Source organism: Manis javanica, chromosome 13 (assembly GCF_040802235.1).
Source record: "Manis javanica isolate MJ-LG chromosome 13, MJ_LKY, whole genome shotgun sequence".
Lineage (NCBI taxonomy): Eukaryota > Metazoa > Chordata > Mammalia > Pholidota > Manidae > Manis > Manis javanica.
In genome coordinates, this window is record NC_133168.1 from 42,006,498 (window position 1) to 42,078,586 (window position 72,089).

The 72,089-nt window shown below is 38.5% G+C and overlaps 1 long non-coding RNA gene across 1 annotated transcript; it reads left to right on the forward strand.

Moving 5' to 3' along the window:
• The first annotated feature begins 9,571 nt into the window (after positions 1–9,571).
• Positions 9,572–57,377, forward strand: LOC140845840 (uncharacterized). The gene is made up of 3 exons (XR_012124745.1): positions 9,572–9,780; positions 11,715–11,890; positions 56,674–57,377. It is a non-coding gene; the product is annotated as an uncharacterized lncRNA (long non-coding RNA).
• The last annotated feature ends 14,712 nt before the right edge of the window (positions 57,378–72,089 follow it).

Consider the following 72,089-nt stretch of genomic DNA (forward strand, 5'->3'; position numbering starts at 1 on the left):
AGCAGAGGGAAATATATAAAATATATAATGTAATATGTGAAAGAGCCAATGTACTTCAGAAACTCAGTAGAGACATCACTTTTGATCAAGGGAAAATAGTATCTAAACTAAAACTCAAAATGTCAGGGTGGAAATATACTTTTTAAAAGTTTTGAATGTTGTGAATACTCTTAGGCTGCAGAGAACTGCTGAAGATTTTTGTGGGCAGATGGCATGTTCAAGTTTAACAGTGGAAGAAAAATTACTTGGAAAATTGTAAAATTTGATTCAAATACAAATATGTTTTAATGAATATGAGAAAGGGATAAAGTTGTTAAAAAATAATGCACATCAACATGCAAAATGAATCGGAAGAAGAGATAAAAATAGAGAAAGAGATCCAGGTGAGCAGAAAGAAGCTAATGACAGGCTTGAATTATAATGGTGACAATAGAAATAAGTAACATCAGATGAGCAAGCAAGACTATACAGGGAAAGCAACAGGACTTGGCATTTAGATATTCATTCAACACTCATTTGACAAATATTAATTCAATTCCTAACATGTGCTAGTATAACTCTGGGGGGAAAATATTTTCCTAGCAAAATGCTTTTGAAACCGAAATTAGTCAAAGGGAGAAATAAAGTGAGAGAAACCATTTATTGCTTACAAGTAGTCATCACTTCTGCTCACCCATGTCTCTCATGACCTGCTTCAAAAAGGGAACTCACCCAGCCTCTCAGGTCCAGATATGCCCTGGCTCCCGAGTGTAATTGCCTATTGAAATGGAGATGGACTACTCTCCACCCCTTGGCAACACCTATTGATATGGAGATGTACTAAGGCCAGGCGAAAAAGTCTGGAAATAATGCAACTTTAAAAACATATCCCACCCCTTCAGAAAGCTTCCCTCATAATCTGCTAACTCCCCATCTTCCACAATGGCCCCTTAGTGAGGAAACTGGACACTGTAAGCAGATTAATAACAATACAACAGCAATAAAATCATGATAATCTGCAAGCCAGAAGATTCAGCTAAATTCAAAGTCCTATGCAAATTAAGTCCCAAATTTATCCATTTCACAGGGGGTCAGTAGCTGAACGCATAGGGAGTACAGAGCAATCATCAATCACTCAGGAGCTGCAGCCAGGGGGCAGGTCCAGGTCACAGGGACTGTAGAAGAAATCACCTTAAGGGCAATAAAATTCATGTTTTAATGATACCAGCAGAGGCAAATCTTATCCATCAGGTAGGATGCAAGAGAGTGGTCCTGTGAAGAGCAGTGACAGGAATGGGACCTCGCCCTGGTCTTGTATACCAGACTTTCACTCCCCTCCCTGTGGGAGTTATAGATGGGTCAATATATAGGGATATGGGAGGAACACGCACTACCCATAGAGATAAAACCAAACTTCCCCAGAAGATGCTCTTACCTCCTGGATGTTTTGGGTACACTATTATGATCTTTGGGAGCCACTCTACTGTACTCCAGGAACACACAGGAGGCCAGCTTCCAGGCCTTCTCCCTAAGGTGCCAGAAGGGCCAGCCATCACTGGTTCATGTGTCAAAATGTCCAGGGCCACGTCCACTCAACAGTGTCTCCAGGGTTTAATGCAGTTGGGGCTGGCAGCAGGATGTTGCTCTGCTGGCCATATCCTGGCATCAGTGACATCTCTTTGGTTTTCACATACAGTTGTACAGGAGAAGAAGCAATGTGTGTTAGCATATCTTCAGGTCTCAAGGCTCCTTTCTGGGGCTTCTCTTTCAAATGCTATAGCACTGTCCATAAGTGAACTGACCTGCCCCATAAACTATTGGTGTCCAACTTCAGGTGATATTTCAAGAAACAATTGTGCCACTCTGTCATGGTTGCCCTGAGAGGGTTATATGGTACCGGAAAATTCCACTCTATTCCTAATTGCTGCACCTACTCTTGTAATGCATTTCCAGTGGGTGCCTTGATCACTCTCAATCACCTGTGGCTGGCCATATGCTGCAAAGAGATGCTCTAGTTCCCTCTTGGTGGTTTGCTGATCTGAATGACATATAGGAAAAGCAACCAATAGACCAGTAGCTATATCCACACAAGTCATGGCATACTGATATCCTTCTCATATGAGCAGAGGCCCAGTACAGTCTATCTGGCCCCTGACAAGGGGTATTGGCCCCTTTGCTATTGTCCCATGTTGCTGCAGGACTTGGTGTAAGTCCCTCTTAGAGCACACAAGGCACTTTCTCTGGGCTCTGCTGACTTCTTCAAAGGTCAATGGCAGGCCTCACCAATGGGCTACAGCCTACATTGTCTTTTGCCCCACATGCAACAAACACTGCTGTAACCAGTGGGGTACATCAGAGGCAGACTTTCCTTCTAGCCAATGCACCTGCTTCACCATTCCCTGTGAATGCCAAAGGCAAATGGCCAGTCACATGATATATGGCAACAGTATTTACTCTGACCAGAGGCTCATAGGTCTTGTCACAATTCTTGCCCTGAAAGGAGCCAGTGACTAACCATCCAATTGGTATTGTACCATGTCGGTAGCCACAGGGTCAAGCCTCAACAGACAGTCCACCTGTCAGTGGAGACAACTATAGGGGAGGGCTCCTGGGTGATCATGAGCCATACAACCTGCAAATCAACCCATTGGCTGCTTTTCCTCTCTCCATCCTCCATCCATATTGTCTCAGTCTTAGGATGGAAGCCACAGCCCTCCACTTCAGGGGCTCCCCATGACCAGAGCAGCCTGTATACTAAGCATCTTCAGGTATATGGACTTTTCACTCTTGATAAGGACTCTCGGCTACCATGGCTCAAAGCAAGTTCTTCCTGCTTTGCACTGGTATATATCACTGGCCCCAATAAGTGTTGGAGTTCTCCACTTAAGGGGCTGTTAGATAGAACGCTATGCTGCTGTAAGTATGCACCCCATTTGGCTAGTGAGGGGGTGTCTGCGCCACACCATTCAGTGGCCTTTTCTAGTCCCACACCTACCCCATGATGGGATGTGTGATATTACCTTGATCGGAGCTGTTCCAGTGATAGGCTCCATAGCCAGCAAGGTGTGGTACACAGCAGACAGCTGCTTTTCCATCAAGGTGTCCTGGACCTCTGCTCCTTTCCATAGTTGTGACCAGAATCCAGTAGATTTGCATGTCTATACAAGCTTCTGCCAAAGGCCTTATCCATAACAATCTTCTGTATATGAACATCTAGCTCATAAGGCCTTGATGAGTCCATTACATTCAAGTCCCGTATGGCCTTGACTGCTCACTTAGTGCGGTTAATGCAGCTGCACATGATTCATCCCTGTCCCACCTGATGTCCTTTCATACCAACCAGTATAAGAGCTTCACAATTTTTGCCAAGTGCGGGATAGACACTCTCTAGTAGCCAAAAAGACCCAAAAACTCTTGTAATACTGTCACAGGTGGTAGGGATAGGGAAAGCCTGGACTTTGTCTATGACTGCTTCTGGTATAACTTTAGTTTTACCTAACCAAACAACCCCCAAGTACTCACAAACCAGGTCCCTGAACCTTGGTGCTGTTCACAGCCCATCCTTTTTCCTTTAGATGTTGCAGCAGTCTAGGAACTGCTCCATCTAAATCTTCAAGAGAATCAGACATGAGCATATCATCCATGTAGTGATACAGTGGCACCATTTGTGGTTTTTCCATGTTATCAAATACTGGGCTACAAGTCCATGACAAATGGTGGGACTGTGGAGGTATCCCTGTGGAAGAACAGTGAATGTCCACTGCTGTCCTTCCCATGTGAAGGCAAACTGTTCCTGACTTTCCTGTGCTATGTCAATAGAGAAGAAAGCATTAGCAAAGTTCATGACATAATGATATGTCCCTAATTCATGACTGAGGGTGTCCATAAGGGCTACAATAGAGAGGACAGTGGCATGCAAAGGGGGGTGTGACTTTATTCAATTCCCTGTAATCCATGTCATATGCCAGGAGCTGTCTGGCTTTCTCACTGGCCACACTGGGGAATTAAAAGGACTATTAGTCAGTGTTATGATGCCTACCTTCTCCAACTCTTACAGAGTTTCTACAATTTCTTTGTGTCCCCCAGGCAATTCATACTTCTTAGTATTTGTCACTTACCAAGGTACAGGTAGAGCTACAGGATGTGCTTATCATGTCCCCTCAGAACTGCCTTTACCACAAGTATCCTCAGTCTGAACTCACCTGCAATGGTCTGTAACCACAGGCCCAGCAGAATATTGATTCCCAGAATATATTCAGGGATGGGAGAAATGTACAAAATATACTCCTTTTGTCATAAATGCCTTATCCACAATGGGATTTGGGCTTTCTTCACTCTAATTGCCTTATCCCCCCATAGTCATCTATCACAGCAGGGGTTCCAAGAAAATGCTCAGGGTTGCCATAAATTAGAGAACATTCAGTTCCTGTGTCCACCAGTGCCAGGACACATTGTACATTCATGGGGGACCAATGAATTGCTAATTATACATGTGGCCTCCGGTCACCACCACATCCTCTGGTGGGACTTTGGCTCCCTTCTCAGTCACACTGCAATGCCCAACTGTCCTCCTGGGGGCAAGAATAATACTAGGGACCCATAGAAAGATGGGGGAGCTATGTGGAGCACCCAATTTCTCATGCCTACAATGAACAACTAGTCACTGGAGCCCTGGGGGGGTCCATATTATAGATGATATTTCTCATGCCCAACTCCTGTAACACCTGCTGGAGCTCTGCATACATTTTCCAATGTATGGTAAGTCACCCTGACTAGGCCATCTGCCCTGATGGCTGCTGTCAGCCAATCCTGAAACACCCAATTCCCTTAGGTGTGACTTGCACTTTGCAATCAATGCCAGAGGGAAGGGTGAGTTATCAAGGAAACCAGTTTACCCTTTTCAGAACCTGACATAACAATATTTTCCACTCCCATATCCCAGAGATGCAAAAGCCATGTAGGCAGTGGTTCCGACAGCTTCTGTCAAAATTGTATGCTCATATCTACCAGCTCTTCCTGAGTATAGGAGCAGAGCATGGAGTGCTCCATAACCTGGGGAGGGAGCAGCTCCTCCCCCTAAGGAGCCTGCAGTTGTTGTGTTTTTATTTTCCTAATTACAACTGGGAGGGCCTTTAATACAGTCTCTGACAGTGGCCTTGGCAACATTTCAGCCCTCAGCCCCACCCCCCTCCCCCAACATCTCTACCATCTCTGGGGCCAAAGGCTCCACTCTTTCCTCCCCTCCCCCATGGCTTCCTGCAAAAAAAATGCAGATTCTCCTGCTGTCTCCTCTCTTGCTGCTAACGTATCTTCCAGTACTGTGACCTGTCTTCTCAATACCTGCCTCTCTTTCTTAAGGGCATCCCACAGGTCATCACCCAGCTCCTCCATGTGATGCTGAAGTGTGTCTCTCTCCTGCCGAAGTGTGTGTCTCCGCTCAATAACACTTTCCACTATCTCAACAAAGAAACATCCCACAATCCTGGCTGCTACATGGCCTCTAAGAAGTCTTCTGTTTCATGACAAGGTGGGGGTAATTCCATAGCTTCTGGTGTTTCCACCCTTCTCCAATTCTAGGGAAGGCCCACCTATCTAGGAGATACCTTACCCTAGACCAATTCCCCATTAGGGGCTCATCAACTGGAAGCCCCACAGATAGGGAGCTCCTGGGTGAAGCTGCACCCTCCACCACTGCAGCCACTGGGGCCTCCCCACCATCCACAGGGTTTCCAGGTATCTCCCCACCAACTCTAGGGGAAGTTAGCCCAAGGGTCACACCCATTAAGACAGATTTCAGGTTCAGAGGTCCTGCTAACTACTTCCAGATGTAACTCTGTGGGGAAAATATTTTCCTAGTTTGGGGCAAATTACCTTTGAAACTAAAATCAAAGGGAGAAACAAAGTAGGAGAAACACATTTATTGATTACAAGCAGATTACAAGCAGTCATCCATTTCTGCTTACACATGTCTGTTGTGACCCAGCTGCAAAAAGGGACCCCACCCAACCTCTCCTGTCCAGATATGCCCTTACTCCCCCCCTTGTACCTACTGATGTGGAGATTGACTACTTCTCTCCACCCCTTGGAAACACCTATTGATATGGAGATGCACTAAGGACATGGGAGAGATTCTGGAAATACTGCAATTTTACCAACAGCAAGCTCTTGTTTTAGTAACTGATGATTCATTTTAAACAAGGGAAATTAAGTCTCTGCATTCATGGAACTTATAATGCAGTGGAACAAATAAATAAATATGTAAATAAAAATGTAATTAAAAATAGTGGCAAGTGATATGAAGAGAGTAAAGCATGTAAGGAAATGGTGGAAAATTTTGAGCAGAAGAGGGTATTTTGTACAAGGTATTAGGAGGAGACTCACTGAGGTGACATTTGAGCAGACTTGAAAGGTGAAAAATATTGACACATGGAAAAGTCTAGGAAGAGAATTCCAGATAGAAGTAGAACCAGTATATATATTAATCTTTTTTGTCTAATAGGGAGAAAAGTAAAGGATTTTTAAAATGGGGAATGGTGTGACCTTATTTATATTTTAAGCAGATCATTCAAACTATTGTATAAAGCACAGACTGTGGTAGGTAAAAAACAAAAACAGAGAAACCAGGTTTTTGAAAGTAGAACTGCCATAACTTACAGATGGATTGAATGCGGAGTGGAGGAAAGGAATCAAGAGTGATTGCTAGGATTGATCAACTGGCTGAATAATGGCAGCATTAACTTGACTGTGTAAGATAAGGGGTGAGTTTGAAGATTCAAAGGTTCACGTTAGCTTGGAGATGGTTCACTGATATCTGTATAAATATTGTACAGGTGCTTAGGAAATTGACTCATCCTTGAGAATCTACAACATTCAGGAGTTAGAAGAAGAGGAGGCAGCAAAGGAAACTATGGAAGGATAACAAGAAAATTAAAAGAGGGTAGGATCTGAGAAGCTAAGTGAAGTAATAGTTTTAAGAGAGGAGAGATCAATTATGTAAAAATCTGCAGAGATGAAGCATGACAAAAACAGAATATTTATTATTAGATTAGGGAAGATGGAGGTCACTGGTGACTTGGTCAAGGACTAAAGACAAAAGACTGGGTGCAATAAAAAGAATTTGGAAGAGAGGAAATGAAGAAAATATACAAAGACAACTGTTTTGAGGAGCTTTTCCATACAGTAGAGCAGAGGAATGGAACAGGAACTGGAGAGAAATTTGAGTATATATTTACATGTACAAGTATACTTAAGAATATGATCTATGCACAGCACATAAAATGGGAAATTGATAATACAGGGCATAAAGGGAATTATTGTAGAAATAAGGGTCTTGATTAGGTAAGATGGGATGAGATATAATGAATAAGAGAAGAGGTTTGTTTGCCTGCCCCTAGTAACATTCAGTGTAATAGGAGACAAGGCAAGATTTATGAAAACATGAATATAAGATTTTATAGAAGATGGATTTTTGTTCTATCCCTTTTATTTTCTCAGTCATGTAAGAAACAAGAGAAGGAGGGCCTTAGATGATTGACCATAGAAGAGATAGTAAGTATAAATTTATCTTGGATAGTATAAAAACAATTTTGCTAGGGAAGTATGGTGGAATTTCCAGGAAATGTTTAATGCTCCCAAGAGATTTCAGGTCAGATAATTCAAGTACAATCTCAGCATGGTTTTGTGTTTTTCTCTACTTATGTTCAACTACTCTGGTAGGTGATGAATAAGATTTGACTTGGGATTTTGCAAGGGGTTGCAGTAGGAGAGAAGGAAGAGGACTGAGGGCGTATGCAAAGGAGTGATCTCAGTAAGGAAGCATGGCACTGGCGTTGGGTTAAGAGGAAAGAGAGGGCATGAGGGGGCCGGTGGTAAAGTCTATGGATAAGAGTTCCAGTGGAACTAAATAATTGTTGGAATTGGAGACCTACATAATTCAACTGGAAAAATAAGAAGTAGTGGTCAGAATGAATTGTTTGGAATCAGTGTTTCAGAGAGTATGTGCCAAGTTCTAAGGTAGAAAAAAGGGAGTCAGTGGCCAAGTGGAGGTGAACGGAAAAAAGCTTTGAAAAGTGGGTCCAAGAACTGAGATGTGAGAATATCAGGTCTGTTTCTCTGATCATGTTGGATTTGTCAAATATCGTGACAGTAATGGTAGTGGTGGGGTTGGGAGAGGAGGGAAAGCGAGCCAGATGCTCAGGTTTTCAGTGAATAAGGGAAAATGCCCTGGGTATTGGTAGGTGAGAGCACCTAGGTGGGTAGTGAGTAATAAATTTTATAGTGTGAACTTTAAGAGAATAGGGACATTTTGAAGGAAGAAGTAGGTGATGTGATCTATTAAAGAGGATAAGTTATTTATTTCTAAAAGGTATGGAAAATTTTTAAATTATGAAATGAATAAGGGAGGATTTCTCTGCTGAAAGCTAAACAGTTAATGATCACTTGGGGAAATTCAGGTGGAAAACTTTAATAATGGGTAATATTTATTGAATGTCTAGATTTATGCTTGTTATCTTACAAAGATATTGCAAGTTAGATATTTATTACCCTCATTGGTAATGGAGGAAAATACAGTTTAGGTAGATTGGGAATTTGCTGAAGATTGTGACAAAGCTTGCAATGGAAAGGGCTGGAACTGCACTCAGATCTGCCTGATTACAGAGCCTGTGCTTTTTCCATTTCACTGTATTATTATTTGTTCATTCATTCTTTTGATGTGGAATAAAAATATAGCATATAGTATAGTAGGAATTGAACAAGGTGCTGTGATAAGACACTAAAAGCCAGAAATAGTCCCATTTCATATGTTCTAAGAAGTTGATACATTAATTTGCAATGAACACTTAAAATATACAAGGCATTGTAGGAAATAAAATTAAAAGAGAGATCTCTATCCTGCAGTTGCTTATTAGCTATTTATAAGTACACAGAAATTGTATGTATTAAGATAATATATAATAAGTCAGTTTTTCAGTGCTAAATAGGTATCATAAACAATAAGCACAAAACAAGTTTACAGGGGTAGAATTCACTATGGGCTGGGAGGTTGAGAAAGCTTCATGGAAGATCCAGAATTCTGCTAGGCTGTGAGGGACGGAGACACCCAGAGTGCTGAGAGTGAGAAAGATATTTCAAGTAGATGTGAATGGAAAGCAATGGAAGAAATGTTAAAAAGCATTCACCTGTGCAAAAGAATACAAAGCAGTGTCCTCAGCTATGCTTTGTTTCATTATATCCATGCGGGAGGTTTATATGGGAGAGAAATAGGGCATTGGACCAGAATAGTAAGTTGGAACCATATTGTGAGGGGTCTTGAATACTAGATGAGAATTCAGATTTTTCAGGAGAACTTTGAAGGCAAAACTGAAGAGTTGAAATTGACAATAATATCCTCTAAGGGACTTAGAATGTATTCTTGATTATGGGATTTCTGGGATCAAAAACTTGTAGAAACTCTGGCTCTCCTTTACTGCTTGGACAAACGCTAATATTATCCAAGGATCTTTCAGATGTATCCCTGCCATTTCTATCTCTTTCCAAATCACATCTCACAGTCTCTTCACTTAAAGCAAGCTACTCACCACTTCTGCACACATCTGGTCCAGCCCTACCTCTGGATCTGTTTTGCTAAGGTTGCTGCTCTGCCTGGAAGGCCCCCATTCCTCAGCTGCATGACCCGAAGTTTATTTCCTCCAAGACCTAGCTAGAGGCTCCTCTTCTCCTAGATGCCTTCTCAGACTAACTTACCTCTTATGAAATCAGCTCCCGGCTTTGTATTACTTGGCACTTGTGTGGCGTTTGTAGGTATGTTATTTTAGCTTTGCTTACATTGTCTATTTGTTGTTTGTGTGTTACTTTTGTCTTCCTTGGGGTTAATGACCTCATCTGCAGTTCTTTAGTGTTCTTCAGTGTAATTAGCATAACGTTTTGAAAACAGCAAAATACAAAGAAACATGCTCAAACGGCTTTGTTTCTCTGGATTAAGTTTTCTTTGGTTTGAGAGTAATAGCAATAACTAACAATAGTATATCAAATGGAATTATCATTTGTAATATCTTGGATCTGATATAAAATAAGATTTAAAAAAATTCTACATCTAAAATTTCATTGTGGTTTGGCAAAAAGAAAAATTTTTTTGTTATGAACACTATCTTAATTGGAAAATCTAATGGAAACTTCACTGAGTCTTATCTGGAGACATTTATAACTCCTTAGAATTTATTTTCTATTTTCTAGTTCAAGTGAAACAAGAAGTTCTGCATTCTTTCTTTTATATTTGTACTCTTTGGAAAAAAGATACTTGTCAATTATAAAGTTTTAAGGATCATTTACCCTGACATCTTATTTAATTAAGGGAAGAATCCTATAGAATGTGAAATTCTTAGAACAACCCTTTCAAATGCAAATTTCATCCTAACAAAACTCCAATCATCTTACAAATAAATATTTAAAATTGCACTCTAGCTGATCTCTGTGCTCTCAGTCTTTCCACTGGATCATATAGTCCTTTTATTACATTTATTAATAAGTTCATGGAAGGGTTTCAAATTTCAAAAAGCGTAACAGAAGAAATTTCCATTTAGTGTTAGCATGATTAGTTAATTACTTGAAACATGTTAATACTGGCTTATCTATATATAAGAACATTTGTATGTATTAACCTGATTATTTTTATTATCAATATGTTTGCAAATATTTTATATTTTACTTTTATAAATCATAAAGTTTTAGAGTCGGAAAAGGCCTATTACATGATCTTCTCATTTTAAAGAACTATAAGAAACTAAGAGATTCATCTAAAGAGATGTAACCAGTTAGCTTCACAGCTGAAACTGGCACTTTCTTTATTAAAACACAGATATATATATATATATATATATATATATATATATATATATATATATATATATATATATATATATACCCTGATTAAACTTCTACTATGACCCATGTCAGCATGACCTCGGGGTTGCAAGATATTTATCAGATCCCTGGTCCTTTGAACATACAGGGAATGGGGGAAATAAATAGATAAAGCAACCAGTTTCAATAAAAATGGTTATAAGAAATACATAGGCGAAGTGATACTGGAGTTCAGAAGGGATTTAGGGGAAGTCTTTATATAAACAGTCATTTTAAACTGAGTTTTAAAGTTCAACTAAGATTCTTCTGAGTTGAGTGTTAGAAAGAGGGCTTCAGAGGCAGGGGAAATGTGTGAAAAATATGCAAGTATTAAGGATGCATAACTTGTACAAAGAATGGCGACTAGTTTCACCTAGTGACAGGTTGGGGAGGGACAAGACAGGGAGGAAAATGACATGAGACAATGAGAAAAATGTATATTAGAGCTAATTTTTGGTAGACTCTTGTCCAGGTAGAACCATGTTGTAGGTTTTTAAACTTTGTACTGTAGAGATGGTGGGGAGACACTGCCAGAGACATAGTCATGTGATTAGATCAATATGTCAGCAAGATAAATTGTGACAGTATGATAGCATGGATTAGAGAGTAGAGGTTGTTGAAGTAACTTATTTAAATGAGAAATGATCAAGATCTGAAGTAGGGCAGTGTCAGAACAACTGGAGAAAAAACTGTTGGGTCTGTGAAATGGACCTCCAAATAACCAGGAGATGTGTGGATGCAAGAGCAAGAGCGTTTATTGGGTAGCCAGCATGCTGGGGTCTCACACTCGCAGGTGGAGACCCCAAAGTACAAGTTCATTCTCCTTTTATACACAGGAATGGGGTTGTGTGCAGAGCGGGCCATGTGCAGACCGGGTCGTGTGCAGACTGGGCCTAGATATCATGTGCAGACCGGGCCTAGATCTGACCTGACCTTCACTGCAACCAACTTGCTCACCAACCATTTGGACCAGTTCCTTCTAGGTGGAGTAACACTTCTGATCACTGGGTTGGTAAGCCGTTCACCTTCCACTGGCCAGGAGCATTCAGCCAGCCCTGTCTTTTACAAAATGAAGTCACTTATACAATGGAGTAGCTTACATCAAGACTCTTTAGTCAGGACTCTTCAAAAACGTTGACTGAAAAATATTCTAAATGTAGTAAAAAGTGTTGATGACTGCATTGATATAGAAGGTGAGGGAGATTTAGAAGGTATTGTCCTTTATAGTGGATTACCAGGTGCTATAAAAACAACATGAAAATACAGAAACTCATTCCAATGTTCTATATACACTAAAGCATGCTGACAATGGTTATTTCACTAAATTTTTTAAAGACTAGGTAAAGGTTATATTTTTATATATAAACATTGTCCAATTCAAGTTTCTTAAGATATTGTCTAAACACATTTCTATATTTTAATAATAAAGAATTCAATTTAAAATTCAATGCCTAATAATAAATATAGTAAGTCAGGTGAAAGGAAAGGAGTGACACACAGCAGGATTCACCAGAGAATTCCGCTTTATTAGGGAAAGGTGCTGGGTTATATAGGAAGGGGCATGGGGGTAATTGTGGTGTTACTTCTATGGGGCTGGTGGCTGTTGGCTAGGTGCTGGGATTGGGAGGGGGCGAGAGGTGATTGGGCTTCAGGTGGTGCCAGTGGGAACCGAGGACCCCGAAGAGAAGCCGGAAGTTTGCCATCTTACTGGTGGGGGCCCTTCATTCCCCCCTTTCTCCTCTATGGGGTTGTGGATGTTGCTTTCTCTCTGGCTGCTTCTTGCTGAACAGGGGTGGAGAAGGGAGTGAGGGCTTGAGGATTGGGAGGAAAGGGTTGATAGGACTCCCCACAGTAAGAATGAGTAGATGTGGACTTCTTCAGGTTTGGAAATCAATGAAGGTTCCCTGTAACCATAGGTCGAGGACCTGTTGATTCCAATGGTGCCAAGAGGACGTGGGTGTCAGGAGCCAGGCGTCTGCGGCCATTGTTTCCAGAAACAGTTTCCAGTGGAGAGAGGGGTCCATCTCAGCGTGTGGTGAGGAGGTCACATGAGGGTGAGGGATCTTCTGTGGCCAGAAGCTGGTATAGTTCCTGAGTAAAAGCTGGTTGAAAGCTTGACTAGAGATTTTTCCAACTTGGGATTTGATGAACTTTATTATACAGGGTAAGAAGAGACAGGTGAGAAGAATAATTATTATGGGGCCTGCAATGGGCCAGAGCCAGGTGAGGAGGGGTTTTGTTAGTATTGAAGAGAATGGGTTGGAATTGGAAGCAGAGTGGAGGCTGGAGGCAAGGTCAGTGAGTTTGGTGATGTCAGTTTCTACAATGCCGGATTCGTTGATGTAATAGCAGCACTCTTCCCGGAGGAAGATGCAGGTGCTGCCCTTCTCAGCTGTAAGCACATCTAGGGCCCGCCGGTTTTGAAGGGTGACCTTAGCTAGCGAAGTGACCTGTCTTTGGACAGAGGCTAGGGAATCGGCAGTGGATGTCAGGGCTCCCTCAAGTTTGGCGTTGAGATCTCTAACTGCCCATAGAGAGTGACCCAAGTCTTCTCCTGAAAACCCTGCCCCAATGGCTGAGGTGATCAAAGAGATACCGACCATGATGGGAAGGAAAGCAGCTCTTTTTGTGTGCTAGGGCAAGGGAGGTTGGAGCTCAAGAAATTCTGCCATGCTGTAAAGTGTAAGCTATGGGATTAGGGTGACGAGAATGCAGGGTGTATCGGAGTTGAGAGGCAGTGAGTTGAAAAGACTGCCATTACACCAAAAGAAGTGTCCTGGTTGCGTAAAAGTCTTAGAGCTGGAGGAAGGGGTGTAGATAGAGAGGCAGTGAAGTATGCTGGAGGGGGGTGGAGTTGGGTCTACACAGTGGTGGATGGTGAGATTATCTGCGTATTCTGGTTCCCACAGGGGTATGTCTGCCAGGGGGCAGAGGGGTTGTCTTTCTGCATGGAAGGAGTAGTTGAAAATATTAATCGGCACGGCGGCCAGCAGTGGGCGCTGTAGTGATGCACACAAGAAACAATTGGTGGTGTTAAGGGTGTGGTTGAGAAAGATGGTGGTGTCCTGAATGAGCTGTAATGAAGAGTAAGAGAAATGGGAAGAGGGGCGGGGATAAGAAGATGAAGAAGTGCTGTCAAGAGTTTGGATAATGACTTTTTCGAATGTCTGATATCTGATGCAACTTGAGAGATCTAGGAATGAGAGGGAACATACTTTCGAGAGATATGAAGGGTGCCGTGGGGGGTCGAGGACCCCCCGTAGTAAACTGAGCCTGTGACTCTGGCAGCCCATTGAGAGTCCCAGGGATCTGGGATTGATAAGGAGAATGAGCCATTGGGATATTTCATGAAACAGTTGGAGGAGTAATACTGTGGGTACTGGAAGTTACCCATGTAGTGAATGGCGCAAGACCAATAAGGACATCTCCTGTAGGTGTCTGGCCATCGCCTGCAATAGGCTTGTTTTTGGTCATAGAGGAAGCAGAGGTAGGGAGAATAAGGGTAGCTGCTAGTGAACACTTCAGTGGAGGGAGGAAAGTGGAGGTATAAAGGCTCAGAGCAGCTTTTCAGAGGGCAATCTGATGTGGCAATGAGGGCAGTAACTTTTGTTTGATGCTGTGTGTAAGTCTGTCTGACTTTGAATCACCATACAAAGGAGGCTGGGGTGGTGGGGAAGACAATAGGAATGAGGAAAAAAAGCGAGAGAGCAGTGAAGGAGGAAAAAGTCATGATTCGGGTATGGATGGCAAAGGGGGTGAACGGGATTTTGGAGGAAAGAGGACAGTAAGGTCAGGAGTCTCGAGGGAGGGAGAGTCTGTAAACTTTTGTAGGTTAAGAGATCTTTTAGGTGATGTGGGGACAGAATGGTAAGGGATGCCCTGAATGTCAGTTTATGAGCTTCCTTCTGCAAGAGCTGTCTAGCGGCTAATGCTCCTAGGCAGGGGGCCCATCTCCGAACTGTGGGGTCTAATTGCTTGGAGAGATAAGCTACTGGGGCAAAGGATGGGCTATAATATTGGCCTAGGACTCCTAGAGCTTGACTGGACCTCTCATGAATGTATAATGAGAAGGGCTTAAACAAATCATGGAGATGGAGAGCTGGGGCTTCCACAAGGGCTTGATGGAGCTTAATGAAGGAGTACCGGGGTGAGGAGGATAATGGTTCTTTAGGGGGGCCCTTGCTGAGGTCGTATAGGGGTCTTGCCAACAGGGAGAAGTTAGGGATCCACGCTCTAAAATACCTAGCAAGGCCTAGAAAGGAAAGGATTTCTGTCTTGGTTTTGGGAATGGGCAGGTCAGAGAGGAGCCATTTTCTGTCTAAGGCAATGGACTTTCTTTGTTGAGAGAGAAAGAATCTGAGGTAAGTGACAGGAGGGGAAGAGATTTGAGCTTTGACAGGGGATACTTGGTAACCTCTGGAAGCTAGAAGGTTAAGTAGGGAGGCAGTGTCAAGTTGAGACTGTTCCCACGAGGGACGGCAGAGTAGAAGATTGTCCATGTATTGTAATAAGGTAGACTTGGAGTGATCATGATGAAACTGTTTGAGGTCCTGAGCTAGGACCTGTCTAAAAATATGGGGACTATCTCGGAAGCCTTGTGGCAAAACTGTCCAGGTGAGTTGTTCAGAGTGTCTTGTATATGGGTCTGTTCAGGTGAAGATGAAAAAATCTTGGGAGCAGGGGTCTAGAGGGATAGAAAAATGGGTCCTTGAGATCTCGGACTGAGAAGTGGGATGCTGAGGCAGGGATCTGTGATAAAAGGCTGTATGGATTTGGAACTAAGGGATGGATAGGGACAATGGCTATGTTGATGAGGTGAAGGTCTTGGACAAGGCGGAAAGATCCATTGGTTTTTTAACAGCTAATATGGGGGTATTAAACGGGGAGTGAGTGGGTCTGAGGTAATTTTTGTTTAAGAGATCTTGAATGATGGGTTGGAGGCCTATGAGGGCTGAAGTGGTTAGGGGATATTGGGCCTGACAGATATACTGAGAGGGGTCACGTAATTTGATAGAGGCAGGGGGACATAGGGCTATGGAGGGGCTTGTAATGTCCCAAACTTTGGGATTTTCAGGGTGTATGAGGGCAGAACCGGAGCTTTCATTGGGTAGAGGGGGTTGTCGGCTATGAGGGCCATCAGAAAGAGAGTACTGGGGCTGTGGGAGTGGATATAGTTATGGAAACGTGGAGGAGGGAAAGGATGTCTCGTCCTAGTAAAGGGATGGGACACTGGGGCATAACCAGGAAGGAGTGGGAGAAAGGTATGGGATTGTCTAGGATTGTGCATAAAAGCAGGGGGGTTTAATGGGAAAATCTGTTTACCTCCTACCCCGACTATAGGAGTAATGGCTGGCATGGTAGGGCCCTGGTATTCTCGCAAGACTGAGAAGGTGGCTCCTGTATCTAGGAGGAAGGAGATGGGGCGACCGTCTACTGTTAAAGTAACCCTGGGCTCCTGTTGATGGAAATGGTCGGGCGAGAAGCCCCCGGGCCCCATCAATCTTCTTCTGCCAGCCCCACTACTGCGGGCTTAGGATGGGGGTTGTTCATCCAGCCTCCCCTTCGGGTGATTGGGCAATCAGACCCCCAGTGGCCCTTTTTGTGGCATCTGGGGCATGGGGTGGTAGGAGATCTGGGGGAGGGGCACGCCCTTGACCAATGTCCCTCTTTTCCACACTTGAAACAAGCTCCTGGGGGAGGCTTGTTTGTAGAGGGGCGCCCAGGTTGTGGTTTTATCAGCTGGGCCAACATTTGGAAATTGGCCTGATCAGCGTTTTGTTTACGGCATTCTTTCTCCTCCTCCTGGTTATGGAAGACTTTAAAGGCCACTGTTAGGATCTCAGTCTGTGGGGTAGCGGGGCCCTGTTCTAACTTTTTGAGTTTAGCTTTAATGTCGGGGTAGCTTTGAGCTAGGAAGTATGTCATAAGGACATGTCTTTCTTCAGGTGTTTCTGGGTCCAGGCTGGTATACTGTAATAGGGCTTGAGTGAGTCTGTCTAAGAACTCAGAGGGGGTTTCATCTCTCTTTTGAATTATGTCTTGGAGCTTTTGAAAATTGACTACTTTACGAGCTGCCTTTTTCAGACCTGCTACTAAGCAGGAGGCAAAAATATCTAGAGAGCAGAGACCCATGGCGGTGTTATAATCTCAGTGTGGGTCTTGTTCGGGGACAGCAGTGGGGCCAGGGGGATAGGTGGGGTCAGTCTTGTGGGTTTCAGTAGCGTGCATTTGGGCGAAGTCCCAAACTCGTCTACGCTCTTCAAGGAGGAGAGTATTGGCCAGGAGCATGAAAATGTCATGATGTGTGAGGCTGTAAGACTGGAGGGTCCATTGAAACTCCTTGATGTATGTCATGGGATCAGTGGAAAAAGAACTTAGGCGTTTCTCTAGTTGGGCTAAATCTCCTAAGGAGAAAGGGATGTGAACATGCACAATGCTTTCGGATCCTGCTACCTCCCGGAGGGGAGTGATAATTTTGGGAGGCTCTCGGGACCGAGTCTGAGGGGGACTGAAGGGTTCTGGCTCAGTCTGTGGGTGAGTGACGCGGTCTAGACTCGCCTAGTTGAGCAGGTCCTGAAGTGTGGAAGGGGGGCAAAGAAAATAAAGATAGAATCAGACCCACATGTTGCCAGCTAGCAGCCCAGCTGCTTGCCTCTGCTGCTCTAGTTGGACTTGAACTCATGACTCTGAGGTTAAGAGTCCCACGCTCTACTAACTGAGCTACAGCAGGGCTCCAGTTAATTGCTTATGGAATGCGTAAACAAAATGTTCTTTGTTCTCCATTCCTGCCACATCGGCAAGTGGGGGAAGGGCATAGCTAGAAGCAGGGGCGGTGTTTCTACACATCTTCAAGGTCTCCCTATTTTCAGAGTGAGGAGTCTTGGCTCATCTTCAAGGACAAGATATGTTTTTGTGGACAGATAACTTCTAAGGACTGCACCGGTTGTTCTCTAGCTTGTGCTTTCCCATGCTGCGTTCAGACATGGGGGAAGGTGCTTTCCCATTCTCCCTACAAACATGTGAGAAGACAAAGGCAGTCCCTAACAGGGGAGAAACAGTTGATGAGGACAGAGGAGGCCCCCAGGACCTAGTTAAAGGGGGTGCTGAAAGGCTCAGGCTTAATCTGCGGGGGACGAAGGCGGAGGAGGTGAGATGGGGGAGGAGATGGTGGGGGAGGAAGGGAGAAAGGCTGTTGTAGGAGAAGAAGGGGAAGGGAGTGAACGGGAGGCTTCTGCGGGGGTGGCAGCTTGCAGGCTAGGAGAACTTGGGAGGGAGCGGGGGGAGGAGGAAGTGGAAAGCTTCAATATAGGGAATCCCCTTCCATTTTTTCAGGTGCTGGCAGTAGTTAAAAAGATCGCGAGTGATGTTAGGATCAACAGTTCCCCCTGCGGGCCATTGGTTGTTATTGTCTAGGGGGTATGTCGGCCAATCTTGGGAGCAATATTTACAGAGAAGTTTTGGTTTTATATCAGGCATCAGGGAGAGGGTAGCCAGATGCTTAAGCAGGCATTCAAGAGGTGAACTTTCAGGGAGGGATGAGGAGGCTCCCATGGCTAAAGAACAGAGAAGGAGACAAACAGGAAGACGCACGGAGATCCTCGGACTGGAAGCAGACTGCAAGGAGACAAAGGGCATCCCCGATGATCCTTGGTGGTCTTCGGAAACTCGTATACGAGTCGGAATTTCTTAGGAAGTGTGGGTCATCACCCAGACTTCCCTAAGAAGGCAGAGTGCTGGAGTCACGAGGTACCTAGCGCTAGGAATTTTCAGCAGACAGAACAGATTTCGGTGGACAGAACAGAAAGAGGAGGTGGGGAAAAAGGGAGCGTTCTCATCTGCAAAGGAGTCACCTCGTTTATGGCTGTTGGAGGAGGGGCCTGAGGGTCTGCCGCAGCCGTGAAGGCTTGAGGCGGGGATTTATGGCTGTTGGAGGAGGGGCCTGAGGGTCCACCACAGCCATGAAGGCCTGAGGCAGGGAGAGTTCCCTCCTCATCCCCGAGCATCAGGGCCTTGCCGGATGATCACGGTCAATGGCACTGCGATAGCTCGGGGAAGAGTGGCCCACTCTGGGGGAAAACTTACCTAAAGGCCAGAGAGGAGTGGTGAGTGTGATGAGCCAGCGCCGGAAAAAGAGGATGAGGGCAAGCTGCTGCTGGTGTCGGGGGGGTAGATGGGGCCCAGTTGGGGTGTCCCGTCTCCCAGGTTTCGGCACCAATGAAAGGAAAGGAGCGACACACAGCAGCAATTCACCGGAGAATTCCGTTTTATTAGGGAAAGGTGCTGGGTTATATAGGAAGGTGCATGGGGTAATTGTGGTGTTACTTCTACGGGGCTGGTGGCTGTTGGCTAGGTACTGGGATTGGGAGGGGGGGCGAGAGGTGATTGGGCTTCAGGTGGTGCCGGCGGGAACCAAGGACCCCGAAGAGAAGCCAGAAGTTTGCCATCTTACTGGTGGGGGCCCTTCATCAGGAATTTGAAGATACACTGATTATTTAGTTTTTGAAAGACCAAAATTCAAATGAAACTAACCATTAATAAGTATATTTATTAATATTTAATATATTTAGCTTTTAATGAATAGGTTCATGAATGCTTGAACTTCAGTGAGACATTGTGGGTAAAATTACAATATTTCCAGAATCTCTCACCTGGCTTTAGTACATCTACATATCAATACATGTTTCCAAGAGGTGGAGAGAATTAGCCCCTCTCCATATCAATAGGTAATTTCATGAGTGAGGGAGGGTTTATCTGGACCTGAGAGGTTGTGTGAGCTCTCTTCTACTGCAGCCTGGTCAAGAGAGAGACAAGATGACTACTTGAAAGTAATAAAAGGATTTCTTAAACTTTATTTCACCCTTTGACTGATTCCAGTTTCAAAGGTATTTTGCCAGGGAATTTCCCCCCCAGAGTTACAGACATATTAAAATATTTGATGTTAATATTTTTTATTCACACATTATAATATGTATATTTATATACATATATATGAATACTTATTCTTTAAGACCTATTAGACTCATTTGTTATTCTAAGTGATTTATAAATACTGACTTACTAATTCTGAATAATAATCCTATAAGGTAGATGACATTATTATTCTCTATTTATGATTGTGAAACCTGAAACACAGATTTTTTAAAAAATGTAACTGGGGGAAAATATGTTCCCAGCTTGGGGCAAATTACCTTTGAAACTGCAATCAGTCAAAGGGAGAAAAGGAGTGGAAGAAACCCGTTTACTGCTTACAAGCAGTCATCCACTTCTGTTCACCTGTATCTCTTACAACCTGGCTGCAGAAGAAGGGGCCCTAGCCAACCTCTCCAGTCCAGATATGCCCTCACTCCCACATGTAATCACCTATTGATATGGAGATGTACTACTTCTCTTCACCCCTTGGAAACACTTATTGATATGGAGATGCACTAAGGCCAGGCAAGAGATTCTGGAAATTGCAATTATACCCACAAAAGCTTAACCAAGGTCACAAAGCTAGTAAGTGGCAGAGCCTGACTTTGAGTCTAAATGATCTGGTTCTAAAATACTTGCTACATTATTTTAAAGAATATAAAGAACTATCATTGTCATTGTTCCTGTATGTTAATATTCAGATAAAGTGCTTTTTAGTCTTAATACTTTGGCTGTTTTAAAAATTTGTGTATGAAAGGAAATATAATGTAATGTTTAGATAAAACTCTGAAGAGCAGTGTGTTGGGTGAATAGTCAGTAAATTGGTAAATTAAATATGGTCTATTCACTGACTCTATAATGCAATTATGGGTCTTTGGCTCAATGCTCCATAGACTCTGACAAATGAATATCTATCTGCATGCACCATTTCTACTCCATTTCTATAAAAATAAGATAAGAACAGACACGACTTAAAAGTGTTATTCAGCAGTTTGAAATTAACATTTACCACATATATAAACACACTTGAGTGCTATGAAGACAATTTAGTAACACTGTGATCCTAAGAAATAATCAATCTATTTATAAATAATTCAACAATCTTAAAAGTATCCTTTTTTTTCTCCAGAAACTTAAACCACATACATGTCAAGGGGTTAACAGTAGGAGGCAAGTTAAGGGAATACAGCTTCAGTGGATTGTGTTAAGAAATAGAAAGAGCCATAATACTACTGTTCTCTTTCCCTGTCACTGATATGGCCTCTTGAGTAACAGTACTCAATCTCATCTCATTTTACACAGGCTGCCTCCCTTGGCTATCCTAAACAGACTTCCTAGTTGAAATCTCCCTGCCTGTAGATACAAGTAGGGCATCCAAGGAAATGCATGGAACTCACACTGAAAAGGCATTAAACAGATTAATAGCCTAATGCCTAAAGACCACAGTCATGAATACTTCCATGTTAAAAAGCTGCAATGATTTTCATTTCTGCTTCCCCATATTAGATGTTTCATAAATTCATCTGATAAAATTATTCAGGGCATAAAAGGACAACAGGATTGATTCCAGGCACAGATCTGTATGAGAAATTATTTTAGAGAACCTGGGGTAATGCTTAAATGCATTTTCATGTATCCATTACATTTATCCATTAATAAGTATATCTTTACATTTATTAAGGTATGGGAGGAAGACTCTATCTGATGAAGTATTTATATAAATATCACTTCCACTCTATCTCCATCTCAGCCCAAAATAATATGCATGCATCCCTTTAGTATGTTCTATTTATTGCTTTGGGATAAACTAGGTCTAATAAATAGAAATTCTTGATTTAATGGGAAAAAACTCTAGGGTTTCTTCTCATTATGAAGTTAAAGTCCAGCTACCTGATTTCAAGCCCTCAATTCAACTCTCATTAGCCAGATGATATCGATGCAAATTCCCACCTCCCCTGGGTCTCATCTGCACAAAGGTATAATACTATGTCTTAACTTCCTAGGATTATTCTAATCATTAAAATGCTATAGTCAATATATATTCAAGGAAAGTCTTGGCTTTTTTTAGTTGCTCTGTCTTCCTGATGCTACTAGTATACAAATAGTAAGTTGTAAGAGAGAAATAGAAGAGAAAATCAGATTGTGTGTGTGCATGTGTGTGTTACTTCCTTTTCACATGTAAAAGGGAATATATTACCCCTATGAACCCAACCTCACTCTAGAGGCTGAGCAGCTCTAAAGGCTGGAGCTCTTGGGCACTAGTGGGCACTGCATAGAAATATGAAACATCAAAAGAACATGGTTCAGACCAAAATCTCACAAACCCCAGAAAAAGGGCCAAATGAAACTGAACTCAGCAATCTTTCTGAAAGAGAGTTCAAAATAAAAATTATAAACATCCTTATGGAGGTACAGAAAAATATTCAAGAACTCAGGAATGAATTTAAGTCAGAGATTCAATCATTAAGAAATTCCGTATCTGAAAACATACAACAGAGGGATTTAAAAGCAGATTAGATGTAGTAGAAGAGATGGTAAATGGAACAGAAATTTGAGAAGAGGAATATAAAGAAGCTGAGGCATGAGAGAAAAAAGAATCTCTATGAGTGAAAGAATATTGAGAGAACTGTGTGAACAATTCAAATGGAACAATATTCGCATTATAGGGGTACCAGAAGAACAAGAGAGAAAAAAAGATATAGAAAGTATCATTGAGGTGGTAATTGCTGAAAACATCCCCAATCTGGGGAATGAGATAATCTCTCAAGGCATGGAGGTGCACAGATCTCCCAACACAAGGGACTCAAAGAAGACAACATCAAGACTTCTTGATTAATTATTATAATAATTAAAATGGCAAAGATCAAGGATAAAGACAGACTTTTAAAAAGAGCTAGAGAGAGAAAAAAGATCACATACAAAGAAAAACCCATCAGGCTATCATCAGACTTCTCAACAGAAACCTTACAGGCCAGAAGGGAGTGGCATGATATATTTAATGCAATAAAGCAGAAGAGCCTTGGACCAAGAATACCCTACCCAGCAAGGTTATCATTTAAATTTCAAAGAGGATTAAACAATTTTCAGATAAGCAAAAGCTGAGAAAATTTACCTCCCACAAACCACCTCAACAGTGCATTTTGGAGGGACTTCTATAGATGGAAGTATTCCTAAGGCAAAATAGATGTGACCCAAGGGATAGACAAAGAGTACAGAATATAATTCATAACATACAAAGAATAGAGGAGGAAGAAAAAGGAGAGTAAAAAAAAGGAACCTTTAGATTGTATTTTTAATAGCATACTAAGTGAGTTAAATTAGACTGTTAGATAGTAAGGGAATTACCCTTGAACCTTTGGTAACCATGAATCTAAAGCCTGCAATGGTAATAAGTGCATACCTATCGATTATCACCCTAAATGTAAATGGTCTGAATGCGCCAATCAAAAGACATAGAGTCACAGAATGAATAAAAAACAAGACCCACCTATATGCTGCTTACAAGAGACTCACTTCAAACCCAAAGACATACACAGACTGAAAGTAAAGGGAGGGAAAAAGATATATTATGCAACTTATAGTGAGAAAAAAGCAGGAGTTAAAGTACTTGTATCAGACAAAACAGACTTCAAAAAAAGAAAGTAACAAAAGACAAAGAAGGGCATTACATAATGATAAAAGAGTCAATTGAGCAAGAGGATATAACTATTATAAATATCTATGCACCCAACAAATGATCACCTACTTATGTGAAACAAATACTAATAGAATTAAAGGAGGAAATAGAATGCAGTACATTCATTTTAGGAGACTTCAACACACCACTCACTCCAAATGACAGATCAATAAGACAGAAAATAAGTAAAGAGACAGAGGCACAGATGGACCTAACAGACATCTACAGAACACTCCATCCAAAAGAAACAGGACACACATTCTTCTCAAGTGCACATGGAACATTTTAAAGAATAGATCATACACTAGGGCACAAAAAGAACCTCAGTAAATTTAAAAAGATTAAAATTATATCAAACAGCTTCTCAGATCACAAAGGTATGAAACTAGAAATAAATGATGCACAAAAAAATGAAAATCCCATAAACACATGGAGGCTTAATAACATGCTCCTAAATAATCAATGGATCAATGGCCAAATAAAACAGAGATCAAGCAACATATGGAGACAAATAACAACAATAATTCAACAACACAAAAACTGTGGGACGCAGTGAAGGCGGTGCTAAGATGGAAATATATTGCAATACAGGCCTACCTCAATCCCAAATGAATAGTCTAAACTCACAAATAATGAAACTAGAAAAGGAAGAACAAATGAGGTCCAAAGTCAGTAGAAGGAGAGACATAATAAATATTAAAGCAGAAATAAATAAAATTGAGAAGAATAAAACAATAGAAAAAAATCAATGAAAGCAGGAGCTGGTTCTTCAAGAAAATAAGCAAAATAGGTAAACCCCTAGCCAGACTTATCAAGAAAGAAAAAGAGTCTACACACATAAACAGAAACAGAAATGAGAAAGGAAAACTCACAATGGACATGATGCAATAGAATAGCCTTAATACTTTGGCTGTTTTAAAAATTTGTGTATGAAAGGAAATATAATGTAATGTTTAGATAAAACTCTGAAGAGCAGTGTGTTGGGTGAATAGTCAGTAAATTGGTAAATTAAATATGGTCTATTCACTGACTCTATAATGCAATTATGGGTCTTTGGCTCAATGCTCCATAGACTCTGACAAATGAATATCTATCTGCATGCACCATTTCTACTCCATTTCTAAAAAAATAAGATAAGAACAGACACAACTTAAAAGTGTTATTCAGCAGTTTGAAATTAACATTTACCACATATATAAACACATGAGTGCTATGAAGACAATTTAAATACAAAGAATCATGAGAGAATACTATGAAAAATTATATGGTAACAAACTGGATAACCTAGAAGAAATGGACAACTTTCTAGTAAAATACAACCTTTCAAGATTGACCCAGGAAGAAAAAGAAAATCTGAATAGACCTATTACCAGCAAAGACATTGAATTGGTTATCAAAAAACTACCTAAGAACAAAACACCTGTCCCAGATAGTTTCACTGCTGAATTCTATCAAACATTTAGTGAAGACCAAATACCCATCCTCCTTAAAGTTTTCCAAAAAGTAGAAGAGAACATTTCCATTCCCAAACTCATTCTACAAGGCCAACATCACTCTAATACCAAAACCAGACAAAGACACCACAAACAAAGAAAATTACAGACCAATATCCCTGGTGAACATAGATACAAAAATACTCAACAAAATATTGGCAAACCAAATTCAAAAATACATTAAAAACATCATCCTTCATGATCATGTGGGATTCATCCCAGGGATGCAAGGATGGTACAACATTCAAAAATCCATCAACATCATCCACTACATCAACAAAAAGAAGGACAAAAGCCACATGATCATCTCCATAGATGTTGAAAAAGCATTGGACAAAATTCAACAACCATTCATGATAAAAACTCTCAACAAAATGGGTATATATGGCAAGTACCTCGATATAATAAAGGCGATACATGACAAACCCTCAGCCAACATTATACTTAACAGCAAGAAGCTGAAAACTTTTCCTTTAAGGTTGAGGTTGGGAACAAGACAAAGATGTCCACTCTCCCTACTTTTATTCAACATAGTTCTATTCAACATAAAAAACCCTAAAGACTCCCCTCTAAAATGACTAGAACTAATATCTGAAATCAGCAAAGTTGCAGGATACACAATTAACACACAGAAATCTTTGCATTCCTATACACTAACAATGAAGTAGCAGAAAGAGAAATCAAGAAAACATTTCCATTCACAATTTCATCAAAAAGAATAAAATACCTAGAAATAAACCTAACCAAGGACGTGAAAGACCTCTACCCCAAAAACTACAAGACACTCTTCAGAGAAATTAAAGAGGACACTAATAAATGGATATTTGTCCCATGGTCTTGGCTAGGAAGAATTAATATAGTCCAAATGGTCATCCTGCCTAAAGCAATGTACAGATTCAATTCAATCCCTATCAAAATACCAACAGCATTCTTCAATGAACTAGAGCAAATAGTTCTAAAATTTATAGGAAACACAAAGACCCTGAAAAGCCAAAGCAATCCTGAGAAGGAAGAATAAAGCAGGGGGAATTACGCTCCCTGACTTCAAGCTCTCCTACAAAGCCACAGAAATCAAGACAATTTGGTACTGGCACAAAAACAGACCCATAGACCAGTGGAACAGAATAGAGATCCCAGATGTAAACCCAAACATATATGGTCAATTAATAAATTATAAAGGGACCTGACAGCCTCTTCAACAGCTGGTGTTGGCACAACTGGACAGCTACATGTAAGAGAATGAAACTGGATCATTGTCTAACTCCATGCACAAAAGTAAACTCAAAATGGATCAAAGACCTGAATGAAATTCATGAAACCATAAAACTCTTAGAAAAAAATATAGGCAAAAATTTCTTGGACATAAACATGAGCAACTTCTTCATGAACATATCTCCCCATGCAAGGGAAACAAAAGCAAAAATGAACAAGTGGGACTATATCAAACTGGAAAGCCTCTGTACAGCAAAGGACACCATCAGTAGAACAGAAAGCATCCTACAGTGTGGGAGAGTATATTCATAAATGACATATCTGGTAAGGGGTTGACATCCAAATTATATAAAGAGCTCACACACCTCAACAAACAGAAAGCAAATAAGCCAATTAAAAATGGGCAGAGTAGCTGAACAGTCACTTTTCCAAAGAAGAAATTCAGATGGCCAACAGGCACATGAAAAATGCTTCAAATCACTAATCATCAGATAAATGAAAATTAAAACTACAATAAGATATCACCTCACACCAGTTATGATGGCCAACATCCAAGAGACAAACAACAACAAATATTGGCAAGGGTGTGGAGAAAGGGAAACCCTCCTACACTGCTGGTGGGAATGTAAATTAGTTCAACCACTGTGGAAAGCAGTATGGAGGTTCCTCAAAAATCTCAAAATAGAAATACCATTTGATCCAGGAATTCCACTTCTAGGAATTTACCCTGAGAATGCAGGAGCCCAGTTTGAAGAAGACATATGCACCCCTATGTTTATCACAGCACTATTTACAATAGCAAAGAAATGGAGGCAACCTAAGTGTCCATCAGTAGATGAATGGATAAAGAAGATGTGATACATATACACAATGGAATATTATTCAGCCATAAGAAAAAAAAAATCCTACCATTTGCAACAACATGGATAGAGCTAGAGGGTATTATGCTCAGTGAAATAAGACAGGTAGAGAAAGACAAGTATCAAATGATTTCACTCATCTGTGGAGTGAGTATAAGAACAAAGATAAAACTGAAGGAACAAAACAGCATCAGACTCACAGAACCCAAGAATGGACTAACAATTACCAAAGGGAAAGGGACTGAGGAGGATGGGTGGGAAGGGAGGGATAAGGGGATAAAGGGGTATCATGATTAGCACACATAATGTATCATAGGTGTGGGTGGGCCAAAGGCAGTATATACAGAGAAGACAAGTAATGATTCTATTGCATCTTATTACACTGATGGAGAGCGATTGTAATGGGTATGTGGCGGGGACTTGATAATAAGGGGAGTCTAGTAACCATAATGTTGTGTAAGTAATTGTACATTAATGATACAAAAATTTAACAAAACTAAAAAAAGATAATGTATTAGTAATGGATTTAGCTTCATACACTGATTTTTTTTTCTCTAGGGTCACAATGAGTTGGGTCAGTTAATTCAAAATATGAGTCTTAACCATCATAAAAGTCCAACTTTGTTCCCAAAATATTGAATGAGGATTATTACTCATTGACACTACAGGAAGTGTTATGACATGGCTTCTACTGGCTTGAAACAAATGGCAGAGAACAATGACAACAGTAACAAATATTAGTACAACACCATTTGTGAAAGGGCTTTCACAAGCTTTACCTGCTGGATCCTCATAACTATCCTGGGAGGTAGAGGTCATTATTATTTCCATTCCATAAACAGGGAAATGGGCCAAGAGAGATAAACTTTCCCAGCAACACACAGTGAGGAAAGGACAGGTGTGACTTTGACCTAGGTCATTCGAAATCAGATTCTGGACTGTTCCCACTATACTGCATTTCATTCCCCCTAAAACAATTCTTTTTACTTAAAAAAAAATAACAAGAATCTCCTAATTTTTTTTTTTACCCCTGGTTGTTCCCAGAGCCAGAACTGAAGCAGCTAGGAATGAGGCAAGCATCCCAGGGAGGACAGTAATAGCATGGAAAACATTTCAAGAGCTCTTACTTTGTGCCAGATATTGCTATAAGGACTTTGCACATATTAGTCCTTTTAAGGCTTATAAAAACTATGAGTCCTAAGATACAATATTCCTCTCCTTATCTACGCACACCGAGGTTAAATAGCCTGCTATGTCTGTGCAATGAATTAGTTGAACATTTGCATTTGTACCTAGAAGGCTTGGCTTCAGGTCCCATTGCATAACCACATATACTATGCTAGCCCATATCAGATATACTTAAGGGCATTCCTCAGTATCACAGTTTAAGGGAGAGGTCAGACTGACATATAGAGCAGTTGTGAGGATACTAAGGTCAAAAAAGGTATACATTGATCAATGTTGAAAAGCATGAAGGCTTGGGAGAGGTCTAAGCAAGGCAGAATATGTGGATCTCTCCATGACAGACTGTTGGTCTCAGGTAGTAGATTTAGCTGTGTGTCTAGCATACAGCAGAATTCTGGTTCCTGAGGACTCTGGTCAGAACAAGATAGCACATAATCCCAGATAGATAAAGGAACCAAATGGTTCTCCATGGTTAGACCATGTAGAGTAAACCAGGGACCTAACTTAGGGAAATGTGAGGGCATGTCTTGCAATTAAAAAAAACAAAACAAAAACAAAAAGAACAGTGCAGGAACCTAGGGCACAAAACTGAATGCATGACCATTATGGGTGTATAGCTCAGAGCTCCTGCATGAGATCGAGGAAGCCATAGTCAAGGAAACTGGTCTCTGGGTGGGGTGTGCTCTGTCTCAGCAGAACAAATCCTAGTGAGAAACTAAGGCTGGCTAATCTTTGAACTTCTATTTCTTAATCTGCAATAGTACTACACACTTACTTAGAAAAAATTCAAATGAGGTATCCTCAATATTATCAAGGAAGAGGGCTTCTTATAAAGCTAAATTCAAATTCAAGGGCAAGGATGAACCAGTATGGGATGGAGGAAATGGTTGTAGCTGAGATTGGGTATATAAGGCTCAGTCTAGATGTCACCTCCAAAACATTTTCCTGGATCCCCAAAGCTGATTTTATTAACTCTCTCTGCAATAACCTTGCATTCTAAGTACACTTACTGCTTTGCACTGTAATATGCTTTTTCTCATCTTATCTATTTTAAGAAATTGGTTGAGGATTGAATTTTTCACACTCCTAAGTCTTTTTTCAAATAATCATCAATCTACAAAGACAATTCTTGTCTTATTTTATTTATTTATCTAATCCCTTTTAATTGGCAGTCTCCATACCCATGCCATGATGCAAATGTGTTTTTGCATAGTATGGTAAGTGGATATTGTTGCTATGTGTGCTTGTATTTTAATTTACACTTAAGAAATTGTTACAGATTTTTTTCTGTTTTTTTCTTTTTTTAATTTACTCAGCATTATGTGTTTTTAAGATGCATTCATGCTATTTTTAAAAATATAATTCTTTGCTTTTAACTGTGGCAAAGCATTCCATAGTGTGCTTCCCTGATGAAGGAAACTGTATTGTCTCCAACTCACTGCTAAGGTTTTCTTAAGAGCTTAAGGGAAACTTTCCTGGGGATTGATAGCAGAAGAAAGATTGTCCCCTCATGGCAACTTGATTTCATATTGCCTAATTATTCTCCAGAATGGTATGTTTTTCAATTCATGTATCTGTCTTGATTATATATTTCTTGAGGGCAGAGAGAGTGTCTTATTCATTTTTATGCCGGCACTGCCTAGCTCAATGCAGAGAAAGTGATTGGTGCATATTTACTGAATAAATGAGTGGGACTACATAGGCCAGTCTGTTTCATTTCCAAAGGCAAACAGCATTGTGGGATATAAATGCGACCCATATTACACCAATTTACTTACATGGAGAGTCCTCTTTCAGTTTACCAGTGAGGGGGGAAAAAATACTATTTAAAAGCTGCCAGAGCTCAGGGACTCTGTGTCCTGTCTTTGAACTGTTGTTTCCTCAGAGGAGTGGAAGTGCTTTCCATTATTCTGAGCAAAAAGGACATGCACTGTGGGGCTTCCCATAATTGTTCCGAGAGCCAGCAAACTGGACTTCCAACACACACCACTTCTCCCAGAAATCAACATTGTTTCCTCTCTCACTCTACCTTCCGGTTTTAAAAAAAAGAGTAAAAAGTTCCTGTTTGTGATGAACAGAGGTCAGGTTTCTCCGTGGGAATGTTTGTAAAGAATTAACATCCTTCTCCAGACAGTGTCACAGTGTCATGGAGCACGTTTTACCTTCCACATGGGGTCCCTGTGTGGAATGTGTGCAGCCTGGAATATTCATCAAGGGATGACAGACTTATGGCAACATTAGGGGTTGATGCCAGACCAGTTGGAAGATGAACATTGGTGGTTGTTTAAAATGAAATGATACAGGTTCTTGGCATGAGATCAAGGCTGGAGTGAGCAGTGTTATTGCTTAAAACAAAACTCAAGTATTCCCAAGCATTAGTCTATGGTCCTCAACAATCCAGTTCAAAACATATACGAATTTTTTCAGTTACCTATGTCCAGAAAATTTGGGCCAAAATTAAAATAATAAAATCCATCATTTGCTATAATGTCCAATTAAAAAATTTCCTATCATGTTTTAATCTCTTATAATACTGGCATTTTTAGCTTTATATTTATATATAAATATATATATATATATATATATATATATTTTATGAAGCAGAAACAGAAAAATGTTTAATAATAAAGTGATTATAATTTACTTTAGGAGGGAAAATGTAGCATCAACACCTGATCATTTTCATTTGGTACCATGAACCTGACAGTACCTGGGGATCCAGAGACTTGTGCTCCAGAATTGACTTTACTGAGTGGCAGAGTGGTCTTAGACATCATGCCTCTGTGTGAGGATTCTGAATCTGGAAAGCAAAGGATACACTGGACACTGCTAAAAATCTGTTCTTGTTTATTTGGTAAAGCCCTAGAAATTCCACTAAATCTTACCTGTGACCTATGATAAAGACTAGGTCAAAGTAAATATCTGACCAAGAGTTTTGCAGTTGTTTTCAAATTACAGTGACCTGCAAGAAAACTCAGTAGAGGATAGGGAGTTTTAGTTTTCACATGAATGCCAGCAGGGCATATTTCCCAAGACAAATGTTATAACACATAATAAAAATGAAAATAAGCTTGAAGAGTCCTATGTAACAATGGGCACAATTAATCTTACAGAGGATAGGTTTCCTAAAATATATCATTAGATTCTCTATAAACTTCTATTAAAGAGATTGGCTTACTGCCTGATCAAAATATCCATTAAACAAGAAATACATCAAAGATGCCCTCTGAAAAATCATTAATCTCTGAAGCTGTAGTTAGTCAACACATATTATTTGAGAGTGGCATCAGAGGAAGATACATCTTTGACAATATCAATGGCTAATGCTTTTAGATAGAGTTCAAGTTGTTTGTATGAGCTGATTCACTTAATCCTGACAAAAACCCTATCAAGTAACTTCTATTATTATATATATATTTTATAGATGCAGAATCTGAGGCACAGCAAGATAAATAATATGTTCAAGGCTCACAGCTAATAGGGAACTGAGTTGGAAGTCAACGTGGGCACCGTGGAAGAGCCCCACTGGCGCAAGGAGTTTGAGAAAGGGATTCCAGAGACAATATTTGGCCTCAAAGTGTGACTAGCAAGCACAGATTGAAGACACAGGGCATTGTCAATAGTAGGAACAGTTTGTGTAAAGTCCAGAGTTTAAAATTCCATGGCACTTCTCTGGAGTGGCAAGTACTTAACGTGGCTTCAGTACATGGGCCTGGAGAATGAGAATAGTAAGTGATAGTTATGCACACAGTAGATTTGTGGTCTCTCCTTCGTCACTTGACAATTATCACCTTGCAATATTTTGAAATTATGTGTTTCTTTATAATTTAATAATAATATGCTGTGAAAAATTCAATTATGCTCAAGACTCAAATCAGCTCTTTGTCAACATTCACACTGGCATTTGTGGTCCTCATGACATATAAAGGATCAATATGGGATGAACATTATAGCTATAGCTATCTTACAATTTAGTTTCAAGAGGCTCAGGGAGGTAGGATGGCTTGGTTAAATTGACATTAACAGTTAATGGCAGTATCAACATTTTGACTCTGGATCCAGTTCTGTTTCCTGACACCACAGGTCTACGGCTGGACCAGTACTCTGCACCATATTTTACCAACACACTAAAGTGGGCAGAGAAGAAAAATAACAGGCGTGTGGGTCTCTGATGTATCAATGAGCTACTGTATCTTTTCTATAATATTTTTAGATTTCTTGTTATATGATGAAAACCTTTTTATTTTAAAACGACTAAGCAAAATACTGAGTAGTCAATAATCAGTTAAAACTGTGATCTTACTCATTTGATGTAATAATATTTTAATATTTTTGCAATAATGGTATTTTTTCTGATAGCTCTCTGCCAACACACTTTTATTAACTAATTTTGTTAAGGGAATACTTTTATTTAAAAAAATACAAAAGAAATATCTGTTGAGAGATTACTTAGCTCAGGTCTCATGACAAATTACCATAAACTGGGTGGGCTAAACAGCAAACTTTTTCTCACAGTTCTGGATCTGACAAGCCCAAGATCAAGGTGCTGGCAAGGTAGGATTCATTCTACAACCTCTTCTCTTGGCATGTAGGTGGCCTTGCATGACCTCTTCTTTATGCTCACTCAGAAAAAGAGCAAGCTCTTTGATGGTCCTTTTTAATAAGGGCACTAACCCCATCATGACAGCCCCACCCTCATGACCTCATTTAAACCTAATTACCTCTCAAGGCCCCACAAACATGAACACATTGGGTGTTAGGGCTTTAACATATGATTTTAAGGGAACACAACTCTTCAGTTCATTAAAGGAGACAATTCTGCAAGTGTCTTACATTTCTACATGTTTTCTGAGCAGATACAATGACAGCCTTTTTCTGGTTTGTCCTTTCAAAGTTGTTGGAAAGCAAATAGCTTTGGAAGACAGAGATAGTGTCCCCCTCTGGAGAAGAGAGCAATTCTATTTCCTGTGTAGTTTAATAAAGATAATGTCTCTCTCTTAGGCAAGATTGGGCAAATTTGTTTACAGTCCAAGATCTCTTAAACTTGGGATTTCTCTCCTGTAATACAACCTACTGCATGTGCAGGTGCTACCTGGCCTTTGTTGTATTGGCCTCTGTGATTGAGGCTCAGGAAACCGGTTCAAAAACATACTGATATTCTGGCTGCTAATATTGCTGTAAGTAATAAACTGTCTTTTGTCTCACTCCTCCCTTCTGCCTGCATCCATCATTCTGAGGCAGGCTAACTTGTAGCTTGGGAGTAGGGTAAACCTCAGATTCCCTCAGAGTTCTTGACAATATCCAAACAGGAAACCATACAGTGCTAAAGCAAGAAAAATTTACATATGAATATGTAAATAACTCCAAGGCTAAGGTTCAGTTCAGTATTGATGCTGTGTTCATATTTTAATGTTCCAATTATTAATTTACATCCACAGTTCTTATGTAACATCATAGAAACTATCTCAAAATAAACCAGAGTCAAAACAGTTCAGCAAAGAAAGCCTCAACATAGAGAGAGCAAGTTTTCTTGATGGAAATAGCTAAGATATCAATAAAAAGCTTTACGTATTTTTAACCCAAACTGATCTAATCAAGCATTCTGTATTAATTGATTGAACTACTTTTTTTGGATAAAGTTTATTTGTCAGATATATAGACTGCTCATAGCTGTGGCAGACATTCTTCTTGGTACTGAGGACTACAGTAATGTAAAGAAAGGTCAAAGTCCTGAGCACAGGAAACCTAAATTCTCATCTGGGAGAGTCAACAGTAAACAAATAAAAACGATTTCAGGAATGTGCATTAAAGAGAGCAAAATTGTAAGGGTAGAGAGTAATAGGCCAATGGATGACTTAACGTATAGAGGAAGGCCTGTTGAGATGATGTGTGACCTGAGACATGAACGTCTTGAAAGAGTAAGTCACATGTTTGAGGGGGAAGAGCCTTCCTGACAGACAAAAACCAGCCAGTCAGAAACAGGAATGAGGGAAGTCGGTTCCAGAGAAAGCAAAAGTCCAATGTCACAGGAGCAAATGAACCAAGTGAACAAGTGGTAGGAGATAAAGTTGGGCCATTCACGTGTGACCTTGTAGGCCACAGTAAGGACCTGCATTCTGTGGTAAGAGTTACGGGAAGCCATTCAAGCATGTTGGCAGAGGACACGTCCAGGGAATAGACTGTGTCTTGAGGTAAACATGGGAAGTACTTCAGAAGGTACTGTACTACTCCAGACATTCTAAGATGGTGATGGTGATTATATGAGGTGATGAGGGAGGCATTAGAAATGGCCATGATAGGGATATATTCTGAGGGTAGTTACTGCAAGAATTGTGGATAGATTAGGTGTATTGTGAGAAAAAGGCCTTACCTAAGGATGATTCCCAGGTTTTTGCCTGAGCAAAACACTGACTCATGGGGCCTCTGACTAAGAGAAGGAGGGAGAGGGAGCAGTCAGTGTTGTGGCGGAAATCATGGGTTCCTTTTTGCCACAAGAAATTGAATTATCTATAATACAGTGAAGGGGAAATATTGAGCAGAAATATTCTAGAGTTCAAAGGGACAGTCTAGAGAATGCTCTGGTTATCTGTTGCTGAGTAATAAAACCCCGAGTGCTTAGTGGCTTAGAAGAGCAATGTGAATTCTGTTTCAGACCTGCAACCTCAGCAAGGCTTGATGATCTGGCATCAGCTGGGGCAGCTGGAAGGCTGCAGGCTGAAATCATCTAAGGCATCACTTATCACATCTGACGGTTGATGAGAATACTCACTGGCCATCTGCCAGGGCTGAGCCTGAACTCCTACACATGTGGCTGCTTGACTTTCTCTAAGCCTGGAGGCTGGGTTCAAAGGGTGCACATTTTAAGAAAGAAAGAGAACCAGGGTGGGGCTGTATCACCTTTCCTAACCTAGTCTCAGGAATCCCACAGCCTAACTTTTACCTCTTTTATTCATTAGAAGTGAGTCACTAAGGATGGCTTATATTCAAAGGAAGGGAAATTATATTTCATCTTTGGTAGATGGTGCAACAAAACAGTTGTGGACATATTTTAAAACCATCACAGCTAAAGAAATGAATTTGAGAATTATTGGTGTATGGGTGACATTTACACCCATTTGAGGGATGAAACTGCTCAGGTAGAAAATAAAATTAGGATTAGGCTGAAGACTAAAGCATGGACACCAACATTTAGAGTCTCTTGGAGAAAGAGGAGCCTGTAAAGGCGACTGAGAAGGAGAGGTCACTGAAGTGGGGGGAAATCCAGGAGAACACTGTTCTGAAGGCCAAGAGATGAAAAGTATGTCACAAAAGAGAGGCAACTATCAGCATAGCTGACAGCTCGCATAGGTTGAGTAAGATGAGGACAGGAAGCTGATAACTTTATGTTGTGCTGGAGGTTGTTGGGGACTTTTACAAAAACAGTTTCAGGTGTGAGGTGACAGCACAAACCTGGTTAGGGTTATTTCAGAGAAAATTGGGAGGTGAGAGAGCAAACACTATTTTCCAGTCTTCTTTCAAATGTTTTGTACTATACAAGGCCCTATGGGGTCATGATGCAGAAAATAAGGGGAGAAGACTAAGGAAGAGCATAAGCTATGGGAAATCATTCAGGTGGGGTGTTTGTTTTTAGCTATGGTTGAAAATAATCTTTCAGGGCACATTGGCCGCACTTCTTTCCTCAGTGAATTTCTGATGGCTCAACTATTTCCAGTTGTAACACAAAGGTTGGACTCTATGTTGATTTCTAAGATTGACTTTTAAAGTAGTTCTCAGATCCTGACATTGACAGTAGGTGACACCTCTTTATGCCATGACATTGACAGCACAAGACTTTCAACAAACAGTCTGAAAAGAACGCCAGATCTTATTAGCTACAGGGCTCATTCTCAGTGAAGAGCAGAGATAAAATCTATTTCATGTAAGCATATTTTCTGTTGTTAATTTGTATTACGTTTCTTTTTCACTTTAAGCAGAGAAGAAATAAGGAGTTCAAAATGGGTTTTATGGGCATATTTTTAAACCTATCCTTTTGAACTACAGTAAATTAAGTCAATCACATTTTCTAAGTAATATTAATAATAGCTAATGACTAGTGACTATTTTCTAGTGATCATTGACCTGACTTTATTGTCCCAATCACTCTTTAAAATACTTAATATTTAATCCCATCATAATGCTATGAAATGGGCTCATCCTACAAAGAAGGGAACTGAGGCTCAGAGGGCTCAAGTGACTTGCTTTATTTAAATCAGACCAAAAGGTGTTAGAATGGGGCTACTGAGAAATGTGACCAGGAGTCTGGGATAATTACTGGGCATACTGCCTCCCTCAAAAACATGTTCTACCAGAAAAGGCAAGCCAACTGCAAGTGCTTTTCAACCCTTTTTTTTTAAGTGGCCAAATAAAATTTTATTAAAGTGTTAAAAAAGTGCACCACTCAGCTAAGAAGAGAATGTGAAACAGCCTCATGGATGATTGTTTTTTTTTAGTGTAGAAAAACATACTGCAATGGTCTTATTAAAAATACACCAACACAGAGGGGAATGCCAATTGCCTCTGTACTTTCAGAGAGCAGAGAGTTCTGTCTTGAAAGCAGCATTGTTTATAAGACAAATACTAGGAAGGAAAAGTATTGGTAAAGTTTCATCAGAAGGCAAGCTGTGTTCTGGGCCAGTAGCCATGTACTGGCTTTCAGAATGTTTGGGATGCTGCCTTTCTCCAAACTGAAGTTAAACGAAAGCCATTCGATATCATATCAATCATGCCATTGGGATTAAAACCCTGTGAGATTAGGATGAGAACACTGAGAACACAAACTCACTGAAATCTGGCTAGGAAATAATATTTAATTCACTTCTGTGAAAATATATTGAGCAGCTACTATGCAGTAGCACTATCTGGGAATACAAGATGGAGGCCAAGTCCCTCAAGAAGCTGTCAGTCTCTAATACGGAAGAAAGAAAAATAAACATGAAATCAAAGTGTATATTAGTTATTATTATTTAGGCAGGGGAGGGGATGTTGTATTTAGGTGATTGTTGAATTAAGTTTTAAATCACAAATATTGGCATTGCATAGCAGCTATGTAAAATAGGGACAAAACAGATATTCTATTGAAAAAACACAAGAAGTTTTGAAAGACAGATATAAGGTATACACATTACTCTTTTAGTAAAAATGCATGTTCATGACAATATGGTCAAACAATATATGTAAATAAGAAAGTACAGAAATCTGAAATCCCAATATATTCAGAGACAATCATTCCCATGTTTCTGTGAGGGTATCTCCATGAGATGAACATTAACTGGCTTTCTTACCCTTGCTTGCTCTTTCCTAAAGGATGAGAATTATTATATCTGATCATGAGCTGACAGAGTCGTTGCAGAGTTTACATTATTGCGTAGGATATGTTTAGCTCTGTTTCTGCTTCCCTGTAGCAAGCACACATTCTAGTGGAAGACAGAAGACACATCACTCTATATTCCCACTGCAGGAGCCCAGTGGACATGAAGGGTAACATTTCCCCTTATGATGTCTGGGTAGGAGTCAAACTTGAAGATTAGAATCTCCTTTGAGTGGGTGATCCTGATGTCACACCCTGATGAAGATACTAGGAAATACATCTGGTCCTAGGATCAATTCCCATTCTCCAGTCCAGAGCTAGTAGCATGAAAACTTATAGTCATTTTGATTTTTATTTATTTGTCAATTGTTTCACATATAGTCACTCTGTAATATACAGGAACAATCTTACGTTGAAGAGTTGATGCAAGAATTACTTGTCACTAAACATTAACACTGCCTAACTATGTTTGGCACATACTTGGTGAAGAGTAGAAGTTAATTGTTTTCCTTCATGTCTCTGCTCTAAAAAACCCTCAGAATTTTAGAGGCAGAGATTTCCAAAAAGATTTTGATCTCCCTCTACTAATGCATGATCCTGTCCCAGAGTCTGTGTGTGAGTCTAATGAAAGTTAATTACCTCTTTGTGATTAACCCTAAATTTAAGATTAATTCAAATCCTTGCCATAAATGAAAAGTTTTAACTATTGGAAAGTTCTACACTAAACCATAATCAATCTGTGCACAAAGTTCCATCACTGTTCTGGAGTCTGCCTTTTGGAGAGTCATAGCAAGTCTACCAATTTTATTATTGGCAATCATTCACATTTCATGCTCTACTCCCACAAATTAAAAATCCTAGTTTCTTCAGCCATTCCTTGATCAGTTTTGGACACAGAGTGATTGCTTGTTATTGATTAGCTAAACTCCTGTCTCATAATGTCAACTGCTTTCTGGACATCTACCTCCATTTGAAAGGAATAGCTGAAATTCAGCATACCCAAAATGGTACCCTCAATTTACTTTTTAAAAATGATTTCCTCATTTTACTCTTAATTTGTAATTGAAGTATCATTGATACACAATCTTATATTGGTTTCAAATACACAATACAGTGATTCAACAGTTCCCCATATTATTCAATCCTCATCACCACTAGCACAGATACTATCTGTCAATATAGGAAGATGTTACAGAATCATTGGCTATATTCTCCACTCTGTGCTACAATCCCCATGACCAATTTATATTATGATTGGAAACTTATTTTTATCATTTCTGCTATTCATTTTTTAATTACTTTTTCTTGAAGTATCATTGATATACAATCTTATTTTTAGTTTCAAGTATTCAACACAGTGGTTCAATAGTTACCCATATCATTAAATCTTCAACCACATTGGTACAGTTACTGTCAAAATAGGAAGATGTTACAGAACATTGATGATATTCTCCATGCCGTACTACTATCCCCATGACCAATTATATTATGACATGACTGAGAATTTTTGTGCCTCTTTATCCCCCTCAAACTCCCTGCCCACTCACCCAGTCTCTCTCCCATGGTAAGCACCAGTCACTTCTCAGGGTCTAGTCTATTGCTATTTTGTTCATTTTGTTTTGCTTTGTTTTTATGCTCTACAAATAAGTGTAATCATAATGGTAATTGTCTTTCTCTGACTGGCTTATTTCACTTAGAATAACCCTCTATGTCCATCCATGTTGTTGAAATGGCAGGATTTTTTTTAATGGCTGAATAATATTCCATCATGTATACTACCATGTCTTCTTTATCCATTTGTCTATTGACAGACACTTTGGTTGCTTCCATATCTTGGCTATTTTAAGTAATGTGGCAATAAACATAGGGGTACATATCTTTTCTAATTAGGGATTTTGTTTTCTTCAGGTAAATTCCTAGAACTTAAATTACTGGGTCATATGGTATTTCTAATTTTAGTTCTTTGAGGAATCTCTAAACTGCTTTACACAGTGGCTGCACCAATTTACATTCCCACCACCTTTCCTCCACATCCTCACCAACACTTTTTATTTCTTTTCTTTTGGATAATGGCCATTCTGATGGGAGTGAGGTAATATCTCACTGTGGCTTTGATTTGCATTTCTCTGATGATTAGCTATGTGGAGCACCTTTTTATATGCCTGCTAGCCATCTGTATTTCTTCTTTGGAGAAACGTCTGTCCAGGTCTTCCACCCATTATTTAATCAGGTTTCTGTTTTTTGGTGTTCAGTCATATGAGTTCTCTATGTATTTTGGATGTTAACCCCTAGTCAGATATGTTGTTTACAAATATGTTCTCCCATGCTGTAGGTGACCTTTTTGTTCTACTAATGGTGTTCTTTGCTGTACAGAAGCTTTTTAGTTTGATGTAGTCCCACTTGTACATTTTTAATTTTGTTTCCCTTGTCTGAGGAGTTGTATCCAGAAAAAAGTTGCTTATGCTTATGTTCAAGAGATTTTTGTCTGTTTTCTTCTTAGAGTTTTATAGTTTCATGGCTTATATTTAGGTATTTAGTCCAATTGAAGTTTACTTTTTTTTTTTATTTCATTATGTTTTATTTAGTTGTTGAACAAATTTATTTAAATAAATTGATATACAAAGAACTGTACCCAATTAATGTGTACAATTGGAGTTTGGATATATGTGATCCCATCACCACAATGAAATAACAGAAATATCAACACCTGAAGTTTCCTCGAGAGCCTTGTTCTTGTTTCCATTCTGGCCGTTGTGTAAGGAACATTTAACATGAGATCTACCCCTTTCACGAATTCTGAAATGCACAGTGGCGTGTTGATAACTGTGGGCACTATGTTGTACAGCAGATCTGTAGGACTTTTGCATTTTCCGTAACTGAAACTTTATACTATTAAACAATAATTGCCCATTTCCTCCACCCCTCAGCCCCCTGCAACCACTGTTGTATTCTCTGCTTCTGTGAGTTTGACTATCTCAGACACCTCATGCAGATAGAATTATATACTATTTGTCCTGTGACTGATTTATTTCACTTAGCACCAGGTCCTCTAGACTCATCATGTTGTCACAAATGGCAAGATTTTCTTTTTCTTTAAGGCCAAATAATATTCCACTGTGTGCATATAGCACATATTCTTCATCTCTTCACTGTTGATGGACACTTGGATTGCTTCCATAGCTCAGCTGTTGTAAATAAGCTGCAGTGCACATGGACATGTTAATGCCTCTTTGAGACCTTGATTTCCATTCTTTTGGATGTATAACTAGAAATGGTATTACTGGATCATATGATAGTTCTAGTATTGTTTTGCGTGTCGCTGATAATGACGTTGACCATCTTTTCATATACCTGCTGGCCATTTGTATGTCTTTTTTGAGAAATTTCTCATCAAACCTTTTTTTTCTTATTGAGTTGTATTTGGAATATATTTGGAAACTAACTCCTAATCAGATATATGGTTTGCAAATATGTTCTCCTGTCCCATAGGTTGTGTTTTCATTCTTTTGATTGTTTCTTTGCTCTGAAAAAGCGTTGTAGTTAGTGTTCATTTATCAAGAGGAGCGGCTTAGTTCCAGAATGAAAGGGATTGCCCATGCCATGCCAGTTGCCCTTATAATTTCTTTGTTGTTGTTGACACACAGTATCACATTAGTTTCAGGTGTACAACACAGTGATTCAACATTTATATACATGATAATTCTAGGTACCAGCTATCACCATACCAAGTTGTTACAATATTTTGACTATATTCCTTATGCTATACATCCCGGTTACTTATTTATTTTACAATTGGAAGTGTGTACTTTTTTTTTTTTTGTGAGGGCATCTCTCTTATTTATTGATCAAATGGTTGTTAACAACAATAAAATTCGGTATAGGGGAGTCAATGCTCAATGCACAATCATTAATCCACCCCAAGCCTAATTTTTGTCAGTCTCCAATCTTCTGAAGCATAACGAACAAGTTCTTACATGGTGAACGAATTCTTACATAGTGAATAAGTTCTTACATGGTGAAGAGTACAAGGGTATTCATCACAGAAACTTTCGGTTTTGATCATGCATTATGAACTATAAACAATCAGTCCAAATATGAATATTCGTTTGATTTTTATACTTGATTTTATGTGGATACCACATTTCTCTCTTTATTATTATTATTTTTAATAAAATGCTGAAGTGGTAGGTAGATGCAAGATAAAGGTAGAAAACATAGTTTAGTGCTGTAAAAGAGCAAATGTAGATGATCAGGTGTGTGCCTGTAGACTATGTGTTAATCCAAGCTAGACAAGGGCAATAAAACATCCACAGATGCAGAAGATTTCTCTCAGAACAGGGGGGGTGAGGTTCTAAGCCTCACCTCTGTTGATCCCCAATTTCTAACCTGATGGCTCCCCTGCAACTGTGCCTGTCTTAGGTTGTTCCTCCCTTGAGGAATCTTACCTGTCTCTGGCTAACCAGTCATCTTCCGGGGCCATACAGGGAAATATAAAGTTGGTAAGTGAGTGAGAAGCCTTATTGTTTGAAAAGGTTAGTTTTTTACTTCTTTGCATATTTATGCCCTGTGGCTTCTATGCCCAGCATTTGTCTTGAGGTATCTTTACCACTTGGAAGAATTGTGATACATGGTAAATTCGATATGAGGCACGAATTCTATTTAGGGGTTGTAATTAGGAAGGAAGAAGAAAAGCTATAGAAGTAGCAGGCAGAAGAAAACATGGGAAGATTGATTATTTCTTTGACATATCTTCTTGTAGAGTAACATAAGCATGTATAGGTTTTAAACTACTAATTAAATTGCACACACATATTAACATAATAGGAGTACAGTTACATAACCAAAGCATACCTATAATTACCAGCCATCTCCAGTGAAACCAAGAAAACCAGTTAGGCACCTTAGGCATTTGTGAAAACTTATCTATGACACGGTGGGTATTGTCCAACTGAACTTGAACAATCTGAGAGAAATCAGACAAATTAAAACAGCCCATTCCTGGGGACTGTTCACATCCCATATGTTCTTTTAGCAGTAAATAGTCTGTAGCTGTAAGATTTTGGAGTGCTACAATTTGCACTTCTCCTAATTCTTGGTTGAGTTCCAACAGTGTAGATCCAGTCAAATTTGTTGTTTTACTGTATGCACAGGCCAACTTAGATATCTCCTTCTTCATTCCCATGGCAAGTCCAGGAACCAGTGGGATGAGTGCATCTACACCTGTAGCAGCGCGTGGATCTTTGTTGGGTTTTTTTGATGATCATCTTCTGGCATGAGTCTTCCAGAGAGTGCTGATGTTGGAAGTTCTTTTTCATATCATATCTTAGTTCATTTTCGGGGTAGCCAACTTAGGCTTTGATCCTCTGTATAACCCGGTCCCCCCTATAAACCCCTTTACAGTTACTATCCATCAGCATAGCAAAATGTTGTAGAATCACTACTTGTCTTTTCTGTGTTGTACAGCCCTCCCCTTTCTCCCACCCTCCCCCATGCATGCTAATCTTCATACCCCTCTTCTTCTCCCCACCCCTTATCCTTCCCTACCCACCCATCCTCCCAAGTCCCTTTCCCTTTGGTCCCTGTTAGTCCATTCTTGAGTTCTGTGATTCTGCTGCTGTTTTGTTCCTTCAGTTTTTCCTTTGTTCTTATACTCCTCAGATGAGTGAAATCATTTGGTATTTCTCTTTCTCTGCTTGGCTTATTTCACTGAGCATAATACCCTCCAGCTCCATCCATGTTGCTTCAAATGGTAGGATTTGCCCTTTTCTTATGGCTGAGTAGTATTCCATTGTGTATATGTACCACATCTTCTTTATCCATTCATCTACCGATGGACATTTAGGTTGCTTCCAATTCTTGGCTATTGTAAATAGTGCAGTGATAAACATAGGGGTACATCTGTCTTTCTCAAACTTGATTGCTGCATTCTTAGGGTAAATTCCTAGGAGTGGAATTCCTGGGTCAAATGATAAGTCTGTTTTGAACGTTTTGATGTACCTTCATTCTGCTTTCCACAATGGTTGAACTAATTTACATTCCCACCAGCAGTGTAGGAGGGTTCCCCTTTCTCCACAGCCTCGCCAACATTTGTTGTTGTTTGTCTTTTGGATGGCAGCCATCCTTACTGGTGTGAGGTGATACCTCATTGTAGTTTTAATTTGCATTTCTCTGATAATTAGCAATGTGGAGCATCTTTTCATGTGTCTGTTGGTCATCTGTATTTCTTTTTTCAGTTCCTCTGCCCATTTTTTAATTGAGTTATTTGTTTTTTGTTTGTTGAGGCGTGTGAGTTCTTTATATATTCTGGATGTCAAACCTTTATCGGATCTGTCATTTACAAATATATTCTCCCATACTGTAGGGTTCCTTTTTGTTCTATTGATGGTGTCTTTTGCTGTACAGAAGGTTTTCAGCTTAATATAGTCCCACTTGTTCATTTTTGCTATTGTTTTCCTTGCCCGGGGAGATAAGTTCAAGAAGAAGTCACTCATGTTTATGTCTAAGAGGTTTTTGCCTATGTTTTTTTCTAAGAGTTTAATGGTTTCATGACTTACATTCAGGTCTTTGATCCATTTTGAATTTACTTTTGTATATGGGGTTAGACAATGGTCCAGTTTCATTCTCCTACATGTAGCTGTCCAGTTTTGCCAGCACCATCTGTTGAAGAGACTGTCATTTTGCCATTGTATGTCCATGGCTCCTTTATCAAATATTAATTGACCATATATATCTTGGTTAATGTCTGGATTCTCTAGTCTGTTCCATTGGTCTGTGGCTCTGTTCTTGTGCCAGTACCAAATTGTCTTGATTACTATGGCTTTATAGTAGAGCTTGAAGTTGGGGAGTGAGATCCCCCCTACTTTATTCTTCTTTTTCAGGATTGCTTTGGCTATTCGGGGTCTTTGGTGTTTCCATATGAATTTTTGAATTATTTATTCCAGTTCATTGAAGAATGTTGCTGTTTGAAGTTTACTTTTGTGTATGGAGTTGAACAGTTTCATTCTCTTCCATGTAGCTGTCCAGTTTTCCCAACACCAGTTCTTGAAGAGACTTTCTTTTTTCCTTTGTATATCCATGGCTCCTTTATCATATATTAATTGACCATATATGGGTTTATTTCTGGGTTCGCTATTCTGTTCCATTGATCTATGGGTCTGTTCTTGTGCCAGTACTGTATTGTTTTGATTATTGTAGTTTTGTAATATAGCTTGGAGTCATGGAACATAATTCCCCCAACTTTATTCTTCTTTCTCAGTATTGCTTTGGGGATTTGGGGTCTTTTGTGATTCCATATAAATTTTAGGATTATTTACTCTAGTTCATTGAAAAATACCTTGATATTTTTTATAGGGATTGCATTGAATCTGTAAATTGCTTTGAAAGGATGGCCATTTTGACAATATTAATTCTTCCTGTCAAGCAGTATTGTATAGATTTCCATTTATTTTTGTCTTTGTTAATTTTTCCCATGAGGGTCCTATAGTTATCAGACTGTAGGTCTTTCACCTTCTTGGTTAGGTTTATTCCTAGGTATTTTATTCTTCCTAATGAACTTGTAAATGGAATTGCTTTCCTGATTTCTCTTTCTGCTAGTTCATTGTTACTATATAGGAATGCAGCAGATGTCTGTATTAGTTTTGTATCCTTCCACATTGCTGAATCCAGTTATTAGTTCTAACAGTTTTTTGGTAGAGTCTTTCGGGTTTTCTATGTATAATATCACATCATCTGAAAATAGTGACAATTTTACTACTTCCTTACCAATTTGTACACATTTTATCTTTTTTTCTTGTCTGACTGCTGTGACTAGGACATCCAATAGTATGTTGGATAAAAGTGGTGAGTGGACATCCTTATCTTGTTTCTGATTTTAGGGGAAAAGCTTCCAGCTTTTTACTATTGCTTGTGGTGTTAGCTGTGAGTTTATCATATATGGCCTTTATTATGTTCAGGTACATACCCACTATACCCATTTTTTTGAGAGTTTTATCATGAATGGATGCTGAATTTTGTCAAATGCTTTTTCAGAATCTATTGAGATGATCATGTGATTTTTATCCTTTCTTTGTTAATGTGGTGTATGATTTTGATTGATTTATGAATATTATTTTATACATGCATCCCTGGATTAAATCCTATGTGTCGTGATGGATGTTCCTTTTGATGTATTTTTTAATTTGGTTTGCGAATATTTTATTGAGGCTTTTTGCATCTATGTTCATCAGGGATATTGCTCTAAAATTTTCTTTTTTTGTAGTGTGTTTGTCTAGTTTTCTTATTAGTGAGATCTTCGCCTCATAGAATATCTTTAAAAGTATTTCCTCCTCTTCTATGTTTTGGAGTACTTTAAAAAGGATGGGTATTAGCTCTTCTTTAACTGTTTGGTAGAATTCAGCTGTAAAGCCATCTGATTCTGGAATTTTATTTATTGGCAGTTTTTTGATTACCAGTTCAATTTCATTGCTGGTAACTGGTCTGTTCAGAATTTCTGTTTCTTATTGAGTCAACCTTGGAAAATTGAATTTTTCTAGGAATTTTCCCATTGTTTCTAGGTTTTCCAATTTACTGGCATGTAATTTTTCATAGAGCTCTCTAGTAACTCATTATATTTCTCTGCTATCCATTGTGATTATTCCTTTTTTTATTTCTGATTTTTGTGTACTCTTTTTTTGATAAGTCTCAATAAGGTTTTATCTATTTTGTTTATTTTCTCAAAGAACCAGTTCTTAGTTTATTGATATTTTCTATTGTTTTATTCTCTATTTTATTTTTGCTCTGATGTTTATTATATCCCTCCTTCTATTAACTTTGGATCTCATTTGTTCTTCCTTTCCTAGTTTCTTTAATTTAGACTATTTAGGATTGTTCTTGATCCTTGAGGGAGGACTATATTATTATATACTTCCCTCTTAGAACCACTTTTGCTGCTTCCCACAAATTTTGGACTGTTGTATTCATTTTTCTCCATATATTGCTTGATTTCTGTTTTAATTTGTTTACTCATCCATTGACTATTTAGAAGCATGTTGTGTAGCTTCCATATGTTTGTAAGTCTTTTTTGTTTTATTTGTGTATTTATTTCTAGTTTAACCATTGTGGACTGAGAAGTTGTTTGATACATTTTCAATCTTTTTTTAATTTATTGAGGCTCCTTTTGTGGCCTATCAGGTGATCTCTTCTGGAGAATATTCCATGTACACCTGAGAAAAATGTGTATCCTTCTGCTTTTGGGTAGAATGTTCTGTACATATCTGTTAAGTCTATCTGATCTAAGGTATTGTTAAGTGCCTCTGTTTCCTTATTTATTTTCTATCTGGATTATCTGTCTATTGATGTGGGTGGTATATTAAAGTCTTCTATTATGACTGAGTTGTAGTCTACATCCTTCTTAACTCTGTTAGAATTTGTTTCACATATTTAGGTACTCCTATGTAGAGTGTAGATATTTTTAATAGTTATATCCTTTTATTGGGCTGACCCCTTTATGTAATGTTCCTCTTTGTCTGTTGTTACTTTATTTATTTTGAAATTTATTCTGTATGACATAAATACTGCTACTCCTGTTTTTTACTCCCTTATTTGCATGAAATATTTTTCTCCATCCCTTTCACTTTTTGTTTGTGTATATCTTTGGGTCTGAAATGAGTCTCTTGTAGGCAGCATATAGATGAGTCTTGTTTCTTGATCCATTCTGCCACTCTATGTCTTTTTACTGGTGCATTCAGTCCATTTAACTTTAAGGTAATTATTGATAGGCATGTACTTATTGCATTTTTATTCATTTTTTTCTGCTTCCTTTTATAGGTTCTCTCTGTTCCTTTCTTCCTTTCTTAATCCCTTCTCTTACTACTTGATGGTTTTCCTTAGTGTTGTGATTAGATTTCTCTTTTATAATATTTTGTGTATATACCATAGGCTTTAGGTTTGTGGTTATTATAAGGTTCAAGGGTATCTTCCTAACTATATAACTCTCTACACTAAGGTGGTGATTGCTCTATTTCAAATACAATCTAAAAGTACCTCTTGTTTCTTCTTCTTCCTTCTCCATACTTTATTTAGATGTCATAATCTGCATTTTTTGTATAACCCTGGACTGATTTTGTGTAAAGTTAGTTTCATTACTTTTGTTTAGTTTCTTAAAACTTGCATGGCAAGTAATTGGTCTATTACCTTTACTGTGGGTTTGTTTGCACTAGTGAAAACTAAATGTTTAAGAACATTTCATCTACAGCAATCCCTTTGATATGTCCTATAATGCAGATTTAGTGGTTCTAAATTCCTTCAGCCTTCATTTAATTAGGAAATGTTTATCTCCTTCAAATTTGAATAATAATATTGCTGGGTAGTGGATTCTTGTTTGAAGGTCCTTCTGTTTCAATACATTAAATATTTCATTTCACTCCCTTCAGGCCTGTAAAGTTTCTGCTAAGAAGTCTGCTGATAGCCTGATGGCATTTCCCTTATAAGTAATCTTTTTCTCTTTCTGGCTGCTTACTATACTCTTTCTTTTTCCCTAATCTTTGTCATTTTAATTATTATATGTATTGGTGTTTTCTTCCTGGGGTTCCTTTTGTTAGGACTCTCTGTGCTTCCATGACCTGAGTCTATTTCCTTCCCCAGACTGGGAACGTTTTCAACAACTATTTCCTCAAAGAGGCTTTGTATCTCTTTGTCTCCCTCTTCTCCTTCTATTACCCTTATCATGTGAATATTGTTTCATTTGGAGTCATACCACTCTTCCTTTCATTTCTAGGGATTATTTTTTTCTCTTTGTTCATTAATTTCATTGCGTTCCTGTTCTCTAATTTTCATCTCATTTGATTGTCTCCTTTACTTGCAGCAATCTATTATTCATTCCTTCCATTGTATTTTTCAATTCAAGTACTATATTCTTCAGCTCTTGGTGTGTTTTTTATTTTTTTGAGCTTTTCTGTCTGTTGAAGTCCTTGAGATCTTCAATAGTTTTCTGCAGGTGTGTGAGCATATTTATGATTTTTACTTTGAAATTTTCATCAATAAGATTGATAGTCTCTGTTTCATTTATTCCTCTTTCTTTTGTCTTATCTGGTTGTTTTGTTTGGAACATATTCCTCTGCCTCCTCATTTTGTCAGGGTTTCTGTTTTTCTTCCTTCATTTTAGTTGGATCTGCTATGTTTCCCAATCTAGAGAGTAATGGATTTATGAAGAAGGATCCTGTGGTGCTCAGAAGTTTAAGATTCTTTCTTCTCTGGTGCCTGGTTCTCCTTTGCAGTGGAGTCCCAGTTGTTGGTAGTAGACAACCCAAGGAGTCACCTTTCTGTCTGTCTGACAGCAGTGGTCTATCTCAGTCCACTATGGAAGGCAGTTTGCCTCAGGCAGCCCTCTGTGATCAGAGCAGGGGCTTTTGCTGGGATCATGGTGGACAGGGACACCCTCTGCCTGCCCTGCAGCAATAGTGGAGTTGCTGGGTTAATGGAGTTGGTAGAGAAATCTGCAGCTCTTGGGACAGCTCATTATGGTAAGCTGGCAGACACAGAGCAGTGAGTCACCCAGGTGTGTGGCACTGTGGTTCCAGCCACCAGAGCTTGGTCTCCCACCAGCAGGAAGGAGTGCTCAGAGTGGATCCCTGCAAATGCCTCTGTAATTGAGTTTAGACAGAGTTTAGAATGCTGGAAAAGCCTCCTTCTGCTTGCCAGGCAGTCAAGTCTGTTGCTGATGGGCAAAGTGGGCTGGCATGCAGGTGGTGCACAGAGAAGTGTCTCAGGGCTGAGCCACCAGTGAGGGAGATGGAAAATCTGGAGCTCCCAAGAGTGCCTGACTTGTCAGGCTGAGGGAGGGCTGGGGAAGTATCATCCACCTGCCCTTTCCTCTGCAGAGAGAGCTCTATCTAATCCTCATCCCTCTGGCACCTCTTCTGCTACTGGCAAATCCCTCAAACTATCTGTCCTGGGTCTCAGTGAAACTGGCAGAGGGTGCCTGTCCTCCACAAGCAGCTGGAGTCTCAGCCTGTAAGAGTGTTACAACTGTCTCTTGTGTCCAGACCCACTCATAACCAGTACCCAATGCAATATGGACTCAGGTTCTCTGAGCAGATCTCTAGACCCAGGTGTGAAGAGTTCCTGAGTGCCTGTCTTCTCCCTGCTCAATTCTTCCTCCTGTCTGTGGGATGGAATTGATGAAAGGCTGGGGTCCCACTGGGTGGTGGTTCTGCCAATTTACTCTTCTCTGTGTGGTTGTCTCTTCTTCACCATATGTAGGTGGTCTGTTCTGCAGTCTTCAGCTTTTCAGGTTTAGCTGTATTTACTGTAGTTGCTTCCTTGGTGTGTATGTGGGAGGAAGGTTTAGCCTTGCTTTCCTACTCCATCATCTTTTATCCCCCCTTCTCAATTTACTCTTACTTCTAATTTTTCACATCTCAAAATAAAGCACCTCTATTCACCCAATCATTCACAAAAAAATTGAGACCCATTTTTGAATCCTTTCTTTTATATCAATATGCAATCCAAGAGCAAATCTTGGCATGTCTTTAGCTGCAGTACTAAAATATCCATCCACCTATTTCCCTCCTTCTTCATGACCTGCACCACAGATCCAGACACACTTATATCTGCCTGGACATTTATAAAGAATCTTCTCATTGTTCTCCTGATTCTACTCTTATGTCTCTTTGGTACAAATTTCAGAAAACAGAGTAATTAAAAAATAAAAAAACATGGTGTTGTTTTCCAGTTTAACATTCCACAAAAGCTTTTATCGTATTTAGAATAAAATCCAGAAAAAAATTATCTTATCTTATACATTTCTGCTTTATTTTCTACCCTCATCAGGTACAATTACCTCCCCTTCTTTCTCTGTTTCTCTATTCTACACTAACTTTTTACATTTTTCTTCTTGAAACAGACAAGATATTTCCAATTCAGGGCACTTTCACACTCTGTTCACTCTACTTAGATAGCTTTTCCCTCTTCTCATTTCTATTTCTTTGATCCCAGTTGATGTGAACCCTCAAAGAGGCTTTGCCTAAACCAAGCTAGGTAAAATAGCCTCCCTCCCTGAACATGATTATTATCTGCCACTTTACCCTTCTACTTTTCCATATTAGTATGTATCACTATCAGAAGTTATCTTATTAACTGTTCATTCATTTTTTATTGTCTGCATAGTTCTTGTTCTTCACATTATCTCTCATATCTATAATAATGCCTGGTATATAGTAAATGTGAAATCAATATTTGTTGAAAGAGTGAATAAATGAAGTTGTGTTTAGAGTCTTGGGTATTTAAAATATGGATTTCAGAGATGGAAAACTTATAGCCAATTAGAAGGCCAAAAATGTTGTCATAAAAGAGGAGAAGAATTGAAGGTTCCTGGCTTGAGGAACTAAGACCTATAGGAACTAAGAGGCTGGATGATCATCTATATGGACAATCACCCAAATTGATGATGGATCTTAAATGGGAGGAAAGTGCTCAATTTGTGTACTTCTATTCTTGCCTCTCTTTTTTCAAGTTTCTGGAAAAGGCTTCCCTGGAATGGGATTCCTAATTGTGTAACAGACTAGTGGTAGTTTTATTTTCCCAATTTCTTGTCATGATTTCCACATACCAACTTCACGAATTCTGGGTTTCTATAAACTCAGTGATGTACTGAAATTAACAACGAGCTCCAAGGGAAGAAGAAGCCCTGAATCATAGCATTTGCCAATTTTCATGTTATAAATATTGCCACCAAGGCAGATTTCAAGCTACCAATATGACATAACCCAGCCACAAAATTCCTGAAAACATAACAACTGGCTCCCATGCGCCTGTATGAGCTGATTCCAGCACACCATTATGAATAAATCTTATAAGAAGCTCTTTCTCACTGTCACCCAATCTCCCTTTGTTCCTCAAGTTTTCTTTTTTAAATCACGTTGCCATCTTGTCTGGGAGTTATTCATCCTAGCTAATAAGTTGAAGATGATAATGGAGTTTCCCCAAATATGTTCATGCTCTTTTGGCATCAGAAGTAAAGTTTCTGTTAAGCTTTTGAAACTTTAGTGTCAGGATCCTTTACTTGCATGAATCATTTTTAACACAATTTCTTATTAGTAATTTAAACTTTTAAAATTTTTAAATTATTTTTATACTGGGGTACATACAATAAAATGCAGAAATCTTAGTGTATAGCTTGATGAATTTTCTCATGTATATTCACTCATGTAACCATCATCCAGATTAAGATATCAAATATTCTCACTTACTTTTTCTCTTCACCTATTTCACCCATCCCTTCATCCCCTTCCCCATGGCAACCATCAGTCTGTTCTCTGTGTCTATGAATCTATTTCTGTTTTGTTTGTTTATTCATTTGCTTTGCTTTTTAAATTCCACATATAAGTGAAATAGTATAGTACTTGTCTTTCCTCTGTTTGACTTATTTCACTTAACATGATACCCCCAGGTCTATACATATTCTCACAAATGGCAATATTTCATTATTTTTATGGCTGAGTAATATTCCATTATATATATGTACCACATCTTTTCTATCTATTTATCTATTAATGGACATTTAGGTTGCTTCCATATTTTGATTATTGTAAATTATGCCACTTTAAACATAGGAATGCATGTATCAAGTTAGTGATTTTGTTTTCTTCAGGTAAATTCCTTGAAGTGCAATTGCTGGATCCTATGGTATTTCTTTTTTAGTTTTTTGAGGCACCTCTATATGGTCTTCTATAGTGGTTCCACCACATTACAATCCTACCAGTAAGGTACAGGTTGCCTTTTTACCATATCTTTTTTTATCTGCTGTTTATATTTGCTGTTTTGACTGGTGTGCATTGGTTTAATCTGCATTTCCCTGATAATTATTGATGATGCCCATCTTTTCATGTGTCTGTTGGACATCTTTATATCTTTGGAAAAATGTCTTTTAATGTCCTATGTCCATTTTAAAATCAGATTATTTGTGTTTTTGGTGTTGAGTTATATGAATTCTTTAAATATTTTGGATATTAATCCCATATTGTATATATCATTTACAAATACATTCTCCCATATAGTAAGTTGCCTTTTTGTTTTGTTGATGGTTTCCTTTGCTGTGCAGAAAGTTTTTAGTTTGAGGTAACCCCACTTGTTTATTTTTGCTTCTGTTTCCCTTGCCAGGGGAGACATATTCAGAAAAAAATTACCAGTGATGATGTTCAAAATTTTACTGCATATGTTTCTTCTAGGAGCTTTATGGTTTCATGTCTTATATTTAGGTCTTTGAACCATTTTGAAGTATTTTTGTATATAGCGGAAGACAGATATGGTTTCATTCCTTTACATATAGCTGTCCAGTTTTTCCAACACCATTTATTGAAAAGGCTGTCTTTTCTTCATTGTATATTCTTGCTTCCTTTGTCATATATTAATTGACCATATAGGTGTGAGTTTATTTATGGGCTCTCTGTTCTGTTGCAATGATTTGTGTATCTGTTCTTGTACCTTTATAGTATTGTTTGATATAAGGGAGTATGATATCCACAGCTTTGTTCTTCTTCAACATTTCTTTGAGATTAATGATTTTTCAAAATTAGTTTTTTAAATAAGATGAGGGTCCCCCAAATATTATAAATTTTAAGACCTTACCAAACCTGACTCTGCTCCTATATAGCTCATCTAATTGGTTATTACACCAAGCAAAAAGATAAACATCCATATTCTGCAGGTGACTATAACAAATTACCTTGGTTTTTATGTTTCTTGAGTCTCTGAATAAATTGAATATGTCTGCTCCTCTCCTGATTATTGAAAATGTTCACATGTGTACTATTGCTTTGTGACTTTTTTTGTGTCTCCTAATAATGTGAGCTAATATGTAGGGGTATTAAAAATCTGTACTACTTAGCATCAGCCAATACCAAGCCCAGACTTTTTCAGAAAATCCCAGTTACGCAGGTATAACCTTGATATCAATTTGCCAAATATTTTACTTAGGTCCTCAGTTTTGTGGTATTGATTATCTCTATAGATTTCTATCCATAGGCCATCAAGGGTGTAACAAACTCAAAGATCAGTATCTTCTAGGGTGAGAGGACCTATCTTCTCCAGATGTTGCCCTGATGTTTCATCAGTTTCAAAGACATAAAAAAAAAAGCAAAGACGATGGTTTCACAAATTTGGGTAATACCTGTCAAAGATACAATATCAGTATCTTTTAAAGCATGAGGTTTTAAAGGTTGAGAACTCGGTATTATTAGTCAGATAATTACACTGCTTCATACTTTCAGCCAATAATATGTATATGTGGAAATGTGGAAACTAACAATGTGAACAGTGAAGCATTGGATGGGCCAGTTTAGAAAAAGGGGGTGTATCGACCTATATAAGCAAGTAATAGTATTTCCAACAAAATCAGCTGCCTAAATTCCATGACTAAACTTAGCCAATAAATTTTCATCTGTTAGTAATTAGGAGTTATTTAAAAATGTTCCCTGATTCTTTCTTTGGCATTATCTATAATTCAAATTACAGAAAAATAAATTTGATCTTAAATCATTTGGGAGGATATTTCTTTTTTTGTGTATTTTGTTATTATGCAGTATTCACAGACCTAGAAAAGAATACTTGAGAAATACAATCAACTGTGATAAAAAAAGAAAAAAGAAAATGCTACAAAAATAAAAAGTAGAAGCAGACTCATCAAATATTGCATAAAGCAAGAAAGGATAGATGCTGTTGCTTTAAAATCCAAAGGTTGACTGATTAAGCATATTTTTAAAAAAGAAATGGTATCATTTACACTCTACAAAGGAATCCCTAGCTTTACTTAAGGTTAAATGATTTCATTTAGTTAGTGTCCCAGTACTTTTAAATGTAATTTAGTTTATTAAAATTCATAATTCATGTAAATGTTCAGGAAGGAATCAGTTCATTAAATAAAATAAATATGTAGCATCTTGGTAGGTTTTACCATCATCTTCAAGCTTGCCCTGTATGTTTAGGTGCTATGCTTACCACAGTCTGGAAAGCTATGCTGATTTCATAGCCTAGTAATTCTTGAATTGTAATCCTCCTCCCTGAAGCTCCAATTGGAATTTTCCCTTTTTCTCAAACTGCAATTTGCTGAACCCAATGATAACACTAATATTACTCTCATATATTCAGGTCAGTTATTCTTATCTTTCTTTCCTACTAGATTACTTTTTTTTAACTCATTTTTTTTATTTTAATAGTTACAAAATATTCCATGCTCATGATTGGCCGCAATATATTCAAACATTCTTCTATCAGTGGGCTTTCAGGTTTTGTTTTGTGTTCTAAACTGGATTATATAAAGGGCTTTACAATATTGTAATGAACGTTCTTGTGTTAGCTGTCCTTTTACTGTGCCTACTGGATGCGCTTCTAAATGGATGAAAGGCTTTGTGTCTTTTAAACTGTAAATTAAAATGAATAAGTTATATTCTCACAGCTTTGCTAAGAACCAAGGTTCATGCTTTCCTTAATATTTACCAAAGTAAGAGACAAAATATGGTATCTTCTTATTGAAATTCATTTATTTGTTAAGAGGAATGAACATCTTTTCATATAGGAGTTCCTTTTTTATAAATTGCCTGCTCACATTCTCTGCCAGTTATTAGAGTGTTTGCTGTTTTCTTACCAATTTCTGGAGCCCTTTATATAATACAGTTTAGAAGCTCTCTTTAATCTGACATCTGTTCACAGGTCAGCGTATTGGTCAGACGTCTGTGGTTTGACTTTGTTTTTGTTTTTGAATTCTTTTTTTTTTTGAGAGGGCATCTCTCATATTTATTGATCAAATGGTTGTTAACAACAATAAAATTCTGTATAGGGGACTCAATGCACAATCATTAATCAACACCAAGCCTAATTTTCAACAGTCTCCAATCTTCTAAAGCATAATGAACAAGTTCTTACATGGTGAACAAGATTACTTTCAAGATGGAGACCTTCTTATGCCTCTCTGTATCCTCTGGTGCCTAAAAGCAGAGCTTTAGGTATGACAGAAAATATGAAAGTAAAGATGTTTGAGGGGTTCTAGATTTTAGACTATTCCTTCACCTGACAATGTTAGATATAAGTGCTGTAAGCAGAAAAAAGGGGGTTGTTTCTAGGCTTAAGAGAACATGGACTTTGAGTCATGTGGCTAGGCACAAATTCCAGTTTTGCCACTAACACACTGTGTGACTTTTGGCAAGTGACTTTTCTCAGAGCATCACTTCCCTCATCACTAAATGGAGAAATGATAGTTTTTCTCATAGATTTATTGTATATGAAAAATGAGACATGTGTGAAAAGACCTTAGAGTAGTACTCAGCACATAAGCTCCTGATATATGTTAGCAATTATTATTACTCATAAAGGCATATTGGATCACAACTTACATGGATGCATAATATAAGACTATGTTCCTGTTATGATAAATGAGAACAGTGACTTACAAATCAGACCTATAGTTTGATTCTAATGTGACAATGATTATTGGTTATTTTAAATTTCCTTGTACTCTTAAAAAAATGTTTCTACATATATTCTAAGTACATTAAAAAAATTATCTACATATATTTGTTTATAATAAACAATTAGACATTGTTTCTTAGAAAACTGAAGATGCATATAAGTTAAAATTTGAAATAGGAGATGGTATAATTCCATAAATTTAGACCAAAAGTATGAGTTGATTTAAAATTATGTTGGGACAATATGAAAATCAAGCTTTCACTTCGACCATGAACTACATCAATGAGGAGTATGTGGGAAAATGTCTATAGGAAACTTCTGAGAGTTTTCTGGTGAGCTGATGGTGCATGTTGGGTTCTCTGGAAACATTTGATTATCTTCTGATGCTGAGATGGAGTTTGGGTTTCAAACAGTTTATTAGGGATCAAGATTATGAAAGGATGGGGGAGGGAGATAACTGGGAGAGGAGGAAGATGAACTGTGATGCAGGCTGACCAAGACATTGGCTACCCTGTGAGGTCTCTTTGGACTGGACACTGGTGGCCTCAGTGTCCTAGGTCAGGCACTGACTTACTTAATTACTGTATGTGGGCTGCTGTAAGTGTTTTACATATATTTTTCAATAATACCAGATAGTAATGTTTTTTATATTTGTTTTATCCTTACATTTTCCAGATGAGGAATCTGAAGCACAGAGAAGTGATGGGGTTCAGGACAGTTCACCCCAAAATATGTCACTGTGGCATATTGGTCATTTTGAATTAAAGTTACTCAAGAAATATCCAGTGCCGGAAGGATACTCTGATCTTCCTCTGTCCTCCGAAAGCAGGAAGTAAATTCTCCATGCGAACAGTACCCCTTCTGCACTGAGAGGATAGAAGTCATCTTTGCCAGAGGTGAATTCAGGATATATAAGCAAACCTTATTACCTCTTCATTAGTTCACTTCCTCATGCCCAAACTTCTTTGTCTCATCAATTCTTCACAATTTATTTATTTTTAGTCTAGAATGTATAAAAGCTGACTGTTTAATTCACATGTTTAAGTCTCATATTTTTATGAGCTCCTGTACATATGAAATTAAATTTGTTTTCTCCTGTTGAGCTGTTTTATGTCAATTTAATTATGAGACCAGCCAAAGAACCTAGCAAAGAAGAAATGAAAAATTTTCCTCCCCTACAGGAGTTAAACATCTCTCTCAAGATCATATAGCTAGTGGATTTAATCCAAGGCACCCTGGCTCTACAGCCTAATTAATTAACCACTATGTTATTGTGTTTGAAAGAAAGAAAATATGTAATTGTCTTGTATTAGTTAGGTCACCAGTTTTAGAGGAATGTCATTCCAAGATAATGAAATAAATCACATACTGAATTACGTTAAAATCTCTTACTTAATTATTTTAGTTTCCACTTACTCCCTCCCTCCTTGCATGGGGATAATAGATTCTATTTATTTTAAAAATAAAGAAATTAGGAGACATAATGAAAGTAATAAAGATTAAGCTATGTTCAGCCAGCCTTCCTTTACCAAGGATATCACATAGAGAAGCAGGACACACTGTTATATAGAATGTCTTCTGAAGAACAATACACTGCATATTCTAGATAGTAAACCCATGTTGCAAATTAATAGTCCGGTTATTCTTGTCTATTCCATCTGTTGGGTTTTTGTATTGTTTTTAGACAGAAATCCTTATCATTAATATAGCAATCTATCAATTTTTCACTTTTAAGTTTGTACTTTTAGAGACTTTTTGAAGAAATCTTTTATCAAACCAAGGACACAAAAATATCCTCCTAATTTTTTTATACCAGTTTACAGAAGTTTACCTTTCACATTTAGGCATATAATCCATCTGGACTTTTGTATGTGGTATAAATAGGGGACCCAACCTTAGTTGTGTTTTTTTCTCTGCAAAAAGAAAATATGTACACATCTATTTATATACTGTAGTAGGTAATGCATATAATCTTTGAGGTTAAAGTAAAATGAATACAAATATGATGCGACCTTAACTGATTCACCTGTGAAGGAAAGAAAACTAAAAATTAAAAAAGAATTTTGCTTTGGTATTTAAGATATTAAAATGCTTATTAACATTAGCTGAGGTTCATACTATGAACCCTCTTCATTGTATGAGAGCTAGTTTCCTTGGAGAAACTGAGTCACAAAAAGATTGTTTAAGGCCACACCATGAGTCAGTGACTCTGCTCGGAATGAAAACCCAGAGTGCTGACTCATCACATTCTAGGTGGTGAGCCTCAGCCACAGCCCTCAAGTGCCATATGCAGTCGGTCTGAGGTCAGTAACTGACTTAAGAAGAACTGTCTTCAATCACGGCAGATAGAATTCTATAGATATTGACATGTGTCCTGTGAGATTTCTATTTTTTCTTAAAAAAAGATGACAATAATTAAAACAACCAAAATATAGCAGAGTATCTAAGCTTTTCATTTACATTGCTTAGACTGTATAAAAACACAAAAGTCCTCTAAAGTACCCATGCACAAAATCACATTTTGCTCAGATCATAATTCTCAGCTCCTCACTACTAACAACCCAAAGGACATCAGCATTTCTCACATTTGAAGTATGCTATTTAATTGCTGAACTGGCTGATATTTTTGTCTACCAAGGTTAGTTGTATTCATTCAGTCATTCAGTTAATATATATTTACTTGGTGTGTTAGAGACTATGCTAGGGGGCAAGCATAATCCTTGCTCCCATGGAACCAATGTTTTTTATTCATGAACAGATTAAACCATGCTTGGCCATGGGATGAAAAAAAGACTTGTCCCTTGTCCTATTTTATTGATTTCTATTACACTATTTACTGAAAAAGGACACCAATATTGTTAAGATTATTTTCTATAAGGCATACAATACCTGGAGATATTTGTTAGTGCTTAATTTAAGAAGTAAAAGTTATTTGAAGACATGTGAACTGCTTGCATACGCTAAAAATGAACTGTGTGGGTAATGAAATATGTGGTTTGTTATTGGTCAGAAATGACAAGTCATTATATAATCATAACAATGTGGTTATTATACATACTTGAAAATGAGACTATGTATACAGCCATAACAAAACTGAACTGGGCTGCAATACTCAGTTGATTACTTTCACCATGGTGTTAATATACTGTTAAACCTTATAACAAATATTCAGAATTCAATTTACTCATGAGCAGATACAAGTGACTTTGAGTACAATTCAAAAGCGTACGTAGCTTCCAAGTAAAAACCTGATAACTAGGGAATTTTAATCCTCTGGTTAAGAAAATATGGGTATATTTTCATGATAAATTACAGTTCAAGATTTGAAACTGATTTAGAAAGGGTGCCATATTTTCCTCACAAACATGCTTGTGGGATTAAAATAAAGGGTTAATAGCCAAAAATGGAATAAATTATATTAAAATGGAGAATGCCCCATTTAGGGTTCTATGACAAACACAATTTCTGTGACTAATGGATACTGTCTAAGATATTCTATGTGGAAACCTATATGTGGACAGAACAGAGGCCGGACACCATGACTCACAGTTCCCAGCTTTTAACCACTACCTTACATCACATTCCCCTGACTCCTGTTGTCACGAAATAACAGATAAATGAAAACTGTGAAGAATAAAATCCTCACACTGCAGAAAAGAATTCTGAGAGGTAGCATATAGCAGAAGGAGCTTTGCCATTTGAAAACAGGGTTAAAAATCCCAAGCAAGCATATTTTTTCACTTCAGATTTCAGTTTCCGTTCTCATCACCAAGTCATAATAAAGCTAAGCTCTTAGAGTGGCTTATGGTGGTAATTGTCAGTGGTGATGGTGGTGACGACAACTGTTGATGGTGAGGGCATCTAACATTTTTGTTGTGCCTGTCATGTGACAGACTCAGTATTAGGTGCTCTGCATGCCCTGTGCAGTCTAATGGAGTGGTAAGACCATGAACTTTGATTAGTTTGATAAATGGCTTTGTGAATCTGTCCTTGAGTGTACTTCAGAGTGTCTCTGAATGTGTTGTTTTTTTTTTTCAATCTGTAAAATGGGACTAATAGTCTTTATTCTTAAAGTTGTTGTGAAGATCAGGTAAAAAAAAATGTATGTAACATGCCCTCCTTGGTGCCTGACATACTTTGGGCCCCTGTCTTCCTCTTTGATATGACACTTGAACACATGTAGTGACTTCTCCCTCAATGAAAGGAAATCATTAAACTTAATGCTGACTTGATTTCCTTTATGTGTGGAAAGAATCATTCACTCCTCCAAAATAAAAGGTACAGGGGTATTATGGCTGAGTTATGTCCCCCCAACATTCATATGTTGAAGTCCTAACTCCCAGTACTTCAGAACGTGACTATATTTGGAGATAAGGCCTTTGAAGAAATGGTTAAAAGAAAGTGAGATCCTGTGGTAGAGACTAATCCAAATTGAGCGGTGTCTTTGTAAGAAGGGAAAATTTAGACACACCAAAAAGGGACACAAGGGACACCATGGAGCAAAGATTATGTGAACTCAGAGAAGGTGACCATTTGCAAGCCCAGGAGAGAGGCTTATTTTCAAAACCAAACCTGTGACACTGATTTTAGAAATCTATCCTCCAGATCTGTGAGCAAATAAATTTCTGGTGCTCAGGCCATCCAGCCTGTGGCATTTATTTTACCAGCCCTGGGAAACTAGTACAAAGGGTTTCCCTGCCTGCAAAGTGTTTGCTTGGCATCCCTTTTAAAAGTAGGTTAGGTGCCAGCTTCCCAGGCAGTTCTTACTGCTGGCTCAGCTATGCTACCATATAGTGGCTGGGGCATCAGATTCCAGGTATCTACTGTCTAAATTTCACGTAACTCTGAGGCCTGCTTTTCTTTTTCCCAGAAATACATTGTTAATGTGAACAATTATGTGATCCATTTTTACCTAGTGGTTTAGAAAATACACAGTGAGAGAAACCAAGCATAGAATGGGTTACCAAGGAAAAATGAAAAGTATTATTATTGATGAACAAATGGATGGGAATGCAAGGAATGTGAAAGGTACACATCCTTCCATACAGCTGAAGGTATCTCCTCTATGACTCTACATATGACCTTATATTAATGCTTTGTTGAAAAAGCTTATACTTAACTAGCTTTTAAGAAAAAATATATTCTAATTTCTACTGATACTTAAAAATAGTCAGACCATCTTACACTTGAAAAAAATCAGGCATTTTAATAAAAGTCCCTAGGCATTTGAGCTTTCATAAGATGTAATACAAAATGAGGCAGTCGACTTTGAAACCATGTCTAGTGATAGAATGAATATGGGATGATGAGGGGGAATAACTCAGACTGTGAAAGCTAAGATTATTTAGAATGCAGAAAGATGGCCAGTGGAAAAGTCTCTAGAGTCATAGCAGGAAAGAAAAAGAAACCACCAAATAAGTTATTGAAGAAAACATCAAAGGTATTGTAGAAATTCTTAATTTTTAATTCTTCTCTCTAATACTTAGCAGACCTATTTCTAGGTACCTAGGCTATAACTTTAACGTAGAGAAGACAAAGATTGTCCTTATACTTCTCTATTCCTGCTGCCACATCATCTCTGGGAGCCCTTTGCATATGCTGTTTCCTCTACCAGGAATGCCATCCTAATTCTTGCTTCCTAGGAGATTTCTCATTTCTTTAAGAGCCAGATCACTGTCTGTTTTCTGCTTCTCCCTGACAGAATTGTTATTCTCCAGTCATATTCTCCATCAGTTTTTGACAGCACACTGTGTACAACCTTGATTGTGACCCTGAGCATGGCATATCATGATTCTATTTCTATGCATCTATTTTGCCTAGCAGGTCAGAGACTCTTGAAGATGAAAACCCTATTTTTGTAACCTCAGTGATCTATTTTGTGCTTGCCATAATGTAAACAATAAATGTTTGAAAAGAATTTTCCAAATATATATTTAAAATATAATAAATATTCATATTTACTGCATAATCATCAATGTAGTCTCACTAGACAAAATTCAAATTATCCAGAACTATAGTGAGCAAAATGGGGGTCTTCATAACTAAACCTACTGAGGCTATAATATTCTTTTTTCACTTATGTAGATATTTTTATGTCAATAGCACATTTATTGGTAACAGTTGTGTAGTATTCCTAATTTGAATTTACTATGATTTAAACCACTCTCCAATATATTTGTTGCCATTTAAGTTCTTACCTCTTTTTCATTTATTTGTCTGCTTGATTGGTTTTGCTATAACAATTAATGAAATAATGACCATCTTTGTACCTGTATCTTTGAGCACTTGTGCTGGTATGTTTCAAAAATGATTACCAGAAATGGAATTGCTCCAACATAGGAGAAAAACCTTTAAAATACAGATACTGGCAATTTGCTTCCCAAAGAAGTTTCACCAAGTTAGACTGCCCTTGACAATGTAAGAATGTTCTTTTCAACAAATTCTAAGCAACAATTCGTTATCAATTTTCAAATTGTACTACTCTGATAGAAAATATTATGTCATTAAAACTTTAATTTCTTGATGACTAGTGAAAGTAATTTCAAATGTTTATTGGGAATCATCTTTTTAAATTTTTACCCATTTTTAGAACTTGGATTGCCAATTTTTTATTTGTTTATAAGTACTTATATAGTCTGATATTGATATATATTTGTTAAATATGTTACATTTTTTCCAGCTGCTACTGAGTTTTAACATTTACTTGTGTTTTGTCTTTTTCAAGTTTTTTGTTTTAAATATATATATATATATATATATATAAATTTATTTATTTATTTATTTTTAATGAGGCCAGTTGTGTTACTTCATCCCTTATGTTTTTTGGAATGTAAAAAATCTTATTTAGAAAAGCTTTCATTCCTCAAATTATAAGAATATTCTTCTTTATCTTATTTATTCTATAGTTTACTTTTAATGTTTAGCTTTTTGATTCATTTGGAGCTTATTTTTATATAGCATATGATATGTAGAGGTCTAACTTAATGGTTTTCTAAATGAATAAACCATTTCACAAACTGCTTATTAAATAGACCACCTCCTTCTCCTACTGATTTGAAATACCATTATTACCATAAGCATGTATGTATGTATCCTAATTTCTGTACCTTACTCCATTCATCTCTTTCTCTGTATTTACATCAAATATAATTACTAGTTAATTACTTCAACATCCTAGAATTTTTTGGAATATGGTAAGGCAAGTTCTCTTTCATTCTTTTTTAAACATGTTTTTGCTATTAAAGACTTCTCTTTTCCCTGTAAAACTTAAAATTAACTTGTCAAGTTTTATTTAAAAATATCAAAATGGGATTTTAATTAGCATCCATGAATTATAGATTAATTTTAAGAAAATTGACTCATTTATGAAACCACATTTTCCCATCTAGAAAAAAGGAATAATAGATGGTTCCAATTATGTGATTTGGGGCAAGTCACTCAACCTCTCTGTTCTTTAGTTTCCTCATCTATAAAATTGGGATTCTAATAGTATTAATCTCAGAGTTATTAGGAGGGTGAAATGAGATAATATAATGAAAGATTACAGGATACTACCTGATATTTAGTAAGTGCTAGTACATAATGCTATTATTATTATTATTATTATTATTATTATTATTATTGCTAATTGATTAGACTATGCCTTTCAATAAAATTTTGTAATTTTATTCATTTAGGTCTTAGACATTGCTTATTGGATTTAAATGTAGGTAAGTATTTTATATTTTCCAACTGACATTGTACTTGTGTACAATATTGATTTTTTTATTGATATCATAATTGAGAGTGCTGACTAAATTCATATTACTTTTAAAAGTTTTCCAGATGATTTTCTTAGATTTTTTTTTTTTTTTTTTTGAGAGGGCATCTCTCATATTTATTGATCAGATGGTTGTTAACAACAATAAAATTCAGTATAGGGGGGTCAATGCTCAATGTACAATCATTAATCCATCTCAAGCCTAATTCTCGTCAGTCTCCAATCTTCTGAAGCATAACGAACAAGTTCTTACATGGTGAACGAATTCTTACATAGTGAATAAATTCTTACATGGTGAACAGTACAAGGGCAGTCATCACAGAAACTTTCGGTTTTGATCATGCAATATGACCTATAAACAATCAGGTCAAATATGAATATTCGTTTGATTTTTGTACTTGATTTATATGTTGATCCCACATTTCTCCCTTTATTATTATTATTATTATTATTTTTAATAAAATGCTGAAGTGGTAGGTAGATGCAAGATAAAGGTAGAAAACATAGTTTAGTGCTGTAAGAAGGCAAATGTAGATGATCAGATGATCAGGTGTGTGCCTATGGACTAAGTATTAATCCAGGCTAGACAAGGGCATCAAGACATCCACGGATGCAGAAGATTTCTCTCAAAGCAGGGGGGGTGAGGTTCTGAGCCTCACCTCTGTTGATCCCCAAATTCTCACCTGATGGCCTCCCTGCGACTGTGCCTGTCTTAGGTTGTTCCTCCCTTGAGGAATCTTACCCGTCTCTGGCTAAGCAGTCATCTTCTGGGGCCATACAGGGAAATGTAAAGTTGGTAAGTGAGAGAGAAGCCATATTGTTTGCAAAGGTTAGCTTTTTACTTCTTTGCAGATTTATGCCCTGTGGTTTCTATGCCCAGCACTTGTCTCGAGGTATCTTTACCACCTGGAGGAATTATGATACTCGGTAAATTCGATATGAGGCACGAATTCTATTTAAGGGTTGTAATTAGGAAGGAAGAAGAAAAGCTATAGATGTAGCATATGAAGGAAACTTGGGAGGATTGATTATTTCTTTGACATATCTTCTTGTATAGTACCTTAAGTATGTATAGGTTTTAAACTACTAACTAATTTGCACACATATATTAACATAATAGGAATACGGTGACATAAACAAAGCAAATCTATAATTACCATCCATCTCCAGTGAAGCCAAGAAAACCATTTAGGCACCCTAGGCATATGTGAAAATTTATCTATGATATGATGGATATTGTCCAACTGTACTTGAACCATCAGACAAATTAAAGCAGCCCATTTCTGGGATCTGTTCACATCCCATATGTTCTTTTAACCATAGATAGTCTATAGTCATGAGATTTTGGGGTGCTACAACTTGCACCCCTCCCAACTCCTGGTTGAGTTCCAACAGTACAGATCCAGTCAAATTCGTTGTCTCACTGTATGCACATGCCAGCCTAGACATCTCCCTCCTCCTTCTTATGGCAAGTCCAGGAGACGGTGGGCTGGATGCAGCCACAACCGCAGCATCGTCCGGATCCCTGTGGAGGCTTTTTGATGATCATCCCCCGGCACGAGTCCTCCAGAGAGTGCTGATGCCGGAAGCTCCTCCTCATATTGTATCTTAGTTCATTTTCTGGGTATCCAAGCTAAGCCTTGATCTTCTGCGTAGAAACAAACAGACCCTTTGCCCACACTTTGACATGCCCTCTATACCACTGTGCAGAACTCATTGGAGGTCAGCACACAGTAACTGCTTTTTTTTTTTTTTTTTAATTAAGAGAAAGGAATATTATCAGAAAAGAGTACCTCCATAGCTGATCATCTGACACCCTTTAAGTGATCAACATTAAGGATATTTAAAGCATGCGTTGATCTTTGATTTACCAATAGTTTTATCCTGTTAAGGAGTAATCCCCCTTTTCTTTCTTTCTTTCTTTTTTTTTTTTAAATTTTTAATCTACACTTACCTGAAGAATACTATGTTTACTATGCTCTCCCCTATATCAGGTCCCCCCTAACAACCACATTACGGTTACTGTCCATCAGCTTAGCAAAATGTGGTAGAGTCACTACTTGTCCTCTCTGTGTTGTGCAGCCCACCCTCCCCTTTCTCCCTCCCCCCCATGCATGCTAATCTTAATACCCCCCTTCTTCTTCCCCCCCTTATCCCTCCCTGCCCACCCATCCTCCCCAGTTCCTTTCCCTTTGGTACCTGTTAGTCCATTTTTGGGTTCTGTAATTCTGCTGCTGTTTTGTTCCTTCAGTTTTTCCTTTGTTCCTATACTCCTCAGATGAGTGAAATCATTTGGTATTTCTCTTTCTCCGCTTGGCTTATTTCACTGAGCATAATACTCTCCAGCTCCATCCATGTTGCTGCAAATGGTTGGATTTTTCCACTTCTTATGGCTGAGTAGTATTCCATTGTGTATATGTACCACATCTTCTTTATCCATTCATCTACAGATGGACATTTAGGTTGCTTCCAATTCTTGGCTATTGTAAATAGTGCTGCTATAAACATAGGAGTGCATCTGTCTTTCTCAAACTTGATTGCTGCGTTCTTAGGGTAAATTCCTAGGAGTGGAATTCCTGGGTCAAATGGTAGGTTTGTTTTGAGCATTTTGATGCACCTCCATACTGCTTTCCACAATGGTTGAACTAATTTACATTCCCACCAGCAGTATAGGAGGGTTCCCCTTTCTCCGCAGCCTCGCCAACATTTGTTGTTGTTTGTCTTTTGGATGGCAGCTATCCTTAATGGTGTGAGGTGATACCTCATTGTAGTTTTAATTTGCATTTCTCTGATAATTAGCGATGTGGAGCATCTTTTCATGTGTCTCTTGGCCATCTGTATTTCTTTTTTGGAGAACTGTCTGTTCAGTTCCTCTGCCCATTTTTTAATTGGGTTATTTGTTTTTTGTTTGTTGAGGCGTGTGAGCTCTTTATATATTCTGGACGTCAAGCCTTTATCAGATCTGTCATTTTCAAATATATTCTCCCATACTGTAGGGTTCCTTTTTGTTCTATTGATGGTGTCTTTCGCTGTACAGAAGCTTTTCAGCTTAATGTAGTCCCACTTGCTCATTTTTGCTGTTGTTTTCCTTGCCCGGGGAGATATGTTCAAGAAGAGATCACTCATGTTTATGTCTAAGAGGTTTTTGCCTATGTTTTTTTCCAAGAGTTTAATGGTTTCGTGACTTACATTCAGGTCTTTGATCCATTTTGAGTTTACCTTTGTATATGGGGTTAGACAATGGTCCAGTTTCATTCTCCTACATGTAGCTGTCCAGTTTTGCCAGCACCATCTGTTGAAGAGACTGTCATTTTGCCATTGTATGTCCATGGCTCCTTTATCAAATATTAATTGACCATATATGTTTGGGTTAATTTCTGGGGTCTCTAATCTGTTCCACTGGTCTGTGGCTCTGTTCTTGTGCCAGTACCAAATTGTCTTGATTACTATGGCTTTGTAGTAGAGCTTGAAGTTGGGGAGTGAGATCCCCCCTACTTTATTCTTCTTTTTCAGGATTGCTTTGGCTATTCGAGGTCTTTGGTGTTTCCATATGAATTTTTGAATTATTTGTTCCAATTCATTGAAGAATGTTGCTGGTAATTTGAGAGGGATTGCATCAAATTTGTATATTGCTTTCGGCAGGATGGCCATTTTGACAATATTAATTCTTCCTAGCCATGAGCATGGGATGAGTTTCCATTTATTAGTGTCCCCTTTAATTTCTCTTAAGAGTGACTTGTAGTTTTCAGAGTATAAGTCTTTCACTTCCTTGGTTAGGTTTATTCCTAGGTATTTTATTCTTTTTGATGCAATGGTGAATGGAATTGTTTTCCTGATTTCTCTTTCTATTGATTCATTGTTAGTGTATAGGAAAGCTACAGATTTCTGTGTGTTGATTTTGTATCCTGCAACTTTGCTGTATTCCTATATCAGTTCTAGTATTTTTGGAGTGGAATCTTTAGGGTTTTTTATTTACAGTATCATATCATCTGCAAATAGTGACAGTTTAACTTCTTCTTTACCAATCTGGATTCCTTGTATTTCTTTGTTTTGTCTGATTGCCGTGGCTAGGACCTCCAGTACTATGTTAAATAACAGTGGGGAGAGTGGGCATCCCTGTCTGGTTCCCGATCTCAGTGGAAATGCTTTCAGCTTCTCGCTGTTCAGTATAATGCTGGCTGTGGGTTTATCATATATGGCCTTTATTATGTTGAGGTACTTGCCCTCTATTCCCATTTTGCTGAGAGTTTTTATCATGAATGGATGTTGAATTTTGTCAAATGCTTTTTCAGCATCTATGGAGATGATCATGTGGTTTTTGTCTTTCTTTTTGTTGATGTGGTGGATGATGTTGATGGATTTTCGAATGTTGTACCATCCTTGCATCCCTGGGATGAACCCCACTTGGTCATGGTGTATGATCCTTTTGATATACTGTTGAATTCTGTTTGCTAATATTTTATTGAGTATTTTTGCATCTACATTCATCAGGGATATTGGTCTGTAATTTTCTTTTTTGGTGGGGTCTTTTCCTGGTTTTGGTATTAGGGTGATGTTGGCTTCATAGAATGAGTTTGGGAGTATTCCCTCTTCTTCTATTTTGTGGAACACTTTAAGGAGAATGGGTATTATGTCTTCTCTGTGTGTCTGATAAAATTCCGAGGTAAATCCGTCCGGCCCCGGGATTTTGTTCTTGGGTAGTTTTTTGATTACTGTTTCAATTTCTTTGCTTGTAATTGGTTTGTTTAACTTTTGTGTTTCTTCCTTGGTCAGTCTTGGGAGGTTGTATTTTTCTAGGAAGTTGTCCATTTTTTCTAGGTTTTCCAGCTTGTTGGCATATAGGTTTTCATAGTAGTCTTTAATAATACTTTGTATTTCTGTGGAGTCTGTCGTGATTTTTCCATTCTCATTTCTGATTATGTTGATTTGTGTTGACTCTCTTTTTCTCTTAATAAGTTGGGCTAGAGGCTTATCTATTTTGTTTATTTTCTCAAAGAACCAGCTCTTGGTTTTGTTGATTTTTGCTATTGTTTTATTCTTCTCAATTTTGTTTATTTCTTCTCTGATCTTTATTATGTCCCTCCTTCTGCTGACTTTAGGCCTCATTTGTTCTTCTTTTTCCAGTTTTAATAATTGTGATGTTAGACTATTCATTTGGGATTGTTCTTCCTTCTTCAAGTGTGCCTGGATTGCTATATACTTTCCTCTTAAGACTGCTTTCGCTGCATCCCACAGAAGTTGGGGCTTAGTGTTGTTGTTGTCATTTGTTTCTATATATTCCTTGATCTCTATTTTGATTTGTTCATTGATCCATTGATTATTTAGTAGCATGTTGTTAAGCCTCCATGTGTTTGTGAGCCTTTTTGTTTTCTTTGTAGAATTTATTTCTACTTTCATACCTTTGTGGTCTGAAAAATTGGTTGGTAGAATTTCAATATTGTGGAATTTACTGAGGCTCTTTTTGTGAGCTAGTATGTGGTCTATTCTGGAGAATGTTCCATGTGCACTTGAGAAGAATGTATATCCTGTTGCTTTTGGATGTAAAGTTCTATAGATGTCTATTAGGTCCATCTGTTCTAGTGTGTTGTTCAGTGCCTGTGTGTCTTTACTTATTTTCTGCCCGGTGGATCTATCCTTTGGGGTGAGTGGTGTGTTGAAGTCTCCTACAATGAATGCATTGCAGTCTATTTCCCTCTTTAGTTCTGTTAGTATTTGCTTCACATATGCTGGTGCTCCTGTATTGGGTGCATATATATTTAGAATGGTTATATCCTCTTGTTGGACTAAGCCCTTTATCATTATGTAGTGGCCTTCTTTATCTCTTGTTACTTTCTTTGTTTTGAAGTCTATTTTTTCTGATATTAGTACTGCAACCCCTGCTTTCTTCTCACTGTTGTTTGCCTGAAATATGTTTTTCCATCCCTTGACTTTTAGTCTATGCTTATCTTTGGGTTTAAGGTGAGTTTCTTGTAAGCAGCATATAGATGGGTCTTGCTTTTTTATCCATTCTATTACTCTATGTCTTTTGATTAGTGCATTAAGTCCATTTACATTTAGGGTGACTATTGAGAGATATGTACTTATTGCCATTGCAGGCTTTAGATTCGTGGTTACCAAAGGTTCAAGGTTAGCTTCTTTAGTATCTTACTGCCTAACTTAGCTCGCTTATTGAGCTGTTATATACACTGTCTGGAGAGTCTTTTCTTCTCTCCCTTCTTATTCCTCCTCCTCCATTCTTCATATGTTGTGTGTTTTGTTCTGTGCTCTTTTTAGGGGTGCTCCCATCTAGAGCAGTCCCTGTAGGATGCCCTGTAGAGGTGGTTTGTGGGAAGCAAATTCCCTCAGCTTTTGCTTGTCTGGGAATTGTTTGATCCCACCATCATATTTAAATGATAGTCGTGCTGGATACAGTATCCTTGGTTCAAGGCCCTTCTGTTTCATTGCATTAAGTATATCATGCCATTCTCTTCTGGCCTGTAGGGTTTCTGTTGAGAAGTCTGATGTTAGCCTGATTGGTTTTCCTTTATAGGTGACCTTTTTCTCTCTAGCTGCCTTTAAAACTCTTTCCTTGTCCTTGATCCTTGCCATTTTAATTACTATGTGTCTTGGTGTTGTCCTCCTTGGATCCTTTCTGTTGGGGGTTCTGTATAATTCCATGGTCTGTTCGATTATTTCCTCCCCCAGTTTGGGGAAGTTTTCAGCAATTATTTCTTCAAAGACACTTTCTATCCCTTTTCCTCTTTCTTCCTCTTCTGGTATCCCTATAATACGAATGTTTTTCCTTTTGTATTGGTCACATATTTCTCTTAGTGTTGTTTCATTCCTGGAGATCCTTTTATCTCTCTCTATGTCAGCTTCTATACGTTCCTGTTCTCTGGCTTCTATTCCTTCAATGGCCTCTTGCATCTTATCCATTCTGCTTATAAATCCTTCCAGGGATTGTTTCACTTCTGTGATCTCTTTCCTGACATCTGTGATCTCCTTCCGGACTTCATCCCACTGCTCTTGCATTTTTCTCTGCATCTCATCCCATTGCTCTTGCATTTTTTTCTGCATCTCTGTCAGCATGTTCATGATTTTTATTTTGAATTCTTTTTCAGGAGGACTAGTTAGGTCTGTCTCCTTCTCAGGTGTTGTCTCTGTTATCTTTGTCTGCCTGTAGTTTTGCCTTTTCATGGTGATAGAGATAGTTTGCAGAGCTGGTACAAGTGACCGCTGGAAGAGCTTCCCTTCTTGTTGGTTTGTAGCCTTTTCCTGGGAGAATAGCGACCTCTAGTTGCTTGTGCTGGGCAGCTGTGCGCAGACAGGGCTTCTGCTTCCTGCCCAGTTGCTTTGGGGTTTATCTCCGCTGTTGCTGTGGGCTTAGCCTGGCTGGGGCTGTTCCTCCAAAATGGTAGAGCCCCGTTGGAGGGGGAGCGGCCAGGAGGCTATTTATCTCCGTAAGGGGCCTCTGTGCTCCCTGCTGCCCAGGGGGTTAGAGTGCCCAGAGATCCCCAGATTCCCTGCCTCTGGTCTAAGTGACCTGTCCTGCCCCTTTAAGACTTCCAAAAAGCACTCTCCAAACCAAAACAACAACAGCAACAATGAGAGAGGGAACAGAAAGAAAGAAAAAAAGAAAAAAAAAAGGAAAAAACAAGCGATTTTTTTTTTTTTTTTTTGTCCTCAGGTGCCGGTCCCAGGCACCCGCTCACTGGTCCTGCTGCCCTGTCTCCCTAGCACCAGGGTCCCTGTCCTTTCAAGGCTTCCAAAAAGCACCCACCCACCGGTCCCGCAGGGAAGGAACGCTCGATATTCTTTGTCCTCAGGCACTGGTCCCAGGCACCCGCTCAGCAGTCCCGCCGCCCCGCCTCCCTAGCACCGGGGTCCCTGTCCCTTCAAGGCTTCCAAAAAGCACTCGCCAAAAAGAGAGAAAAAAAGGGGAAAAACGCGCGATTTCTTCCGTCCTCAGGTGCCGGTCTCAGGCACCCACCCACTGGTCCCACAGGGAAAAACACGGGGTATTCTTTGTCCTCAGGTGCCGGTCCCAGGCACGCGCTCACCAGTCCCGCCGCCCTGCCTCCCTAGCACCGGGGTCCCTGTCCCTTTTAGGCTTCCAAAAAGCACTCGCAGAAAAGAGAAAAAAAAAGGGGAAAAACGCGCGATTTCCTCTGTCCTCAAGTGCCGGTCTCAGGCACCCGCCCACCGGTCCCGCAGGGAAAAACGTGGGATATTCTTTGTCCTCAGGCGCCGGTCCCAGGCACCCGCTCACCAGTCCCGCCACCCTGCCTCCCTAGCACTGGGGTCCCCGTCCCTTCAAGGCTTCCAAAAAGCGCTCGCCAAAAAGAGAAAAAAA